Genomic DNA, 71,201 nt, shown 5'->3' with positions numbered 1-71,201 from the left:
GTTGAAGAATAATGATACGCCTATAAAGAAAAAATGAGTTGTCATCCTAGGTTTTCATCCACCCAACAACATGCAAGGTCTGCTAGGAAGAAACCAATAATCTAGCTACAAATCAACAGCATTTAGAAACTTTGAAGATAAGATGTCCTTTGCTGCCTCTAAGAAACACCACTATAGTTTGTAAACACAATAGTACCATCGAAGTCTGAAAAAGAAGCATGGGTATGATGTGGAGAAAGTTATCACGATTCCTGATAGTAGTCACACTCATATCAAATATTATTTAAATAGACTCATCTCTCTTGAGTCTACCGTATCTCTTCATCAATCAACTTTGGAGGTGGGGGGCCATGGTGATTATCGATAGGATCTCCTTTCAAACCAAGCATGATTATCCACTTTCAACATGTGATTAAGGTATCAAAGGGCAAGACATAATCATGTGTATCGCATAAGAAACATTTGAGATATGAAAATTTTTTGCCCCCATCACCTTATCACATTTGTTCCTCTACAGGCATGAGACAACGTAGTAATAATACAAGAGAGGAGAAAAGTAAAAGAAAAAGAGAATCCACTTTTCTAGTCAAAGGAGGGAGCCATGATGATTACGAGCATGACATTCTTTTTGAACACACATCAATACGCACCTTCAACATGTATTTAAGCTATCCAGGGGCCAAGGCATGATCATTCGTGTTGCAAGACAACGATTGGAGATGTGGGACTTTTTAGTTCTCCTATGACCGACACAACTCTATGTTCTATAGTCGATACCTCTCTATGTCTTCTGAAAGGTCACGATAACTTATGAACGTGTACACCAAAATGGAAACCCTGAATAGTGAATAGGGCCCACCACTTGAAAACAAATCTTCATTAATTAGTTGGTGTGGGAGGGGGAGTGTTATATGATGGCAGAATATTTAGGGATAAAGGGGATGGGCTTGAATTAAATGAAGTGGGAGGGGGAAGGCACATTAATTAGTCTCGTCGAGGGGATGGGGAGAGCTTGAATTAAATAAAGAGGGGAGGGGGAGGGGCCCACTTATGAACGGCCTGTGTGACCACTTATGAAGGGCATCAAAGAGGAAAGGGAGGACTTATAATACTATTATAAGGTAAGGGGCATATAATATTACTTTATAGCTTAGTGGTAGGTCTCATGATTGAGAAAAAGAAGATTTTTGGTTCGAATCTTTTCTTGAAAGTTCGGGGAAGTCCCCCTTGGACATAGTCTATGCATAAAATAAATTAAGCCATCGAGAAACATAGGTTAATTCATGCATAAATATATTAAAACATAGAGAAACATAGGTTAATTAAAGCATAAATAAATTAATTCATAGATAAACATAGGTTAATTAAGCCTCCATGCACCAAAACTTAATTGATTAATGGGTTGGAATAGGAGAGGTGATTAGTTACAAGCTTGAAATGTAGAGTTCCGTTGTGCAAACTAGTGGGTGCTAGTACCAAGAGGAACTTACATTGAGGCTCCCATGGTACACAGCATGATCTTGAACAAATTGAGGACAAACTAGTCCTTCAAAAATTAAGATGTTGTGTGTTAGAAAATAAGAGGTTGGCGGGAGCACCCGGGCTTTGCAATGCTTGTGAAATAGAGAACCCTTTGATTGGGTAGTTTTTGTTCACATGAATTTTAGCTGGTGCATGTGCTTCTTCTTTCAATGCACTTTTGGCTTCTTATAATCTCCTCTCCCTAAGTAAATAGTAAAAGACTACCAACAACAACCGCTCCAAATGAAGTGATGCACCAATGCTTGAATCCTCACCTTGCAAATTGGAGGTGCCAAACAGTGCATTGGGGGTGCATACATGTGCTTTGCCAATTAGTTCACTTGAATACAAACACAGCCTGAATCCTCACCTTGCAAATTGGAGGTGCCAAACAGTGCATTGGGGGTGCATACATGTGCTTTGCCAATTAGTTCACTTGAATACAAACACAGCCTGAATCCTCACCTTGCAAATTGGAGGTGCCAAACTTCACACTTGGGATGCGTAAATGAGCTTTGCCAATTAAGGCATGTTTCACACTCATCCACTCGTTTGTCGATGAATGAGTAATAGACCAATAAGATGTTGGACATCCTGCAATCCCTGCCCAAGTGAATGTCCATACCAGGCGAACCAATCAATAGCGAGAATCAGAGCTAGGTCTTAGGTTCCATAGGTTCTAATGCCTTACCACATGAGCTAGCTTACTTTACTGATCTTAGAGTGCATTTTTGGATATTTAATACTACATATTATCCACCCTTTTTGAAAGCAAGGGCGGATGATGACATTTATGATATCTTGAAAATGGCGGGTCTAGCAGATACATGTGAAATGGGCCTAAGAGCATGTTCATGCACGAGGAATGGTTTGAAAACTGCCAAAATCTGGTTGCTTCTTGAGCCCCTCCTCTTGAGTAGGGGCGAGCAAAAAAATCAGTCGTCGAAAGGGGCAGCTTGGTTGCAAGCCAATTGTTGAGAGGGATGGCTTGGATGCAAACTTGAGCTCCTATGTGAATAGGATTTAATTTAAGTGAAAACAAAAACTCAGGGCCTCTAGCTGAGCAACAAAGGGTGCATGTGCACTAAGCTTGCTTCAAACTAGCGCAGTCCAGAGCAGTCATCCATCAAGGCCTGGGGTTACTAGAAAATAGATCTCAGCTATGTTAGATCAATTTGTTTGTAGAATGATAATCTTCAAACTGCCCCAATTCAGTATATGCAACGTGGCTTGCTCCCCATGCCTTTGACGTCCAGGAAAGGGAGGGGATCCATCTTTCCCCCTCAAAAAATGGCTCGTGGGCTGCCCACCCGCTTACCATTTTATGAGAGGAAAAGGTGTCCCCCCTCCCTTTCCCTATGTGTAATAAGCATCCTTGGAGCAACATTCAAGGGAGCACTCAGCAAGGTAGCTAGGTAGTGTACTCCAAGTGGAGGAGACCATATCATAGACCAAGGTTCTGAAGCCACCTGTGAGAATCAAGTACATGAGACTGCAGTGATTGCTACCAACGATGAAATTGGTGCCATCCAAGCCTTTGACAGCCTGCTCGAACAAACCCTGGGGTGTCTCAAGTGAGTAATTCCCATCAAAGGAGGTTGGGTAGCATTTTCCAGATCCTGAGTGGGTAGTGTCATAGGATGGGATGCAGACACAGTACTGAGGCTTCTGTGAGGAGCCTAGCAACCAAGAAATTCTGCCCATTGCAAACCAGCATAGCGAGTAGGGTCAAAGCCAAAGGGGAGGTGCAGTAATATCTTGTATAAGTTGTGCAAGCCACTGCTTGAGAGCTAGTGCACACGCAACCTAGAATGCATGGTTGGTGTGACATCCATGCTCCAAATAAAATATTTTGCATGAACCAAAATGAAGGTGCCTTTAATGATCTCACTAAGCTCATTGAAAGTTTAACAATCTACAGGGAGAGGTGCAAGGTGTTGTAAACTTCTAGGTGGGGCTGGCTCATTGGATAGAAAGAGGAGGGTGTCAGCTCCAAGAGCATTGATTGCAATACTCAAAACCACCTAACAAATGCCTATTCATTGGAGTAGTAATGGTGCACCAATGCTCACATTTGCAACCTCCAAAATGGAGATGCCAATTGGAGCACCAGTGGTGCTCCAAATGAGCATAAGAAATCATGCAAGGAGCCACTCACAATGCATTAGTGGAGGCATGTGCACTAGACCTGAGACATCTATCACATCAATAGTGCAAGCAATAGAGGTGAGGCACAGTGTAGTACTCTTGGGGATTTAGCAAACCAACCGTGCGACATGATGGGGACTAGAGCGGCAACATCACTCCTGCGCTCCCATCTTCTAGTGGCAGTTTGGTAAACAAAAGGGGCAAAGGCATCTAGCGTGTACCCAAGCAACAAGATTACTTGATAGCACCCTACAATCAGATCAATTGCAATAGCTACAATCGGAGGGGTCATAAAATACGCCTTTATTTCTTAGGTTGTGAGTAGGCACCAAAGACAACCATCTCCATTGGTGGGTGAGAGGATTTCCGATGAGTAACTCACGAATGGCGTTGTAGGAGGTGGTGAAATAGAAGAGGTTGGCAGATGCATGCAAGAGGCAGATGGAAGGAGGAAGAGTGGGCAAGGCAGCAGACTAGCGGGAGTGGCAAGGGTCGAAAATGGCAAGGAAGTGGCTATCGAGAGGGGCAAACAATGAAAGGTGCACCACCAGGAAAGGACCAGGCAATCAAAGGATGAGGGACGCTGCAAGGAGGAATTCAGGGGGCAAGGGAAGGTAATGAAGTCATGCCATTGCTTGCAGACAGAGCGAGCTCAAAAGAGACCCCAAAGGGGTAGGCACCACACAGTGGAGCATAAGACAAGATCATTTGGGAGGACATGTTTGTTGTGCTGCTCAACTTTGTGTTCTTGCCTTCACCCTCCTTCTCTCTCGCCCTCCTCCTTTCAATTGCAAAATCTCATCTTTGTTGCTCCCTAGAGAGAAGAGAATGCCATTGTTCTCTTGCTCACCCTCCCTTCTCCTACAACATGGGCAAGGGCAAGGGGGATGTCTTTTGTTGCTGCACAGTCCTTGCATTGCAGGAAGTCAACTCCCACTTAGGTGTGAAAGGGCTTGTGCCAGTGGCAAAACAGCAGCAATGCCAAATGGTTGGCGCAACAAGGCGGCAACACCATCTCTCTCTTTCTCTCTCTCTCTCTCTCTCTCTCTCTCTCTCTCTCTCTCTCTGTTTGTGTGTCTCTACGAGCAAGATGAAAGCTTTAAAGGGTTTGCATTGTATGATTTTCCAACAATTGAAAGCTACTTTTCAAACATTAATCTACAAACAAGATAATTGTATGAACCAGTAGCATGACCAATCTATGACGGGTTAGAGACCCGCTCCGTTGGGTCTCAAGGTGGTATCTTAAAAGTATGTCATTTCAAGAAATCAAAGTTTAAGTTTTAGACTTGGCTCACTTATCTGTGGACACTATGCATGATGTCCATATTTGTATGCCATTCATGTTTCAATTAATTGCATCTTTTTTGACATAGATTTTTGTTTTATCACCTAGGGAAAAAGGAAAGGTGAAGACACACACACATAGAGATCACACACTATGTATGTGTGTGTGGGTGTGTGTGTGTGTGTGCAATTTGTTTATTTATATGACAATCTTGTGTTTACTTAGCCAACACTCACTACTACACATGGGCCTTATTCCGACGGTTAAGCACCGATGTTTAGCACATGTGATGCGCTAATCGTCAGTACATATGATGGGTTTAAAAAGGTCGGTATATATCGATCTTTACCAGACTTGTAAATGGTTGATATATACTAACCTTTTACAGAAGTATAAAAGGTCAGTATATAACGACATTGAGACACTTTCCTATACTAACATTTTACACAGAGTGTTTTTCCCCATACCGACCTTTAAAGAGAGTGTTTCCCAATGACATAATTTTGCTTTTCATACATGTTTGATTCTTTGAAAGAATAAAAATACAATAGCATGTACATCAAGTTTGAAGCTCATACATTCATGTCCAAGTTTGAGATGAAAAAAATCAATCAAGAGCAATTACATCAACAGCTTCAAGTCCTGTGTGCCAAACAAGTCTATCTCCAACTCTATACTGAGTTGATCTCCTATATCATCATCGTACTCTGGCATCATACGTTCACTCAAGACTTGATCTTCTTCAATAAAGTCGGGTGATTCTTGATCGTCATCTTCTTCCTCAATATCATGATCTCCATCTTCCTCTTGTACAATGTCATTATGTGCATCTTCCTCTTGGCTCATATTGTGATCTTCATCTTCTTTGCTACATCCATCTGGATCAATTGGATCCGGCATTGGTAGTGGCATCTCCATATCTACATCTCTATCTTCAAAAATATGTTTACTTCGTGGTGCAACTTGGATCACGTATCACCATCTTGGATTATAACGATCCGGATGAAATACCACCTATATTGAAGATGGGTGTCAAATGCCATCATTACTTCCATATGACCATAATGCACTGTACTTTTTGTATTGCAGAAGAGCATCATTAAAACAATGAGGATGCATCTATTTTATAGCATATATTGCCACAAATAACTTAATTACGTCAAGAGGTAGGAAACTTACATGCATCATATATCCAGATGATAACTCTCCCTCACGCTTGTTTATTGTCTCTCCATCGTGTTTGGCTTTACGTAGAGCCAGTTGTAGCCAATCAAGTGACATGTGAGTGGGGAGAAGGGTGAGATCCCATGGATATGGTTGCGCTCGCCTGTGCATGACTTTGAATCTCATCCTTGCATTTATTCTTTCTGCTATGGCCGCTTCATATCTCTCAATCCACTTTTGCATCTTCTTGCTATTGAGGATACAAAACTTATTGAATTTTTTCATTTTCTCTTCGCTCATCTTTCTTTCAATCCCTTTTTCTTAGGGAACCTCGCCAATGATGCGATCATCATCCTTGTTATGCCACTGATGGTCGATATGGAGATCTCTTTTTGAGATATCCACCTATTTCACGTGCCCTATAAGATTCATAATCAGTCTATAGATTATTCAACTTAAATTGAAGAAAATGCAATCAATGTGAGTTGATAGTAAGCATACCTCACAATACCACTAATCTTGAATATAGCATTTTGAACATCTTCTTGTAAGAACCCTTTCATTGTAATTGGGAGGATGAACCATCCAAGCAACAAAGAAGTCATGTCAATAATATAACATAATCATAATTACATTAACGCATCACGATTATTGGTACACTAATGCTACAGCTTAAAATACCTATAAGACCTTGTGCCAATCACCTTTGAAAATGCTCCTTTCAAGCAACACGTGTACCCTATTAGTGTTCGAAAAAAGGCAATGTCTCTTTCCCTCTCTTTCCCTCTCTTTCATTCTCTCTTTTCCCCTCTTTTTTCTCTTTTCATTCTTTGTTCTTCATTCACTGCCTCCTCTCTCTTGGAGAGCTTTCGGGAGGACAACTTTATGAACACGCACTTCGGGCCACAAATGAGGCATCCTATTCATAGTGTACAAGTTTTCTCGCACTCCTCTCTTTCATCCTCTTCCTTCTCTTCACCCTGGAAGCAAGGCTAAAATTCAAAAGAGAATTTTCCTCCAAATACTCTCCACCATAAGAGCTAATTGCTACGAACTACACCAACCTAGAAACCTAAGTATTTGATAGAAACACCCCTCTGAATCCAAGTAAAACCAAAATTAGCACCTTGGTATGGAGTATTCTTATCACTAATCCAAAATCCATTGGATTTATTCTAGTTAATGTGTGCACTTGCTGCATAAGAAAAAAAATCCAAGGCTACAATTGAAAGATGTGAGATTTTGTGGAGTCACATAAAAAATATAGCATTGTTATCAATAAGCTCATTGTCCAAGATCTCCTCATCCTACCTTAGGGGAAGTTTCAGCCCAAAAATATATGCCTCAGATCGAAAAAAGGTACCCATTTCTTCAGCCACAAATAAATAACAAAAAGGAGCAAGAGGGCATCCCTGTCGATCTAGAAATTTAAAACTTCTCACCCCTATCCACTCATTTCTTCATCCACAATTAAATACAAAAAGGAGCAAGAGGGCATCCCTGTTAGCTAATCTAGAAATTTGAAACCTCTCACCCCAATCCCCTTGGATAAGTACTTGGCTGTGGGATGAATAGATATATAGAAGAGACCCCTTTGATAAGTACCTGGATGTGGAATGAATATATACATAGATGAGACCCCTTTGATCCAAGCATCTAAAAATCCAAATTGTAGAAGGATACCCTCCAAAAAAACCCAATTTACTCTGTCATAAGCTTTCTTGAAATCCAAGACTAGAATGGCAAGCCTCTAGCCACTTTGCATAGCCCAATGTGAAGCCTCCCAAAATGAGGAAATATTATTAAAAATTCTTTTTCTATGCATAAAGCCCATTTGTGTAACATCAATGAGCTTTGGAAGAATGGGATGCAAACACTTGCTTATAGATTTAGCCAAAATCCTCTAAAAATTTCCCAAAAGTGGTCTCCATTGCAAAAATCAAACTTTGTAATCCCCTTTTGAAGTAAGATGAATGAGACCCTCTTTAAGTGATTTAGGCATATGCCATCTAAGTTTGGGCATTTACTCTTGTGAAGAGTAAGAAATGCAGCCCTAAATTCCAAATTGTTGAAAGGTGCTCTCATGTTTGGTTTCACCAATGTTGGAATACCTTGCCAAACTCTATATCTGGCATCATCTCTAGTAGGCATGTTAGGATCTACTAAACGAAGGGAGGTAGAAAAATCTATAGGTATGTGTAAGATGGAATCAAGATCGATTGTAGAGCCCCTATCTGAGTCAATAAGCTAAGAAACAATTCCTCTACTATGTCTTGGACCAAGAGTAGAGAAAAAATGTTCGACTCTTCCCCCATCTATACAAAAGGGCTCGCATGCATGAAAGGCATACTCTACTCTCCAATATAGCAAGCCCTGCTAATGACCTTTGATCTACAGTTACCATAAGGTGCTCCTGGATCCAAGCATCCATAGGTTGTTTTTGCTCTTTCCTCTGTAGAGATGCTAACTATTGTCTAAGACACTCTCTCACCTGAGAGAAGCTTAGCCTTTCTTGTACTAGTGATAATAAGATAAAAATCACCAATACCAAAGAGAGCTACTACCACATGTGAAGATGATGCCATTTCACCCTACAATGAGACCCAAATCTACAAAACACTCTCCATGAGGCCATCCTCTACATATAGGCATTTGGAATCCTGATACCTATAGAGTAGCATCTTAAGTGAAGCTGGAAAATCACCATAACTGTTGGAAAATGATTCAAGCTAGAAAAGCAATGCATACTGAGACACTTGTATCAAGTGCCCAATCATCAACATAAATTTATCTATCTGCACATGGATGGGAATTTGCAATCTCCTGTTCAACCCACAAGAATAGGAGAAAATGTGGCAAAGTGTGAAAGGCATCATCTCTCAAAGCATCTTTGCCACATAAACTAAAAAAGGAAGGCATCCCAAGCTTCTCTGTCTTTAGTGAGTGAATGCCACCTTCTTTTCCCCCCTTTTTATTTGAAGGAAACTCCACCATGTTGAAGTCACCTCCAAAAATGCACGAATCCACACACATGTATACTTCCCCAATTACAAATTATTCTTTTGTGTATCCCTGTTAAATCTCCCCTTTACACTCTCTTTGTAATCACTCCACATACCAAGCACACTAATCCTCCCATACCTCCATTAATCCCTTCTCAACCCATGCACTCATTCGCTCCTTAGTCCACTTGTGACTTATCCACAATGAAGGCCCAAGAGAGAAGTTCCTATCCAAGGCTTCCCCTTTATGTAAATAAGAGGAGGATAAATAAAAGCTCAAGGTGTTCATAAAAGTTTAATGATGATCAATTTTATAATAGATCTTATAAGTTCACGTTTTTGGTACTATTAAAAACCTCTATTGAAAGTCTGAACAAATGATGGCATGCTAAAGACCAACAATATTCAAAAGATGAATATTGTTGTTGACAAAATGATTTTGTATGGAACTAAAATTGAATTTAAGAATAAGGCTCAAGGATCCTAGGTTTGGAACTACTTGGTGCATTGTCACTCCTATGAGTTTCATCTTATATTTTCATGTCCTTTAAAAAAAAGGCATTTGTACACGCAATTGAGAAGCTTGGAACATGTTTTATTGATTAAGTAAAAAATGAAGGTTCTTAGTGATATGTTGGGCTATGTACATGAAGTAATATTTGACAAGTTAAAAAAAAAGGTTCTTAGTGATATGTTGGGCTATGTACATGAAATAATATTTGACAGCCTTTTGCTCTAGCCATAGACTTGTATAAATGCTCGATGTATTCAACCATCATGAGCTTAGCTAGAAAATAAAAAGCAAGAAGTGAAGTTGTGGCTAAAACAAAGGTAGATTTTATAGTTAAATTTTTTTAATATAATGCTATGTTATCGCTAATTTTCTTGAAGCATCCCAAGCTACTTTGGGTGGACATGGGAATACAAAGAGGTAGATGGGAACATGTTTTGTTGATTAAGTAAAAAAAAAGAAGGTTGTTAGAGATATGTTGGGCTATGAGTGAGTGAGTGAGTGTGTGAGAGAGAGAGAGAGAGAGAGAGAGAGAGAGAGAGAGAGAGAGAGAGAGAGCTTGATCTCTATCTCAAGCTTTTAATTAAAACAATTTTTTAAACGAGGACCAATAAATGATGGAACCAGAGGGCAGCCCACAATCATACCTAGTGAACAACACATATTGCACCAAGAGCAAAGCCTTCCCACCCAAAGAAAACATCACTAGCTCTACAATACTCACCCAAGACAAGTGATAGGCCATGAGATACCATAGATATGTATAAATAGTCGATGCATTCAACCATCATGGACTTAGCTAGAAAATAACAACCAAGAAGTGAAGTTTTGGGTAAAACAAAGGCAGATTTGACCATTCATTTGTTGTTATTGCTTGCAATATTCTTGAAGCCTCCCAAGCTACTATTGGGTAACCATGGGAATACAAAGAGTTTGCTAGGAACCCTTTCATAAATAATTTATTTGCAAAAGGATTGACCCATACAATATAGGCTTGTATTTGGGATGACATATAAAGTCTTTAAAGAGAACAAAAGTGTCAATAAAGTTTAGGAATGAACATGTGTAAACCTTTTAGAAAAAGGGCTTCTTCATTGTAGAGTAAAGCAAACATTTTTAAATGTAATTATATGTTTTGTAATCTAAATGTATTATCAAAAGAAGAAATCTTTGAATGGTGGTAGAATATTTGAAAGGGTAAGCCCTTCATAAAATATTTGAAAGAGATTGCTAGCAACCCTTTCATGAAATACCCTGTTTGCAAAAGGATTGACCCATAAAATATATGCTTGCATTTGGAATGCCATTTAAACTTTGTGGTAACCTTGAAGAGAAAAAAAATGTTGATAAAATTTATGAATCAACATGTCACTCCTTAGTCAAGATGTAACCCTAACAAAAAAGGCTTTGCATAATAAAGTACACATTTTTTAATGAAATAAATGTTTTAAAATGCAAAGTTATTATAAAAGAAGAAATCTTTGCCCAATGGGGGTTGAATATTTAAAACGATTACTAGCAACCCTTTCATAAATAAGTTAATTACAAAAGGGTTGACTAAGACAATATATGCAAAAAAAAAGACACATACAATAATCTATTTACAAAAGGATTGACTCATACAATAAATTTATTAGCAAAATGATTAAATCATACAGTACATGCTTGTATTTGCGTATGCAATTGAAGTTTTCAGCAATCTTGAAGAGAACAAAAATGTTGACAAAAAAAAATTGTAGCAACCTTGAAGAAACCAATATTTTTCTTTCTAAAACACATTTGTAAAATAATGTATCTAGTGAATTGATTATTAAGTAATCTTGCTATGCCAATAAGGTATTGCCAAATACATGTTTGTATGTGGGACAATAGATAGATTTTGTAATGAACCTTAAAAGGGCCAAAGTAATAAAGTTCTTGTACCCACAAAGACAAAATATGGAAATGATATTATTGGAAGGTACCCTTGGTTGGGACATAGCCATGCTATTGATGTGACAATGATACAAACAAATTGATCATGCATTTGTATGTAATGCTATATCCACACAAAAAGGTGATAGCTTAGTGGATAGGTTAAAGAAGCTTGCCGTTCACTCAAGGAAATCAATAATGCATGTAAAAAATATGTAGTGCAACTGGTCCCACTTTTGATTAGGATTGTGCCTGTGCTCTAAGTCTAGGTCTGTGGTTTACTCACTACTAGCATAGCCCACAACGAGAGCCAATAATGACAATCCAACCCTTGTAAATATTACTTTTTGTTGCAATCATTTTGTGGCTAAAGCAAAATAAGATAAAAGTTTATAACTGCTCCTTGTTAATGAGCAAATGTGAATTTATGTTTGTGCAAACTAATGAGGGGAAACAAACATTATACTCATATTTAATGAGCATCGTAGTAATATAAAAACTCTTACATAATGGTAAATACAAACTCAAGAGAGCTTCCTTCACTAGTCTAAAAAGAAAGGGAAGTTTGACTTCAAAGGGATAAACTTGTTTTCTCTTACATCTTATCGGCTAAATAATACGTGTGAGTCATAGCCAATCGCAATCAAAGGATTTCAAACATGAATAGCCTTGTTTCGAATTGTTGAGAAGGTTAAATGCAAAACAGTTGGTTTATGCCTCTGTGGAGGTTGGATTCAAGGATTCCCTTGGACGTCAATAGTTATGAGGGATGTTGCAATCTGGAACTTAGTTTCTTTATCAAATTAGGAAGAAAGATGGCATTGAATCTTATTGAGTGGGATTAGACTTTCAATTATGAGGGTGCATTCCACTTGCATGAAATAGTTAAAGACAAGGTGATAAAAGCAATTTAAGAGTCATAGTATTCATAATGTGTGCGTGATCATGATACATTCAATATGATGCATGGACTTTGGAAGGTGATAAAGCAACACTCCTAATGAAATCTAAGTAATAGAAGACTATGTGAAGAGATACCATTGGCATAAAGATTGCATTTTTACTTTGTAAAATTTGAAAGGAACGTCATTTTACATTCATTGTGCCACCTTTTTAAATAATGGGTCTTCTATAGAGAAGTTTGATGGCTTTAAGTGAGATTTCTAGTAAGCATGGAGAGGAAGTACCTTTGTTGAGGAATGTAGTTGCTTTCAAGGTAGATGGGTCATGCCATGTGCCTTTTGAAGGATTTAGAAAAGCGAGGATGGAACAAATGTGTGACACTTTATGAAGAATTTAAGGAATTGGGGATTGTAAATGTGATGAGCTTTAATGAATATAAACAAAATTTATATGATGGGCATCCACATGTGCTTATAGCCATACACCCATAAATAAGCATAATTAGCTTGTGAACATGCTTAGTTAAGTGATGATGACCCCGTTGTATGATGCTTAAGCAACATACATTAATGAAAATAGGGTCATCCTCGTAGGAGGTGGTTGATGGTGATTGTGCTACCATTACTTCTTGCACACATTGAGGTTGTACACATGGAAATGTAGGAGAGTTGCATCTATTAGTGTTGGCATGATAATAGTTGTTAAGGCATAGTTTAGACTTGAGGCCACTATAGGGTGGGTGCATGACTTGACAACTTAGTGTTGGCATGATAAGAGTTGTCAAGGTACATGACTTCATGACTTAGTGTTGGCACGGTGAGAGTTGCCAAGGTACTTATTCGACTTGAAGCGAGTATAGAGGTGGGTGCATGACTCCATGGGGATGAGCCGGATACCAAGGAAGTTCTGGCCCTTCCCCCATAGTGGGAGGGGTTAAGAGATCGACTAGGGGTGGGAATTTCAGGTGTGAGAGTTGACTTGAGTACCACATGGCAGTTATGTGTGGGGGATTGGCAACAGAATATATATGTGGTGGGCAGTGGGGAGAAAGGGGAAGGGAGGAGAAAGGGAAGTGATGGTGAGGTAAGGAGGGACAAGGCAACAAGGGGAAGATGGAAGTTTGAAAAAATGCAACATGAAGGGGGGGAGGTGATATAAAGAAGAAATGAATGCCAAGGAGGTTTTCAAAAATGGCCCCCCCTCCCCCTTCCTCTTTCACCTACAATCTCTTTCGTACAAAAACAACAACAAACAAACAAACTTCTTATACTCCCCCCTCTCCCCCTGCCCCCCCTCCCCATTCTCCTTCTCCTTCTTCTTCTTCTTCTTCAGCAGCTGCGCCACCCTCCCTCCCTCCCTCCTTCCTCGGATTCCTTCCTGATCTCGAGCTCCAAGCTCCCTCGCTCAGCCTCCCCAGCAGTTTTTCGCACTCCTGCTCCCTCCCACCTTTCACCATGGTACGCTTCCTCCCACCCTTCCTTGCCCCCCCCCCCCAAAAATGAGTTTTACACCCTCCCACAGTACCAATTGCGCTATCGTCTCTCGCTGCGTGCCGAGCTGCGCGCTCTCTGCCTCGCTTCGCAGCTGGCCCGCATCGCGTTTCACTCTTTAGCACTACTCCCCCTCCACTTCACGCGATCCTAGCTTTGACTTCCATCTGCTCTTTTTGGTCTGCCTTGTTACTTTAGCTCTCATGATCCTCCTCAAGCGGCGTCTCTACCACACGTCCCTTGAACATTTGTTGGAAATTGAAACGGATGCTTCTGCTCGCATAGGGCCGTGTCTGTAGGCCCGCAGATCTTCAATATTTGTAGGCTTGTAGCTGAAATTTTGACTCTACGCCATGACTATTCGATTTGCTGCTTATAGCAATATGTAGTCGCCTACTCAAAACCAAGCGTACAATTCGTTGAGAAGGGGTATTTATCCGCGTTAACCTGTCATCTTGGATTGTGTACCCCCCGCGTTACAAAACAAGTGCAAGCACCTTTCACTGTTAAAGGGAAGACTGAGGATAGTTTGTTTTCCAGGCTAGAAGGAAATCTCGTGATTTTGCTTGCAGTTTATTTGGCTTTCAAAATTAACGTCCCAGTGTCATTTTTTATTCTATAGACGCAAATTGGCGATTCTTACATGCCTGGAAATGGCAAAATGAAGGGCTACCGTTTTGGAAACGGCTGATGTAGCGTCTTTAGAACATCAAAAGAGAGTCTACGAGACAACATGAATACAGCGTAGACACTATCTACTCCATGCCTGGGTACTTAAAGAAATCTTAAAACAAGACATCCCTCTTAATGTGACCCTCTGCAGATGACTCCCTGAGCATATTCTAGTACTGTGCCTGCTCTCCTGGGACGCTGGGAGAGCCACTCGTCTGAAGAAGGAAACAGTTTGCTTATGAGTATTATCAACCTTGTGTGTGACTATCACGGGATTGATACTGCACTGTTTGTTGCGTTTTCCGAGGATGAGTATGGCCATATTCCTGAATTCATTTAGATATATATTTTGCTTAAGAGTATTTTCACTAGCTGGAAGTGGCTGAAGCCTCCCTCTGTTTTTGGGCAGCACTTGGAAACTCATGATCGTTAATGTAGTGGAGACTTAACGGACAATAAAATAGGACTGGTTAAGTCCGAGTTGTAACTCTATGCATAACTGATAGTTGTTAGTTAAAGTTTAGGTATTTGCATCCAGAGCCATTTGGTCAGATTTTATGCCATGTCTAGAACTTCCCTCATGCATCCCATCACCTTTACATATGATCCCACTCCTTTCACTGTCCGCGCGCTCGCACGCACGCACGCACACACAGAGAGAGAGAGAGAGTGAGAGAGAGAGAGAGAGAGAGAGAGAGAGATTAACATCTGCAGAAGACCTCACGGGTCTATGAGACAAAGTACAAACACCAAAAAGTAACTTACACCATCTGGATAACTAGAGAATTAGGGGAGTGCACAAGGCAGCTCCTCCTGAGTTACTATAGGGCATGGCTACATTCCAACTAGAGTAGGTGGCCTTTGTAACATCAGTTTAAGTTTAAGTCTTTGGCTTTGGATTTGAACTTTGAAGTCCCTAATCAATGCTTGCCCATCTCGATAGACGGCCCATTTGCCTGCTTTGTGTGCTTCCTCTACGTTGGTAAGTTCACTGTTTCTTTGTTTGACTTGGGCTTGAGTGAGCTCCTTAGATATCCAAAGCTTGTACCCTTGAGCTTATGTGTTTGTCTAAGCTCTTGCTGCCCTTCCTTTGAAGTAGACTTGTGCTTGTGTGCCATTTTGACTAATATTGAAGATATTCATTTTCATCCCATTCAACTTGTGGTACTTCCTTCTTAAGATGTATGATTATGTCATCTATGTCTTTCTCCTCATCATCATGAAGGCAGCTATCTTTAAGTAACCCAATGCGTAAAATTGTCCTATTGTGTGCTTCAGCTTTATGCTCTTTTATGTCCACATAGAGATATGCTCTATTGACTTTGTTGCTTGCATCAGCAGCCATTTCTTGCTTGATTGAGCTTACTTGATTGGTGATCATATCCTTAACCATGGAGACAAGTATTGGTGCTGGTTGAGATGCATTACGTTTATGTATGACCTCTGCAATAATTTCCTTCTTTCCATTACTCTCCATATCCTGCACTTTCCTCCCAAGGGCTGCAAGCTGAAGCTTGAGTTCTCTAATTCCTTGTTGCAAGTAATGGATTTCCTTTTTGTTGGAAAGGTCACCTCCCCATCTGTAAGCCCCCAAATGAGGAGAGTGTGGGGGAGGGAGACCTAGGGCAACATGTGCCCAGAAAAGAAATAGATGGCAGGTGGATAGTAGAGGAGAAGGCCTGGTTGAAGGATTGGACCAAGGCTGGAACCTGCACAACGAAAAGGGGCTGGAGAAGGCCAGCCAATTGGTCCATTCACGAGCAGGGCAAGGGCCTGCAGGAGGGCCTAGCAGAAGCAAAGGGAGGGGCTGCAAAAGGGCAGCACCCTGCCCTGATATAGGGCCATGGAGCTGGCTGGTCGGCCATATGGCCCAGCCCACAGCCCCATACATAGGGGGGATTGGAGGGGGCCAGCGAGTCAGCTGGCACACAAAGCAAGGGGGCTGGGCCCCACTTAAATGGAGAGAGCACACAACCCAAGAGGAGCTGCCCGCAGCCCAAGATAGAGGGCTGGTGGGGGTGGTTTTTGGAGGCTGAGTCGGCCAGATACAAGCAGGCTGGTTGGCTATTTCAAGGGGCCTTGAGCCCTTTCAAAGCAGCCCATGACAGGGCATTTCACTATCCAGCAGTCCAGCAAGTTGGGGAGCAGCAGGAGCAGCTACACACACACCCCCTCAGGCCTACTTCTAGGAGGTAGAGAAGTCCAGAGAGGCTGCAAACTGAGCTTTACTAGGCCTGGTATCTTGGCTGTCTCCTAGGGCAGCAAGAAGCTGAGGTCAAAGGACGGAGAGTCTACATACGCTCGAGGGGGAGCACGCGGGCTCAAGTTCTAGAGATATTTGGCAGATAGTGGGAGTACGTGGTGGTAAGATCAAAGGACCACACTCTGGTGGGACTTTGGATTTATCCCTCTTGTATTGAGTCTGGACGGAAATATATACTCTTGGTAGCTTCTATATCTGGCTGGATCATTGTCTATTTATCAATGTGGACGTCTATTTGAAGCACATAAGTTAAGAAGTTTGTAAATTGTGATCCCACTCATCACCACACACACTGTGTGAGCTCCTGGGCTATTCTATCAGTCTTTTGTTGTGCATACCCTCTGTTGGTTGATTTCTAACACTTCTGTGGGTTTGAGATGATCCTCCTTTGTCTGAAATGAGTCTTAGCATAGGAAGTGGGTGTCAATAATGCTACAATGGCGGAATATGAGGGCTTGCTTACTGGAGTTGAAGTGACAAACGACTTCATTTTGGAAAGTTCCATTTTGACCTATGTAAATATGAGTACCCCAATATTGTAACTAACCCCCAAGTTGGGCCAAGGGGTTCAGCTCAACCTGGGGTGGGATGGGAACTTTAGGAACTTTGAGTTTTGTGGAAAGTGAGAAAGTAACAGAAATAGAGGCGCTGCAAACTGAACTCCAGAATTTGGAGCTTTTTGGTTGGAACTGAACTTGACTTGTCACTGCTACCCACTTGTTGGAAGTGCTTTCTTTTTTCAGACTTGTTTGTGTTACTGGCGATTACTTTGGTTGACGACTTTGTTGGAAAGTAGAGGACATAATCACTCACTCCTCACACTCCCGACGATCGCAGCTCAAACAACACTCAAAGAGAGAGAGAGAGAGAGAGAGAGCAAAACTCAGATATATTCTTCCACAACAGTGGGTTGATGAAAGCTCAAGAGGTGAGCATACAAAATAGCAAAGAGCCAAGTAGGCGTGTTGCCTTTTTCCTTCCTCTACCCCCTATAGTCTCCTGCCCCCTTGTCCCCTCAAATCGGGGGCTCACAGGTCGGGCAGTGACTTTCTAACACCCCCTCTCAATCACACAACTGTGGGCCGATCCCCATGCATCGAATTAGGTGTTCCATTTGCTCCTTGGGAAGCGCCTTCATGAAGACATCCGAGATGTTGTCATCGATTGGGCAGTACATCAACTCTATGACTCCTTCATCGATGAGTTCACGAACAAAGTGGTAGTGGACCTCGATGTGCTTCGTCCATGCGTGAAACATGGGGTTGTTGGCGATTGCTATGCGACTCTGGTTGTCGCACATAATCACCGTCGCATCTTCTTGGGCCATATTCATGTTCTCCAAGATACACTTGAGCCACAATGCTTTGCATGCCGTTGTACAAGCAGCTTTGTACTCTGTCTCTGTAGATGAAAGGGCGATAGTAGGTTGTTTCTTACTTAGCCATGACACAGCTTTTGATGAGAGTAAGAAACACTATCCAGAAGTCGATCTTCGGGTATTAATATCACCTGCCCAATAAAAAATGTAGACTTGACGTCCAACTGAAAAATAGGACAACTGTGATGAGCAGCCAAGGCTATGACTGTCCGAATGGTCACCATCTTGGCTGTGGGGGCAGAGGTCTCGTCAAAGTCAAGCTCTTCTGACTGTGCATAGCCTTTCACCACCAATCTCACTTTGTACTTGTCCAAGCTTCCATTTGACTTGAACTTAAGCTTGCACACCCATTTAGTTCCAATGACCTTCTGCTTGGAGATAGATAGCAAAACTCAGATATATTCTTCCACAACAGTGGGCTGACAAAAGCTCAAGAGGTGAGCATACAAAACAGCAAAGAGATGCTGGACCAAACTTTGAGTCTACTCCTCTCCTTGCATGCTAGCCTAGGTGCTGGCTGTCAGAGCTGGTGATGAGAAATGAGGGGGGAGTGGGGGGCTTTTTATAGGAGGGGCCATGCCACTCTCAAAGTGGCCGACCAGGGAGTCGGCTCCTTGATCTAGGCACCGACCTTAGGGCCCCCAACCAACCAGCTGGGTCGGCCATTCTTGGCTGATCTGGCCGGCTTGGGCCAGGCCATATAAAGGCCCATGTGCACATGGGCTGTTGCTGCAGTCCCTAATGTCGCCCGCCTGCTGCTCCAAGAGACGCCTAGGATGCCGCACCATCTTCCTGCTGTGCGGGTTCCAGGCCCGGTAGGTGCGCTGCTTTTCTCCTTCCTCTATCCTCTATAGTCTCCTGCCCCCTTGTCCCCTCAAATCTGTGTCTCACAGGTTTGGGCAGTGACTTTCTAAGAGACTTTTGTTCTATAGTTACTGGGAGAGAGGTGGAGTGAGTTGAGGGTGGGAGGCGGGTGGGGCGAGGCTATGGGCCGAGAGAGAGGTGGCTGAGGATGAGAGAGAGAGAGAGAGAGAGAGAGATGGTCATACTGTCCTCAGAAAAAATTGCCCCCCACCCCCACCCCCAACCTGCCTCCCCTACCCCCGCTCCTGCGGTGCCCTCCCTCTGCCCCTGCCTCTAATCTCCCTTTATCTCGGTGCAATGAATTTCATAATTCAGCTTTTATTTCTCTTGTGTGGCACTTTGATGAAATGGGATTGATACATTTTCTCCCTAATTGGTAGCCTTCATCGTATCTGCCAATCCCTTTTGCAAAGAACTCATCATGAAAAGAAAACTGTTTGTGTGGGTTGCTTTGGTTGTCCTGTATGGGCTCCATTAGGTTTTTGAGGCATGGCTATGTGACCTTCATGGTAACAGGTTGTCCATAGATAGCATGTGATCACCCGTGATCCTAATTTTCAAGAAGGAGAAAGTAAGGTTTTGCAACATTATGGGACAATTAATCAGATGAGCTCACCGTTAAATCACACTGCTACCTTGATTTTTTATTGGAATAGTTAAAAATTTTAAGTAGTAGTACATGTTTACTTGTTTGACTTAAAGCACTTCACATGTACTAGCATCTGAGAAATGAATCAGATTGTGCACCTGACCCTGCATTTTACATCAATTCGATTTTCATTCATGGGACAACGCTCCGTATGTACCTTATGAAGCTGTTTGTGAGCTTGTGCAGAAAACCTCCTTTCATAAAGTCTAGCAAGCGCATCATACTTGCCATTTGGAGAAATGGGTGACTTGGGGTGCATTGAACATCAGCATGAATCCCTCCCTGTTGCGAGGGCCATACAGTTTGTTAAGCCTGGTGGTATAGAAGATGGTGAGATTCAGGCTACAATGCTACCAGATACTCCAGATGAGGATGAAATATTTAAAGGCAATGGAGAAGCAAGTCATTTGCAGCACCTTGGCGATAATACAGGAGGAAATCTCTTACATACTGATGTGCACATAAAGGAGATAGATTCAAAATGCATGAAGGGGTCCAATAAGACGAGCAGTACAACTGCAGATGATGTCGCTGCAGGCCATAAAGAAGATGGGTTACAAGAGCTTCTGCAGCTTGCACAAGAGTATGAGTCAGAGGAGGCTGCCAGGAGAAACATAGATTGTGAACATAATAATAGCTGCACGGTTTCTGTTGCAAAAGCTTCATTGGAACAACATAGAGTCCTGCACTCCAAAGAATCTGCTGAAATGGTGATTAAAATACTTCTGTACGTCTTGAGGTTTGAAAAGGATCGTTATTTGTTGTATAGTGAATGCCATGCTTAATATGACAGTCTATGATATGCAAGAGTTTAAAAGTGACGTCAGTAGATGAGCAAATTGAGCTTGTCATTCCTTCGTTTCTTTTCCTCAATGAACTTGAATACGACTGTTGCATCTGGAATTTGGGGCATTATTGATGATAACTGTACCAGATCTTTCATGTCATCCGATGTGAACTGGCCAAACAAATAGGATAGGGAACAGTGAAGACATTATATTCATTGATGATGGGGCTTATAACTAACAGAAACTGTTAATCAAATGGCAGTGGAAGTTAATCAATGCCGAATTTGGGAAACAGAACTAAGCTGTCTTAATACAATAGGCGAACAAACACGTGAGCTCTTAGTTATAGTACCTTATAGAAGAAGCTAGAGTAGTGGCTTGTGGAGGGAGCTATTGGAGATCAACTACTAGTTTCGGTGGAACTTTCTAGTTGCTTCCTCTTTAGTTAGGAATCTTTGAATGAGTTAATGCCCCGTAATCTCCCCAACTTGATTAGCAAATATCAAGAGCTAGAAAACTTTGATTGCTATGAAAATATATGTACACCCTAGAAAACTTTGATGGCTATGAAAATGTATGTATACATGGCAAGCTATGCCTTCAAATATGTATTCAAATTCAGGATACCATCAAAGCTTCTATGAGTTCTTATTCTTAATAGATTGATAATAATATTTATTTTTTGGAACCATGCGCCTTAACATCCCATACCATCAAGTCATAGATTAAAGCAAAATAACTATGACTTGAGTGACATCTGAGAGCTCAGATGAAAAAGAAAGACCCCTCCCCCATAGATGGTGACCTCTTGGATATGATCACCCTCCAGCGCTAAGCTCGCCTGGGAACCTAGATCCTCGTAGGCGTGAGGCCAATTATACAGCCTACCAGTGCTCTATCTTGGAATGATTGAACTACATTCTGCACCTATTGTTTGCCTCATATGGAGTGTCGATAGATTTGAAACTTGTCGCATGTTTTAAGTTGCCTTTCCATTGTTCCCTATTGCAATTTATTTGTCATTTTATGTGGAGTGAAGCAAAGATTGGGCCTTTGTTACAAGTTTAACCAACAAGTGGTATCAGAGCCAGGTTGGTCGAGTGTTCAGCGTGCCTTAGTCACGTGCTGCTCTACAGCTTGCTGATAGTTTTTAGAGTTTTTTGGGGTGTGAGTTGTTGTAGATTCTCTCAAGTTGGGAGTGCTTGTCAAGCTGCTTGTTTGAAAATCTTTCTTTAGGGATTCCATCCCTAAAGAAAGATTGAAGCCTCTGTCATCAAGTTTAATGGGCGGAATTTCTCCACCTGGGAGTTGTCAACACGGCTCTGTTTCATGCATAAGAACTTGTGGGGAGTAGTTTTTGGAACCAAAAAGAAGCCAAAGAGTGGAGGCCACGAAGTAGACAAAGTTGCGGTGTGGGAACAGAAGAATGAACATGCAGTTGGAATAATGGGTTGTGCACTTAAGGCAGAGTACTTCCATCATTGGGGGACGTGTCAAAAACAGCTTTTATAAGGACGTTACTTGAAACATTGTTTGGTGTTAAAATGAAACATTCGAAGGCAACCTTCAAACAACAGCTTTTCAATCTGCAGATGAGAGAATCAGAGTCACTTGGAACATTTCTCAATTGGATGCCAGACCTACGTAAGCCACTTCATGAGCTTGGGTTGGGAGTTGAAGATGAAGACAAACAAGCGATTCTATTGAAGTGTTTACCCCCCAAGGTACAGTGAAACTGGTCGAATACTGCACTTAGATGATGATGCAGATTTCATAGATTGTGTAGCTCTATTACTTCATGAGGAAAAACGTGAAAAGGTGCTTCAACTATTGGGAGAACCGGCATATGGTGTCAAGGACAAGCATCATACAAAGAAAAAGAAGGCGTGTGGATATTGTGGGAAACATGAGCATGGAGATAGCATGACGAATTTGAAAGGCAGAGTTCTGGAGGTGTCGACGTGAGAAAATCATGTTGATATGCTGCTGTTGCAGAGAACGACTGGGTTTTTTAGGGCTCTTATGGTGCATGATGTCAGTATTGCACTTGTCTTGAGTCCTTTTTGCTCTTATGGTGCTTTTTTGATGCACCGGTCTTGAGCTGTTTTCTCAGTCAAGGTTTTCTTCAATTATAGCAGTTGTTAGCAGGTTGGTTTCTTCTGTTCTCGTTTCCCCATTTCGGTTTGAGGGGGGGGATTGTTGGAACATGACCCCCTCATAGGGAGTGTGACTTTGGCATTGAAGGCATTGGATTGGTTTGCATACGTAATTTGGAGGCTGGTTGTGTGATCGGATTGGATCATGGCTGGAATGTGGCGGTACATAGAGAAAGCTTCTAGCATGGCGAGGAGACCAAAAACTCCTATTTACTTGGAAAGGCAGTGTTACACTTCTTTTTGAAAACAAACTCAACTTGTGTATGTGTGCTGAAACCGGCCTCTAGCAAGCTAAAGGGCAGTAATCCATAACTAACTTGACATCCACATTAATCTCAGCCACAATGTATCACTTTCAGCCACTTCTATTAGTTAAATACCACTGAGAAATAAACTTAAAAAACATTGGAAGCGAGGCTAGAGTGCCCCTGCTCATAAACTATACACGAGATGCAGATTGGCCCCAAATGCTTTTGGTATTTATTTATTTCTTCTGGCAATGGACCCATTTCAGTTGGTCTGAAGCTGTTTCAGTGAAACACGTTTCAGTTTCACTAACTGAAACCTTTGGTTCAGGCCCAAGAAACATGATTTTGTTATCAAGCAATGACAACACTTACAGTTAGTTTTTATGGATATCCATGACAGCTGTCTCATACTCTAAGGTCATCCTCCCCCATGTCCTCTTCATTTTTTGGGAGGGGAAGTGACTACTATATCCCAACGTGTTGATATGAAAAAATAAAATGATACAGAGACATCACACTCAAGTTCTGGAGCAAGGGCCAACTCCAGTGCAGCAGGAAATCCAATGGCTATCTTCTTGACACCAAGTCTGTTACAAGCTGTGAGACTACACAGATGGGCAGACAACAAGAGACATCACGTGAAGATCAACTAAGCAGAGGGAATCCAAAGATATTCCTTTTGATTGGCTGACTTGCTAAGGTGCTACTGCCCTACACGATGGAAAAACCATGCAGATCTAAGAGCTTGCAAAGATCAGTTATATAGAATGTCGTGGATAAGAACAAAAGTGGCATATAAGTTATGGAGAAAAATACAAGATTGTGAGAATCCTCTACTTCAGGAAACATTGATGGCACAATTTGCAGAAGAAACCGAAGGACACAGTTGGAGTTTGTTCCAGGGCAAATACTGGACTTGCCCAACAATGAAGGGACCAACAGCCCATAGGCTAATACCTTGAAGGACTGTTGTTCCATGGGGAGTGTCTGCAGGTGTGAATTGCCTAAGATGGAGGGGATATGAAGTCTGAGCAATGAGGATTCATAAGCTGGAGCTGGTGCTCCAGGCTTTTTGATTAAGTTGTTTGGAACAGCTGGAAGGATGTAGCTTTTGCAGCTTTTTCTAGGGTCATGCCAAGGATTTCTAACTCCAAACTTAGCCGTGCTTGTAGCCCTTTTGGTCCCTCCAGACAGCCTTGCTGCTCTAGCCCTGAAGTTGCCGCCCCTTCTTGCCTTTGGCAGACCTTGCCTCCTCTCTTCCCTTTTCGGCATGCTCTATCATCATACATGGAAAGATGGACCCACAAAACTATTGTTGCATGTTAATGACAAAAGTAATCGATGTTGATGCCTTTACTTGTCTTGCTGTATGTCTCTCTAATGATTAAATCTGTGCATCAATTATTGGGGGATTGGGCTTTCCATGAATTTTTGTTCCTGCATGTAAATGGCCTAATCATCCAGAAAGTTAGATGGATATTTGAAGATCTGACCAGGTGCAAACGCAGCTTAATGTTTTTTTCCACGTAAGAACTTCTTTTCCTATTAAATAAGGTAAGCCCTACGATGTGCATTGTACACTAGTGTTTAAGTGCTGGCTCTTTGTTGGCTTGCTATCATCTGACAGATAAATTTCTGATCTGCATTCCTGGCCTGTTTAGGAAAAGAAGAATTTTCAGAGAGCTGGACAGAATTCAGGCACAAAGGCTTTGAAATCCGGCTTCGGAGGGTGCAGGAAAAATATGCCTCATGTATCCAGAGGCCAAGACCCTTTGCTATCTTCTTCCTCTTGTACTCCTTCATCTCCCTCAAAGTCTTCATTAAAAATTGTGGTGGGTTCTCGCACAGAAGGACTTCACCAAAAAAAGAAAGAGCTAGCAGAAGATGGGCAAATAGGTGAATCAGAGAACAGAAAGGGCTTCGTCAGTGGATCACAAAGACCAATTATCATTGGTCCATCACGGTCAAACTTTACTATCCCTCGGCCTTTTGCCCTTGCGACTGACAAAAGGGCTTCCATTGGAGGGAGACCTGTAGACGGTGAAGGTGGAGCACCTATCCAAAAGGTTCATCGTCTAAGTGGTACTTTTGGAAGTTCATCTTCCAAGAAGCCCCAGGTGACGTTTTTGGTAGTACAACAAGCAAATACAATCCCCCCCCCATTAAAAAAAAACAAAAAACAAAAACCACCAACGTCTCTCTCTTTCTCTCTCTCTCTCTCCCTCCCTCCATGCCCTCCCTCACCCCTCTTTGTGCAAGGTTTTGTAGGTATTGTGTGACACTGTGCTTGGTTTTAAGTTATTATCAAGTGATAGTAAAGGTGTGTAGCTGTAGTTTTAGTCTCTGGTTGCAACATGATGTTATGTACTGAAAGGTTTAAAAAAGGAAGGCATTGTATGGTCACTTCAAAGCAGGGGATTTACCTAAATGTTCAAAGTGAAAATCTAGCTCATATCTCTTTGATGGTCAAATTAATTTTCATAGCTAGCACAGTGGCTATGGTTCGTTGCTTGTCTTCGATCAAACCTTACTGGCTTCTGAAAATTTCCTTCCTCTCTGCTATTGTATAAAGCATCTTGTCTTTGATTTCATTCACTGTATCTTAAAGGCCTAAGAAATGAGGACACTGTATTGAAGTTTTACCTGGCAAAAAGTTCAGGATATTTGTGCATAAATTTCTGGATTATCATTGTCGCATGAGATTTTGGTTTCAATTTATGAATCTGTCTGTTCTACCGCAGGTCTCCAAGAATCTGGGGTCAAAGCTGTATGTGAAGTCAGTACATTCAGAGAGCATCAAGTGAGTCCATCTACAGTCTTTGAGTATAGGGAAATCTGAAGCTGAATATTTGAGGAGGGATGCTCTGAAGGGAAAGGGGCAGGGGGTCAAGAATTGCATGTTTGGTGGTTGCTCTAATGTGCGTATGTGATGCTTGTACCGTGACTATTCTAGTGTTGTCTGCCTCTTTGAAGCAGCCAGCTGATTGTGGGTAGGGCATGAACAACTTATTACTAAGGAATGATGGAAGGAAGCTGCCCCTCCTTGCCAGATCTACTGTTTTGTTTTGCTTACTCAGAGGCCCAGAAAGTCCTTGCTGTTTGTGTAACAGGTACCAAGAAGAAAGACTTGAGAAGCTTATGATTCATGTAGAGCCGAAACATGATGAAGAAGATGCTCGGTCTGTTTCGTCTGTGTATCTTTTTAAGAGATTGATGGCTGTTATTTGTGTCTCATGCGTTGTTGTTATTGTGCTGAGGCAAGTAACTTCTTGGTCTCACTTGTATAAGACTGCAAAATCTCTCATATTATTGTAAGCAGTCCTTGATTTTTGACAGTGGTGTAGTCGCATATTTTTTAAGATTTCCCAAGGATACCTTAACTCTTCATAGACAATCTGGATCAAAAGCACCAAAGGCCAAAGCCAGTGTCTTTACGAATATAACAGGGTTCAACTTCCACTGTGATGAACGTGCTGAGAAACGAAAGGAGGTATGCATTCCATTTCCGAGTTGTGGACGTACCTGTATCATGTGTCTTACAATTGCAAGGCTTGAAATGTGAACTTCTGTATCTTCCAATAATCAGAGGATGGTTTTTTCTGAAGACAGTTCTACTCAAGATTGAAAGAGAAATTGAATGCCAAGGAGGAAGAGAAGAATCAGATACAAGAAAAGACAAAGGTGCATACTTATGCTCTTATTCTTGTTTCATCCATGTATGTTCTTACAGTGGTGCAGTGCTCTGCTGATTTCCTTTCATCCTCCCTGCTTTAGTCAAGCTTCAAAGCAATCTATTCTTAGCATGATTGGACTTTGCTCTCTTTTATAGTATTTTTTTTCAACTTTATGGGTGTTTCTATTTTCCTGTGCTTTACACTTTTGACAATGCAATGTGTACAGGAAGAAACTGAAGCAGAAATTAGAATGCTGCGGAGAAGTCTGACATTCAAGGCCTCTCCCATGCCTAGTTTTTATAAGGAGGGAGAACCAGCTAAAGTTGAACTAAAGAAGGTCAGTCTGGCAAAGATTTCATGGTTGCTAGTATGTTCTGAACTTTTTCCAAACTTCCCTTTCTAAAGTGTATATTGTGCAGTGGAACATGGATGCCACATGAATCTGTGGTCGCATCTGTGTACGCCCTGTGGACAGTTTTTGTTTTTTTGGGTGGGGTGAAATGCTTACCTTGAGATTTAGATTAGCTTCTTGAAAGGTATTCTGCCTATATTTACCACCTTCTCTTGGGATTTTGGATCCTCCCGTGGTTTGTTGGCGAGATTAATCCAGTAAAATATGTCAAATTTGGACCAGAGGCAGAAATGTTAGTTACTATTGCAGTCGTCTCTGTGCAGATCCCTACGACTCGAGCAAAGTCACCAAAATTTACTAGACGGAATAGCCATGCAGGTTCTGAAAGAGATTCAAATCGGTTTTGCAAATCTATTCGATGTGATTTGGAGCACAGCAGCAATGAAAGCCTGCAGAAGCCAACACAGGAAAATGCCAATAAGGAGCTAGGTAAAAATAATGGCTATACAAAAAACCCTGTGAGGCGATCTCTGTCCAGGTCGCCCTCGGATAAGAATTTGGAATCCAAGGCCCCGAGAAATAGCGTTGTACCCAGGACCTATGCTGTATCTGCTAATATAGATACTATTACGGGTAATGGATCAATGGACATGCCAAAAATTAAAGTAAGGCAAGTATCCGGTGTTTCCTCAGAGTGGTTAAGCGATGAAGAGAAGGATCCTGCTGGACTTATCGAAAGTGAGAAAAAGATCGGGAATGGAGCAGAATGGGATGAAGAATCCCTCAACAGTAGAGGGCCTAGAGAGTCCAAGGGTTTGCATGTTTTGGCAGTTACTGAAAGCATCAATGGTACATCTGAAGGTTATGATAATAAACGATTGCAAAAAGGGCATTCGAGTGCAGGTATGGGTATGTCTTCTTCAGTTTCCAACAAGTTGAAACCTAGTGCAAAGTTTCAGCACATAGCAAGTAACAATAGTCAAGATCTGACTGTGAAGCCGAATAAAAGTACAAAAAAGGAGCGTTTGAAGGCATTAACACCTTATTTTCGGAAACGAGAGGCCGAAGGGAATATCAACCAGTCTGCAGTCAATCAGAGTGTGGCTGCTGTAGTTTCAGATGCCACAGCAGGAACATGAGGTGATTGGGCGAGGTAGATGTTTTCTTGCCATGGTTTGCTATCCTTACAGGCATTTGCCTTTTGCTCACCTTGTTCAAATTGAACTGGACTTGCTCAAATAGCACATGGTGCAGTTGTAGTATTTACAATGTAGCAAAGCAGATCAGCAGCCCTAAGAAGTCAAGGCCGGAAAATTAGCCTGCTAGTAATTTGAGTTTCCTTGATAGGGTGTTTCATGTTATTGTAAGTCTTTTTGGTCTTCTGCAACAGGCTCACCATAGGACCTACAAATTACCATTGGTATGGATATCAATCTGATTATGTCTTGCTAAAGCAACCTACATATCAAGTAAAAGACAAGGCAACCTCCAACACACCTTTTTGGTTGACATTGTAGTGCGCTCATAAAATAGCCTCTTAATGTAAGGTTCCTTTCAAACCTCCAAACATGAGCATTTTGAATGCAAATGTCTTTTGCATGTGTATATGGCTAATTCCCATAGTATTTGAGCAGCTCTAACAAGAAACAGAGGCAGATTTGTAATATGCTGGTTTAGATTATTCTCTTATCCTTCTGAAGCCTGATCGTTAATAGTTTTCTAGGTACAGGACCTTTCACATGCTACCTTTCCATGCTCAGTAGTGGTTGGATGTCTATTCACGGTTCTGTCCTATCTCATAAAAGGGTGCACCTAAATTGGACACTGCTGAATTGCACCTGTGCATGGAAAGACAGCTAGCTACTTCTGCTGACATAGCTATCATTTCTCATAGTTTCTTGTACATGCTCTCAGTGATGGGACATGAGAGGAGTTTTGTAATGGGCCTTCAATGAGCAGGACTGGGCTTTTGCAATGCAGGATTACTGCCACGTATCAAAATGTGCCAGCAGACCATGGAGCTCGTACCAACATGATCTTTAAGCCTTGCCCTCTCATGGAAATTTAATATTATGCTTCACCTTGTTTGTCATTGTTATGCCATGCACCAGGTAACACAGTTGGTTCAAGGCTTTACTTGAGGCTGTTGCTTCCATGTGTTGCAAGTGGCTTTGGATCTACTCTTGTCATGTTCCCCATCCTTTTGGATCTTTAGCGTGTTGCTGTGAATGCCTGCCAATGCCTTAGGAAAGGGGCTTTGTCAACTTAAAATAGGAGCAGTTTTTGCTTTGTTGTGTTCCTTTTGGTTCCCGTTTTACTGTGTACCAATTCACTTCCCCCTCTACTTGGATCTTGCAAGATTTTTTACTTTGATGAGGCTTAATTTTAGTGTTTGCTTTTTTCTTCTTTTGATGTGTATTCTCAAAGAGTGGATAAGTTGATCAAATTAGTAGTGATGCAGTTGTGTGGTGGTAATATAAGGGCAGGCTATTTTCTTCTCTCTGTAGAATGATATTGTTGAATTTGATTTGCCAATACTTTCATTCAAGCTTATTTCTATGAACAGTTTTTGGAAATGGGTTATGTTTCCAATGTTGAATTTTGGCTTTTACAACATATTTGTGAGATGTCTTTGTTATATAGGGATAGCGTATATTTTGGAGAGAATCTATGGTTAAACACAATAGTACTCACTCTGGTTTTGCGTTTGACCTATTCTGGTTATAAGTAATAGATGGCCCTTTTGATTGAGCTTTCAATGTAGTCATTTGAACATGTATTTTCATTTTGACATGATTATGTTTTGAATGCTTGGTGGATTGGGTATGTCTTAAACCGTGGGGTCAAGATATAGAGGTAGAAGTAGGCATTAGAGCCCTTTTGTTCTCTTCAAGATATTAAATAGACTTTCAATTGTGATCTATGTAGCACAAAATAATTAAAATATAAGCAAACTAGGGCCGCAAAGCATGCTTTCCTAGTCCATTTTGATCAATTTTATCACTATGGTGTGAGTTTTTGAACCTGCATGTGGAGAGGACCCTAGAAAACTAAGTGGGCAGGGCCATGGGATGTGGGTGTGCAAAGTTTCCCCTAGGGATTGGTGCCTTGGTGGTGAATTTGGGTGGGCATTGATCCAAAGCAGGGGCAAAGTACCTTTAGAATTTAAGTAGGTCCTAAAAATTGTCCCACTACAAGGGGAAATGGGGGCAAATGACAAGGGGGATGCTATGTGGTATCTCCCATGTCTTGGATAAAATTAGCATGGCTGCTTGTGGAGATTTCATTTAAGGTTGGGGGTGGCAACGACGTTAGAGGAAATCAAGAAATAGGTTGGTATGGATTTTGACGCTTGTACGGATCGCTTGGTAGTTGCAAGTACGGGATTTGGTTGCTATAGGTAGATTGGTATGGTTGTGTACCAGGCTAGTCATATGGTGCGCATGGAATTGTAGGTTGTCGTATAGTATGGAATTCCATTCGTATATGGATTGCGGCTCGTGGGTGCTCAATGGTGTACGAGGTTTGTACGGATGTCCAGATTTGCACGATCAGTTGCAGTGCAGTGTACGGATTGTGGATTGTACAGGCTGTTGCTAGTGTGGCAACGTGAGAAGTGGTTCAGCCTGCATGGTGTGCATTAGCTCATGAATGAGCTTGGTTGGAGCTTTCAGACTAGTTAAGAGTTCACACGTGATGATATTTGGCTGAGAGCTTTGTTGGAGAGACTTAGGGCCTTATGTCATGGAAGGGAAATATGTAAGAAATAGTTATTTTTGTTATGCTGTGCAAATGCACCATGAGAAATAGGGTGGGACCATGGGAAATAGCACTCCATGCTCTTGACCTCAAGGTGCTATTTTCCACTCTTGAGAACCATCAATGTGACATTTTCTTTATAGCATGTATCATTTTCCCTTGGATCATTATGTCATGCATCATAGGAAAAACATTCGAATTAGGCTCTTCCAAGGGAAAAGCATCCAAAATAGCCATCATTACTTCTCCCCTTTTCAACGAGCTTATGTCATGGAAGGGAAATACGTAAGAAATAGCTATTTTTGTCATGTTGTCCAAATGCATCATGGGAAATAGATGGGAAGTAGCACTCTATGCTCTAGACCTTAAGGTGCTATTTCCTATACTCTTGTGCTATTTCCTATACTCTTGAGAACCATTGATGGGAAATTACTTTATAGCATGTCTTATTTTTCTTTGGATCATTATGTCATGTATCATAGGAAAACCATTCAAATTAGGCTCTTGCAAGGGACAAGCATCCAAAATAGCCACATCATTGTTTTTCTCCATGACATAAGCCAGTTAGTTGGGAGGGTGGTTTACGGTGGATGCTTGTAGTTCAGGTTCTTGTTTTGAGGCTGAAGGTAGAGCATTTATGCTCTTATCCATCACTTGGGTTTTAATATTAGTTAACATCTGAAGCAAGGAGGGGAGTTGTGTGACCTCGCATGGGTTGCTAGCTATATGCAAGAGTTTGAAATAGAGATGGATGCCTATTGTCTTTGGGTGTGAGAGTAGAGTCCAATAGAGTTATTGCTTGGGATGCGTTGATGCCTATTGAGAGTGTGAGGCATTGAATGCAAGTGAGATTGAATTAACTGTGTATCTTATTTGTTGGCTTTTTTCCAATTAATAAAAAGGGGTACCAAGGTTTGGGACGAGTCTGTTCTTGTTCTTGAGCAAGAACACTCTAGCTCCCACTTTGTGTTTGGGATATTTGCTAGATATTTGAATGTGAAAGCACTAATTGGTTAGTTGTCCTCTTGTAAGCCTTGAGGCTGGTTATAATTTTTCTAGAGGATAGAGTGGGTGGGTGTTTTCCAATTAAGACAAGAAAGATGTTTTGAAAAAGCCAAGTCTTGCCAAGCTTGAGATGGCTAGAGTTTGTACGCTTCATATTAGATGGTCTAGAATTAATTCTATATTGGTTAGTACACAGTATACAAGTAACACTATGGAGTCTCATTCAATCAAGACGTCTTAGAATTAAATACATCAGCCCTCAATCTCTTAGTCCTACTCACTCGAGTTATCCATGTTATTATTTTAAAAAAAAAAAAAAGAGAAAAGGAACTTTTATTAATGCTTAAAATCCAACCATACAGATTGGCAAAATCGGAAAGGTGCCAATCATGGCCAAAAACAAAATAGGCTGAAAGAAAACCTGCTTGTTGCTAAAGATTCCAGCTCACTGCCTAGGGATTCTTTGTAACAGGGGCTAACAACCACAATGGTGGACTATATAGCCAGCGAATCCCTCATGACGTGAGATCATAAAATACACCTGCACGCCAAGCCTTACAGAAACGTGCGTGCCTATCGTCGGTAGCTCGAGAACTTGGAACGTCGCGCTCCCAAATGGATCGCAGCATATAAATGATATCTTGCCAAATGGCAACCAGTGTAGTCATCAGAGAAACATGGTGTTGGCCCATGACCCAAATGCAACGGGCCACTCATATGTTCTAGGTCGTGATGTTGGCCACTGTCTCCTAGACACTATCCTCTCTCGACTGAGGGGGATGGTGAAAAGGGGGGGGAGTAGCCAAGTGAAGCTCAATGCTATGAATGCTTTGACCCTGTATTTAGTAAGTTGGCGAGATCGTGCCTATGGAGATGGCGTGGTCCCCCTCTGTAAGCCAAGCTGCCATACCCCATGTGGAATCTCTCTGTGTGCTCTGAAGTTGTGCCACAATCCGAAGCGCTCCGAGCTAGATCCTCTAAGCTGTTGGGCAGCTCCATAAGCAATGAGGAATAGTCTCCATAGCTCCGATTGTACACCTGTGGCAGCTGCCATCCACCCGCATCTGCTCAAGCCATGGGCCCACTGGGAGACCACTGTGTGCAACCATCTAGAAGACATGAGATATCTTTCGTGGATGTAGGCTAGACCACAAGTAAGCCCAAAATTTGAGGCACCTACTGCGCACTCCAGTGTCTCCTATGAAGGGGTTCATGCCATTGCGTCCATCTAGATGCGATGTTCATCCGTGTGGTGTAAGAGAAGAAAGGCACCTCCTCCACTCTCTCTGAGAGACCTACTTTGATCGGCCATAACCACTCTTCGGGGTCCCATTGTATCTTGCTGAGAGGGCGTCCCTCCCATAACCATAATCTCTAGCGGGGGGCATCTAGGTTTGTGATTCCAGAAGGGTCGATCAACCACTCCTTGCCCAAACGTCCCACTACTTTGACCCTCTGCCAACCCACCTGGCCTAACACCCCGTCCATCTCCTGATCCCCCAGGGTTGCAGTAGTCTGCCCAGTCCCACATCATAGAACGTGCACTCGTGGAGGTTGGCGACGGTGGGCACTGTTGAATCCTCAGAGGTACACCTGTCCTAGAGAGTTGTCCTAGCCAGTGTGCCGGAGTGAAGACATGCAATCCCTCCCTCCAAGAATCTAGAATAGTTGCATCTATCTCCATTATCCTTTGGCCCGCCCCTCTCAATTGAGAAAGTACCTCCAATCATGCCTTTGCCTTTGTTGGGACTCTAGACCATGTTCGTAGGGAGCGACGAGCCACTCTCCCATTGTGCCCAACCAATGTGTAGCCGTTGCCCTCGCATCAAACCATCCTGGTCTTTGACCTCCAGGTGCCATATAAGTGGTTGGCGTGCAAACTCCTTGGCATACTGGGGGTTGACTCAGATGAGACCTCCTGAGATCTGCTGCCATACCCTCAAGAGACTCCTCATCAGGAGTCTCGTGAGAGGGGCCTCCGAAAAGATCCCCACCCGTGGGACGGTTGCCCCACTGACCACTTATGCGGGGGGTGTTCCTCAAGAGACCGCGCTGCAAGAGAAGTTTCCAGGGGTCCATGCATGGAGTGATACCCTTGACTATCAACTTGCCCAATTGGGCTCTGCTTTGCATCTTTGGATCGATAATACCCAGGCCTCCCAGTCCGTGTGGTAGTATCACTCTCTACCACACAACTCTAGCTTTGGTGTTCTGAGTGCCATCTGATCCTGCCCAAAGGAAGTTATGCACCAAGCGTCTCAACTGTCCATGCAATGCTTGTGAAAACACCAGCAAGAGGCTATGTACTAGGCTGTGGCAGGACTTGGCTAGCTACCAAGGCTCTGTCTGCCAGAGAGTTTGGCTGAGCTCTAGTAAAGAAGCTTGCACCTCACGCTCTCGAGGACCGGGGCTACCAATGCGCCCCATTGAAGAATCTCCTGGGACTCCTCAATCACTAAAAGAAAACCGACTGATTTGCCCCAGTTGATCCTTGCCTCTGAGGCGGTGCAATATACCTCAAGAGCCCCCTTGACCGCATCCAGGTTCTCCTTCGAACCCTCCACATACAAGGCTATATTATCTATGAACTTCGAGTGTAGAAGCTCCTTGTCCTGTCTGATTGGTAGCCTCATCTCTTTGAGACCAATTGTCTGCGACCTCAGGAAATAGCCCAATGCCTCTGTGACAAAGAGAAAGAGAAAGGTAGCCAGTGGGCAGCCCTATCTCACGGAGCGGGTGAGCGGGAAGGCCTACTCGGTGAACTGAAATCAACATCTGATTGGAACTCCTTGCATACAAGGTGAGGACCCCTCTGATCCCACCTGTGTGAAAAGCTTAACCTCTGCATCGTGCCCTCCAAGAAGGACCACTCTACCCAATCGTAGGCCTTCTCAAAATCCAATAGTAGGATTGCAAGGGGTTGCGCCTCCTCCCTGGCCCAATCTAGTGCCTCCCAAGAGGTGAAGATGTTGTCGAGGATGCTACGCTCTTGGACAAAACCTTTCTGCGTGTCATGGATGATGTCGACTAGATGGAATCATAGCCACAAACTCAAGACCTTGGCTAAGATCTTCTATGTGGTGTGTAGCAAAGTGATCGGTCTCCACTCTCGAATGTTCGAGTGGTCCCCTCCCTTTGGGATCAAACAAATCCAGCCTCTGCTTAGGGACAGTGGGAGTGCTCCTGAGTCAAAGATCTAAAAGGCTAGCCAAAGGGGGGTGTGCACAAAGGGCCAAAAGCTCCTGAAGAAGACTAGGGACAACCCATCCTCCCATGGGCACTTCTGAGTGCCCTCAGAGATTCCCAAAGCTCATCATTTGTGAAGGGAGAATCTAACTGGTTGCTCATGTCCTGAGAGACCACAGTTGGGACATGCTCCCATATCGCCTCGCGGGCCTCTCGCACTCCATGTCTCATGAGGGTCTAAAATCACCCTACCGCTAGCATCTCTCTGTCTCTGCAATTGGGCATCTACTGACCTAGGCCCCGTGGCCTAAAAGAACTGGCGGCTCATCCTATCCCCTTGTTGTACCCAATGAGCACGAGTGGAATGGTAAGAATACTCAGCCCTCCTCAACTCCGTGTCTTGAAGCTTCAGACATGCACACTCATATTTGTCAGCAGGCCACTGGGACTCCGTGTCTTGCTCCCCGAGATGCTCAATGGAGGCTAAGTCATGCCTCAAAGTTGTCTCTCTTTCCTGAAGGGAAAAACAATGGTGGAGAGCCTGGGTGCGGAGCTCCTCACTGCTTCTCTGAATTGCCTCGGCTGTCCAAGATGCCCAGCCACCCTTTGGAGTGTCCTCTAGCTACTGCCAAATTTTTGATATGACGTGTTGCACCTCCTCCTCCTGCATCAACGCATCTGGGATGCAAACCCCCCTATGTAGGAGCCTTCGATGGGGTTGCTCCAAATGAAGCACAATCAACGAGTGGTTTGAGAGGGTAGTTCGTGCAAGAGTGCCCATGGAACCACTTTTATGCATGGCCCAATCTCCAACATAGAACCTATCCAGCCTCAAGCAATCCATCATGTTGGCACTGGCCGAAGGAAAAACTAAGACTACTGGGGGTCCTAGAGAACTCAGCCTCCCTCCAGGGGTCCTTGCCGCAGACCAAAAAGATAAACTGCTCCCAAGTACTCTTCCTTGCCATGGGCATCTCGGAGAAAGAAGCACCCCCTTGTTTGTGTTCTCCAAAATCAAGATTGTTGAAGTCCCCTCCAACAATCCACGAGTCTACATCCGGGAGACAATCGGTCAAGCGCCTCCACAAGGTTGGACGCTGCTATCTACAAGCTGGGGCATACGCGTTCAGGATCCTAATCTTGGAATCTCCCATCCGTAATCCCATCCAGACTGCTCTACCTGTAATGAGCTCCCCCTAGTCATACACTTCTAATGCAACTACCTGCAAGACTGAAATGCAAACCCCTCCACTCCTTTCCACTATGGGAGACCAGATCTTCGGGCCTCTCCCAATAAGGAAGTGGCATCTACGTCTAATGTTCGAGGCAGAAAACATATGCTCCTGTACCAAAAGGAAATCCACTGCTTTGCCAACCACTACTCTTTGTAACTCTTGGCGGTGCTGGGGTTGCTGACGTGCCTGAACATGGAGTCTGTGCACGTTCCAACTCACCATGGTCCAACTCATGGGGAGGCGCCAGGGGGGGGTGGAAAACAAGGCTCTCCTGTGCGAAGGAGCCTACACTACAACCTCTGACTTCTATGACTTTGCCAGTGGTTTGGAGGGGGAGCAGTCCAAATCCACTCGGCGCCGAACTAGTGCGTAACTGGCTCGATGCCTACCTTGATGGCCCACTGCATCAAGGAGGTCTAGACTCCAAGCCTCTCCGTGCATTGTTGTAGCATCCAGTATGATGCTTGCTTAAGCAAAACCTCAAGACCTAAGTGAAGCACACAAACAGCTGCTCCTAAGTCCCGTCTATCTGCAGAAAAACCCAACTGAAAAGTGGCAGTCTCCACTAGACTTAGGTCTTCCTTTAGGTCCTCCCAAAGGGCACATTCACTTGGTCAAATAGTCAAGTTGAAGACAAAAGAAGAGAGGCTAGATTGGACAGAATACATGCTTCTCAAGAACTAGTAAGACAGACTAGCTCTCTCCACACTCAGTTCTTCTCCTCTTTTTTTCTCTTAGATCACAAGCCAATCCTTTTCAAATGTGATTTTGGCTTGGGTCAAAAAACCACATCATGGTTTAAGGTTGATCCTAAATGCTTTGACTTAAAGTGTCCAAGGGGTTAAAGCAATCTGGCTTATGGCTTTCACTGACTCTGCCTCAGCCAGTGACTCGGATATGGAGCTTATGCAGATGGATGTCAAGACATATTTCTTGCATGGGGATTCGCATGAGAAAATTTACATGGTACAGCTGCAAGGATTTGAAGAAAAGGGCAAAGAGAATTTTGTTTGCAAGTTGAAAAAGAGTCTCAATGGCCTTAAGCAAGCGCCTAGAAAATGGTATCAGAAGTTTGATGCTTTCATTCAATCCTAGGGTTTCAGAAGAAGTGAGATAGATCATTGCCTCTACACTAAAAGGGCTAACGATAACAACGTGATACTCCTGGCACTTTATATGGATGATATGCTATTGGCTTCAAGAACACTTATGAGATCGATGCATTGAAGGCAAACTTGCATGAGGCCTTTGACATGAAGGATTTGGGACCCACAGGTCATATTCTTGGTATGCGCATCACGTGTGACCAGAGTAGGAAACTCCTTTGGCTTTTGTAGAAGGAGTATATCACAAAAGTGTTGCAACGTTTCAGTATGGAGGGGGGGAAGTCAGTAAGTATTCCATCACCTCCATATGTGAAACTTAGTCAGGTAGATAGTCCTAAATCAGATGAGGAGAGGGCCATGATGGCCAAGGTTCCTTATGCATTAGCGGTTGGGAGCCATGATAGCTATTAGATCAGACATTGCATTTGCAGTGGGAGTTGTTAGGCAATTAATGGCGAATCCAAGAAGGAGACATTGGGAGGAAATTAAGTGCATCATGAGGTACATGAAAGATACCAAGGAGATGTGTATCTACTTTGGCCGAGGAGAGATGCATGTACTTGGGTACACAGATTCAGACTATGCAGGGCATGTGGATAGTAGGAGATCCACTTCTGGTTATGCATTCACCTTTGCCGGTGGTGCAATGTTATGGATGTGGGGTCCAAGTGTATCTGGTTGGGCGTCCCTCCCATAACCATAGTCTCCAATGGGAGGCATCTAGGTCTGTGATGCAAGAAGGGTCAATCGACCACTCCTTGCCCAAATGTCCCATCACTCTGACCCTCTGCCAACCCATCTGGCCTAACACCCCGTCCATCTCCTGATCCCCTCTGCTCTAGGGCTACAGTAGTCCGCCCAGTCCCACATCATAGAACCGCATGCTCATGGGGGCTGGCGACTGCGGGCACAATTGAATCCTCACAGGTAGACCCGCCATTTTACAGCATCATGGGCATCATTGAGCTTTTCTTGAGGGCATGTTAATTGGTGTTTAAATAGAGCTTGCTTAATAATAGCACCACATCCATCATGCTCACCCTTGCCATGGTTAGACCCAAAGAAATTCCACATCATGTCTAAATTGGTCAGGGATTTGAACCTTGAGACAAAGTAGCATCCACGACTGATTTAAATTGAGAGGCATCACCATCTGACCACAACTAATGTTGTTTTATATTTTCTACATGGGGATTTTCTTTTTTCAGCCATTCCCAATGTTGTAGTAGTAAAGCATACTGCACAAATAAGTAAGGTTCCCGATCATCTAAAATGTAGAAATGGTATGTGCATTACACTGACCTGGACTCTTGTGAGTCAGCAAAAGCAGATTGGCATCAGTCGTAGAAGAATCAAGCAAATGATTGTACATGATATGCACAAGAATTGTTATCTGATTGTTATACCAGTGAGCACTTTGTATCTCATCTTGTTCTTGAAATGAATAATTTTCAATGAAATCTATGACAGGGACAATAGTGTCATGGGAAAAATTGGCAAGGCGTGTCCTGAACTACTTATTCTGCCATCTGGCCATGAAATTATGAAGCACATAGTTTGGGATGGATTGAACCAAGTGACCTATAAGCTCCCTTGGCTAAGTGCTTTTATATGATATAGCCATCTCTTTTTATCGAATCCTTCAACATTGACATTTCAAATCTCCTCCATTTTAGAGCAACATTGTTGTTGAGAGTGCTCTCAACGAAAGCAAGAACGGAAGAGGGAGAGAGAACGAGAGAGAGAGACAGAGAGCCACACAAGTTTTGGTGGGTGCAGAACCACCCTAATCTTCTTTTTCATTCATTTATATATGTGTTTGAGTATTGTACATAACCGGGGTCAAGGCACAGTGACCTTTAACCCCCACAACCTCCCACTTAAAGGACAATGTGCCTTTAAGGGAGAATAACTAGTGAGCATATTATCCAATGCCCATCAATACACGACAATACTCAAACCGCTGACTAGGTAGACTCTTCATCAGCATATCTGCAGGGTTATCATCTGTATGAACCTTGACAAGCTCTATGCGCTTGTCCTCAAGTACCTCCCTAATGAAATGGTACCTGACCTCAATGTGTTTGGTCTTTGCATGAAAGACCGGATTCCGTGCTAGCTGAATAGCACTCATGGAATCACTATGCAATGTCGGTACACCTGTATGAATCCCCAAATCTCCCACTAGCCGATCAAGCCATATAGCCTCCTTGCAACCCTCTGTGGCTGCAACATACTCAGCCTCTGTGGTAGACAAAGCAACGCACTTCTGTGCGCGAGACATCCACGACACTGCACCACCTGCAAAGGTGAACACATAACCAGAAGTGGATCTCCTACTATCCACATGCCCTGCATAGTCTGAATCTGTGTACCCAAGTACACGCATGTCTCCTTTACCAAAGCAAATGCACATCTCCTTGGTACCCTTCATGTACCTCATGATGCATTTAACTGCCTCCCAATGCCTCTTTCCTGGATTAGCCATATACCTGCTAACAACTCCCACTGCAAATGCAATGTCTGGTCTAGTAGCTATCATAGCATACATAAGACTCCCAACTGCTGATGCATAAGGAACCTTGGCCATCATGGCCCTCTCCTCATCTGATTTGGGACTATCTGTATGACTCAGTTTCACATATGGAGGCAATGGAGTACTCACTGCCTTCCCCCCCTCCATATTGAAACGCTGCAATACTTTTGTAACATACTCTTTTTGTGAAAGCCAAAGGAGTTTCCTACTCCGATCACGCGTGATGCGCATACCAAGAATATGACCTGCAAGTCCCAAATCCTTCATATCAAAGGCCTCATGCAACTTCGCCTTTAATGCATCTAGCTCATAAGTATTCTTGCTAGCCAATAGCATATCATCCACATATAGTGCCAGGATTATCAGGCTACTATCCTTAGCCCTTTTAGTGTAGAGGCAGTGATCAATTTCACTCCTTCTAAAACCCTGGGACCGAATGAAAGCATCAAACTTCTGATACCATTCTCTAGGTGCTTGCTTAAGACCATAGAGACTCTTTTTCAGCTTGCAAACTAAATGCTCTTTGCCCTTTTCTTCAAAGCCTTCCAGCTGCACCATGTAAATTTCCTCATGCAAATCCCCATGCAAGAAAGCTGTCTTGACATCCATTTGCATAAGCTCCATATCCTCTGATGCCACTAGTCCAAGAATGCATCTAAGTGTGGTCATCTTCACAACCGGAGAGAATATCTCATCAAAGTCCACACCCTTCTCTTGCTTGAACCCTTTAGCAACCAAACGGGCCTTGTACCTAGGCACATCATCACCTGTGACCTTCATTTTGTAGACCCATTTACATGGCAATGCTTTCTTTCCATGTGGCAAAGAAACCAAGTCCCAAGTCTTATTCTTCATAAGTGAACTCATCTCTGATTGCATAGCATACTCCCACTTGCGTTGATCCTCACGCATCATAGCCTCTCTGTAGCAAGAAGGCTCCCCGCAATCAGTAAGCATCACATAGTCTACCCCTGGAACAAACCTATCAGGTGGTCTAGATACTCTAGATGATCTTCTCAAGGGCATTTCAGCTTGCTGTCCCACTTGCATATCAGCCACATTTGGCTCATCATTTCCACCAATAGATGATCCATCATCTACCCTTGATTGTATACCCGTGGGAGTACTTGGTGGTACCATTTCTTGCACATTTGGTGCATGGACAGCTTGCTGTCTATCAACATATGCAGGTGGATTCACATCCTCGAAAGTGATTTTCCTCATTTCCACATCCCTCATGGGTGCCTTATGCATCTTCTTCTCATTGAAGACCACATCATGGCTGCGTATGATCTTCTTTGCTTCTGGATCCCAGAGACGATAGCCCATCTCTCCACTTTCACCATAACCTAGAAAGATGCATTTCCTAGACTTAGGATCTAGCTTCTTTCGAAGCTCTTTTGGCACATGTGCATATGCCTCACACCCAAATATACGCAAATGAGAGTAAGAGGGCTTCTTTCCACTCCATGCCTCTTCAGGAATACCACTATCCAAACTCTTACTAGGTGATCTATTGATCACATGCACTGCAGTCTTCATTGCCTCAGCCCAAAAACCACTAGAAAGACTTGCATTGGAAAGCATGCATTGCAACCTTTCTTGAATGGTACGGTTCATCTTTTCTGCAACTGGATTTTGCTCTGGAGTACGAGGGGATGTAAGCTCCCTCTTAATCCCACGAGTATCACAGAAATGCTGAAAGTCATGAGAGAGATACTCTCCACCATTGTCAGTCCGTAGGCATTTAAGCATTCTACCTGACTGATTCTCAACCAAGGCCAGCCATTTCTGAAATACTTGGAACACATCACTCTTTCGAGCTATAGCATAAGCCCACACTTTCCTAGTTGCATCATCAATGAATGTCACATAGTATTCAGCCCCGCCTAATGACCGTGTAGGCATGGGACCACATACGTCTGAATGCACCAAATCAAGCATTTCAAACTCTTTCTTTCCCCTTCTTTTATGGGCTGATTTAGTCTGCTTCCCATAGAGACAGTGCTCACAAAATTCAAAATCAGAGAAACTCAAATGCGGTACATAACCCAAACGGCATAAGAGTTTCATTCCATTCTGGCTCATGTGCCCCAACCTGCAATGCCACAAAGAAGTGCTTGGCTGCTCGGTTATTGCAACAACATGATCAAATACCCCTGATACATGTAAGGGATACAAAGTCCCACACTTGGCACCCCTGGCCAAAAGCATAGAGCCCTTCTGAATTTTCCAACTTTGAAAGCCAAAAGTGGTGTGAAAACCAGCATCATCTAGCTGACCCACTGAAATAAGACTCTTGGTCAGCTTAGGCACATGTCTCACATGTTTCAAAACAAATGCAGACCCATTTGCAAAAGAAAACTTTGTCACCTGCTCCCACTATGTCACATGCATAGTCATTTCCAAGATGCACACAACCTGTCTTTCCACTGTCATAAGTGGAGAACCATTCCCTATGGGGAGTAACATGGAATGAAGCACCAGAATCCAAAATCCAGTCCTGGGAATATGCATCATCTGAAGTGGTAAGCAACTCTGTAGATAAACTAGACATGAAGAGAACATCATTGTCACTATCATGTGTGACTGCATTGATCTCCTCGATCTTCACTTTTCCTTTGTCCTCCCTTGGACTCTCTTCCTTTTGATTTGCACCCCAATTTGCATTCTTTTTCTTATCCTTTTGCTCTCTTTTCAGCTTGTAGCAATCCTTTTTCATATGGCCCTTCTTGCCACAATGGTAACACTCAATGTTTCGTGCCCTAGATTTGCTACGTGACTTCACTCTTTCTTGGGACTTCCCCCTGAATTGTGATCTGCCCCTTTGCACATTTAAGGCTGCATCCTGCTTGTTGCCATCCATAGACTTCCGTCTAATCTCCTCGGCCAACAAGCTACCCACAACATCATCAAATTTCAGTACTCCACCAGGTGCAGAGTTACTGACAGCTGTACGGAAGGTATCCCATGAGGATGGCAATGAACATAAGAGAAATATTGCCTTAGTCTCCGCATCAAAATTCATTTTCTGAGCCTGAAGCTGGCTGAAAATAATATTGAATTCATTCAAGTGAGAAGCAATGGAGACCCCTTCCTTCATCTGCAGCTCAAACAACCTCTTCATGAGGTAAACTTTATTAGAGGCAGTTTCCTTTTCATAAGTGGCACACAATTTCTTCCACAAATCTTCCGTAGTCTGCTCATTTACTACTGTGAAATAAACTGACTCTGCAAGATGAAGTCTAATAGTAGACTTTGCTAATGCATCCAACTCATTCCAATCATCCTCAGACATATTTGCAGGCTTAGCTTCAATCCTTGCCAAGGGTTTAATCTGCTTCTTTTGAATAAGCACATCCCTTATTTGTTCTTTCCACAAAGAAAAGTTTGTCCCATCAAACTTTTTAATGCTGAAAAACTCCTTTTCAGGCATGGAAGAGGATGCCATGATGCAAATGAAACAAAATCCCAAATGCTAGTCCCTACAACAGAGAATCACACCAAATACCAGGTGCACCCAAATGTGTATGCCACAATAGACTGAAATATCACAAAAATTCAAAGCTCAAAGCATCAAAAGATGCATCTGACTCATGTGCATATACTATGCATCCATATGAGCAAATCTGGCCCAAAAGAAAATGCCAATAAGTGCCAAATGACTCAAGCATAAACACTGTCCACTGTCATATGCATCAATAATGTCTCATCCAAGAAAGCATAGCACTATCAGTGCATCACCTGCAATGTGTCAAAGCTGTCCCTCAGCTTAAAATAGCATCCATGTGCAACGTCCATAAAAAATAGCATCCCACAAGGCAATTTTGGCCTATCAGCGCATCCAACAAGGACCGCAATGCATCCAAATGGCCTATAAATCATCCATTGCAACCCAATGCATACCACGAATGAGCGCACACTGCTCAAACTGAAACCAGAGTGATCTGCATAAGGTATGCTCAAGAAATCATAGTCCCACGGTAATGAGCGCTACTGAAAATAGAACCTGAGATGCTTCAAAACATGGGCGCCATTGCATAATCGGACTCAGCAAGAAAATCTGCAAATATCTGTCTTCTGCCAGAACTCCAAAATCTCAACCGATGAGTGAGAAACGGGAGTCAATACTTATCCACTACCATGTGGCATAAATCTAAGGTTTCAAAACCTTAGTATGAAAAATGCATAACAGAGAGACGAAATCGAATACACAGAGATTTATAACTCTGAAAATCCTCCACCGAATCGCGCAAGGACTGACAGGTAGGGGTTTTTGGGCGTCCGGAATGCAATGGGACAGACGGTTTTGGAAACCGTGGTCTCAATCACTGGGTCCAACACACGGACTGAAAAACGTTTTTGGAAACAGAGCTATCTGTAAACTCCACCGGAGTGCGAATGATGAGCAACATAGAAGTTTTAGGACCTCCTGAGTCCACCGGAACTAACAGATCTGCAAATGGTTGCTCCAAACTTGAGTTCCAACACCCGGGCAAAAAACGCAGGAACTGATACAGTGAGTCAGAAATCCACTGAAATGATCCCAGATTCAAGAATGAAGGTGTTTCCAAGCTCCTGAAGTAATGTGGACACCAAAAGCAAGCAATAGTTGCCTCCACAAGTCAATACGGAGTCTCTGTCATCGAACAGAACAGGGAAAAGCTCAAAAAACGACTTTTTCTTTGAAAGCTCTTAACAGGCTCTCAAAACCACTTCGTAAAGCCAAAGTGACTTTTCCAAAGGTTTCTCCAAGGTCTCTGTACACTCAGATGCAAGTAAAGTCACTCACAAAGCTTCCCACAAAGCTTCTCCTTCCTCCCACAGAGCTGCTGAGCTTCCAAGCATTCACGCACGCTCAGCTAGATCACCCGGGCTCTGATACCAGTTGAGAGTGCTCTCAACGGAAGCAAGAACGGAAGAGGGAGAGAGAGCGAGAGAGAGAGACAGAGAGCCACACAAGTTTTGGTGGGTGCAGAACCACCCTAATCTTCTTTTTCATTCATTTATATATGTGTTTGAGTATTGTACATAACCGGGGTCAAGGCACAGTGACCTTTAACCCCCACAGTTGTCTTCCCTCATTTCATTTGGATGGACTTGAAATGTCTTCTTCTTCATCTTTAGACTGCAATGCTTGCATCTTCCATAGATGCATTCAATGCAGTGCCACTCACGGTCTCCCAAGGAAGGGCAAGAAGCAAGTTTTTTGAGTGAATTTTTTTTTGCAACCAACATGTTTTGTTCCACTTATGACACCTCTCACACACACACACACACACACACACACACACACACACACACACACACACACACACACAATTCTTTTTATCTCTTTTCTCTCTTCGTCCTCCTTGTCCTCATTGTAACCTTTTATCTTCATCTATGTCTAACTTTGTCAGATCTCTCTCTCCCCCCTCTCTCATGCATGCATTGTTCTCTCTCTCTCTCTCTCTCTCTCTCTCTCTCTCTCACACACACACACACACACACACACACACACAGACAAACACACAATGTTCTTTTTTATCTTCCTCCTCCTCCTCCTCCTCATTGCAACCTCTATCTCCGTCTATGTCTAACTCAGTCAGATCTCTCTCTACCCCCTCTCTCATGCACACACTATTCTCTCTCTCTCTCTCTCTCTCTCTCTCTCACTCACTCACTCACACACACACACGTCCTCAACAAGCTTATATGGTATACAATTTGTAAACACAAATGTCCTACATTTCATTTTTATAGCTTCCCGATTTCATCCACTTGAGGTTCCAATGGTCTCTCTCTCTCTCTCTCTCTCTCTCTCTGTGTTCTATGTATAGACCCTCTATCTATGTCTATGTCTAACTTTGTCTCCATCCCCTCTTCATGCATGTACTGCTCTTTGTCTCCCCCCCCCTTTTTACCATGACAGGCCAAAAGGGCTTTTAGAGGAAAGGTAGAATGCACATAATCACAATAGAGATAGAATTTCATGAAACTAACAAGAGAAATGGGATCATTTGATGTGTTCCGATCATTTTTATATCAAACATGACTAAATTTGGATATTTCTAGCAAAAGTTGTGAAATTATTTTTAGCCCAAACTGGCGTAAAGATGGATGTTAATTTAGGCTAAGAAAAAGTTCTTTGATTTCTTTTTTTATTCTCTCTCTCTCTCTCTCTCTCTCTCTCTCTCTCTCACACCATGGTTGTTTGTCTTTTGTTCCCACCATTTTGGATAAATGTTTAGCCCAAAAGGGCTTCTAGAGGAGAGGTAGCATACACAGAATCACACTAGAGATACAATTTCATGAAACTAATAAGAGAAATGAGCTCATTTAATGTGTTTCGATCATTTTGATACCAAGCATGATGAAATTTGGATATTTCTAGCAAAAGTTGTGATTTTTTAAAAAGCCCAAACTGACATCCAGAGGAGGGTGCCGGCGCTCTCATTTGGATGCCAATTTGGGCCTTTAAAAATTTCATTGATTTCTTATTTTAGTCCCTCTCTCTCTCTCTCTCACACACACACACACACACACACACACACACACACACACACACACACACACACACACACACACACACACACACACACACACACACATGCCTAAAATGCTGGGGAAAAAGGACAAATCACCAAGGCAATAGAGAGAGAGAGAGAGAGAGAGAGAGAGAGAGAGAGTAAAAAAAGAAATCAAAGAAATTTCCTTTAGCTTAAATTTGCATCCAGAGGAGCGCACCGATGCCCTTGTCTGGATGCCAGTTTGAGCTTTCAAAAAATTCACAACTTTTGCTATGAATATCCAAATTTAGTCATGTTTGGTATCAAAATGATTTGAACACATCAAATAAGCTCATCTCTCTTGTTAGTTTCATAAAATTTTGTCCCTAGTGTGACCATGTGCATGCTAGCTCTCCTCTAGAAGCCATTTTGGGCTAAAAATTTATCCAAAATGGTGTGACAAAAAGACAAATTATGATGGTAAAATAGGAGAGAGAGAGAGAGAGAGAGAGAGAGAGAGAGAGAGAAGAGAGAGAGAGAGAGAGAGAGAGAGAGAGAGAGAGAGAGAGAGAGAGAGAGAGAGAGCGAGAGAGAGAGAGAGAGAGAGAGAGAGAGAGAGCAAGAGAGAGAGAGGACCGCAATGCATGCATGAGAGAGGGGGTAGACAGAGATGTGACAGAGGTAGACATAGACAAAGATAGAGGACCTATATGTAGGATGAAGAGACAAAGGAGACACACACACACACACACACACATGCACGCACACACACACACACACACACAATACACAGAGAGCAGTGCATGCATGAGAGAGGGGGTAGAGAGAGATGTGAAAGAGTTAGACTTAGACAGAGATAGAGGGTTGCGATGAGGACAAGGAGGATGAAGAGAAACAAGAAACAAAAAGAACTCTGTGTGTGTGTGTGTGTGTGTGTGTAAGAGAGAGAGAGAGAGAGAGAGAGAGAGAGAGATGTCATAGAGAGAGGGGATGGTAAGATGTTGATAACACACACACACACACACAACACATAGATGTGTCATAAGTGGAATAGGTGGAACAAAATATGTTGGTTGCCAAAAAAACTCGCTCCAAAGACGCGCTCCTCGCACACACTTCGGTCTCCCTTTGGACAAACCACTGGCTTCCGCAAAGACCTTAGGAAAGAAAACCTGATCTTCCTTGCAACAAATGATGAGGATCCAGGTGGTCTATAGACTGTATTCATCGGGGAGACATGGGCATCGATCTCTATGGAGTAATGCTCCAACACGACTAGATCTCAAGTCATTCATAGTTGCTGGGCTAGGTCAAAGTCTATGTGTGTTTTGCAACAACAAACATTCCTGCCTTTGAGTTCCTTAATGTACCAGGGCTTACAATGCTCGAATCTCCTCTTGCCAATTAAAATGTCAGGATTCTAATCCATAAACTTGAGATACAGCTCCGTCTACTGATCCTACATGTGGGAACAATAGTACAGTGAGCCCCCTTTTTGCACTACTATGAGGAAAACAATATAAAACACTACAAAAGAAAGTATGTTTAAAAACGAAGTCTAATTAAACTAATCAACCTATAAGAAAACAAGACAATTTCAACCCTCGGACTGGTTTAATACAGTCACATATAATGAATCTAATAATTGAACTAATCGAGCTACTAACAAAACAAAACAATTTCAACCACCATGCCGGTTTGGGACAGTCACAATTTTAACTACCAGGCTAGTTTAGGATAGTCACAATTTCAACCATTGGGTTGGTTTAGGACATGGTCACAATTTCGACCACTAGACTGGTTTAGGACACGTTCAAGATAGTTACAATTTCAACTGCCGGGTTGGTTTAGGACAGTCACAATTTTAACTACCAGGATGATTTAGGCACCACATGAATTTAGGACACGATCACAATTTCAACCACTAGGCTAGTTTAGCCTAACGATCTCAACTTCACATATTGGACAATAATAAGTATTTTGCTTTTTATTTCTAAATTTCACAATTCAAAAATAACAATATATTGCTTTTCATTTCTGAATTTCACAATTTCAATCAATAACTATTGTTTATCTTGAACTAGCACCAAGTTGGTTTAGGACAATCACATTAAGTCCAAGCCATCTCAATCTAAAAATTAAGTGGTATATAACCTGAATAGTAGGAAATTAAATTTAACTAATTTAAGTACTAAGAAACACAGTAATTTCAACCATCGCCGCTAGTCAATAACTAATGTCTATTCAACCATGCTCATTCAGGGCAATCACATAACTGGTGATTGAGCGAAACCAACCATAGTTGCGTGATGTTCCAACCACTGGGCTGGTTTAGTAAAATAACAATATATTGCAGTTTTGTTGCAAAATCATTAGGGAAAAAGGGAACTCATTTTGGGGCCCTGTAAGAAATTCACTATTTTTTGATTTATTTCTCTCCTAAAAGACCTCAAAAATAGTAAAATACGGAAATGTGGCTCAGAACTGTAAGTAAGGACTACAGAACTGTCAATTCAAAAAGGAATAAGATAATCTTTTGTCTGACTAACACGATTTTGCATTAAATATCTCCTTAGATTTTTTTTTGTTTACCAAAGATTCCGCATCTCTTTTGCCGACGTGTGTAGGCCTTTCATAAAGAATCCATCACTGAACTTGGTGATTGCAAGTTTTCAAAATATTCACATGGATACCGCCACACTTCCACGATTCATGTTACAAAATGACTATGAGATTTAAAAACAAACTTCGCAACCTCAGAAGCACAAAAAATGGCTGATACTAGTGAGTCACTATCTCAGAAGAAGCGATTACACCATCTTCACATCGACTTAGAAGAACAATATGCTCTAGCACAAAAAAGACGAAAGGATACGGTGCTGAATGCTCAACATTGGGAAAATATGAGAAGAGAAGGGCTTCAACATATTGACTTATGGTGTGATGGAAGCATATATCCAAAATGTCAAGTAAAAAACTCTACACCTCCATTTGTCAATCCCACCACATTACTGAGGTTTGCCGGCGATGGACAAAATGGACTTCTTGGTTATATTTTAGCGCAGTCTGCATTTGCAGAAATGTATAAAATGATGTACCTACAAGAAAAGGGGGCCAAGATGCAGGAGATAGCCATTCATACAATATTGGAGTAGCAGTTGCAGAATGAAATTGAGGAGCATACAAAGAGTAAAAAAGAGTTGACAAGAGCAAGAAAGAAGAGAACCGTGCTTGGAGATAGACTACGTAGCAGGAAGATTAAAAACATTGCAAATTTGAAGGTTGGGACTGGTGGATGCAAGCGACGAATTCAGGAAGCAAGGTTAGATTGAAATTTATCATTTTGTATACTCAAAAAGGCTCTCAAATGACTATATCTATTTCGTCGATTATCGCAAAACAAGAATGGAGGTGCTGAATGATATAGGCATATTGTGTTGTTACTATAGGAAATTATTGGAGCCTGTAAAAGAAAATATGGACCCGAACCTTCTTCCTGTTAAACAAATGAAAGGATTGCTTTCTTGCGGTGTAGCAAAAGGTTTGATTGAGGAAAAAAAATACAAAACAGTCAAACGCAATGTTGTAGAGGACTTTGTATCCAATAATCAAGTTGATGGCACTACAATCCAAGAGGCTCTTGATGTTAGTGGAGTTAGCAGGAAGGGATATAGTTCGATTTTCCATGAGATATCCTCAACTTTGAAAGATCAAAGGATTAAACGAGTTTTATTGCCAAATCCAGCAACCGTGTGGAGGATAAGAGGTCATTTGAATGAAAGTATAGATGAATTTATTGGGCAATATATCCATATTGAAGAAATATTTCATGGTGGTAAAGGAACCACTATGTATGATCCTTGGAACAATATATTTGTAGATCTACAACAACTTCAAAGAAGAATGGTCGAGTTTTATGAAATAACATTTGAGGAGTGCAAAGGCATTTTGAAATTTGTTATCAAACTGGATGAGTGTGAGGTTGTAAAGGAAAAGAAAATGGAAAGAGTTACTATTACATTGATGAATGGAGCAATTGATACATCATTGACTGAAGCAAGTTCGAAGTATTTTAGTGTGCAGTCAGAGAAACACACATGGTGGTTAGGCTCGTTCCAGGGATGATCATTTTTTGTTTTATACTTGATTTTGGTCATTGTTTTCAAATCTGTTATAGTAAGACTTTTGTTTTCTATAATCTGGCAGGTGAAGACCAAAGACCATGAAACACTAGATTGGGTGTTTCACCACACGGAAATACCAAGAATAATCAAAAGACAAGTGCAAGACGAGAATCTCCATGTTGCAGGAAAAGGTGATTTTCAAGTAGAGTGGCACATGGCCGGGGATCTTAAAACACTTAAGTGCATGTATAACATTAGTAAAGGAGGCAACTCAAAGTCTCCTTGTCTTTACTACAAAGAATCAGCTCAAGTAATGGATTCAAAATGGTGGAAGAGAGCACCTAATAGAGATAAAGTTGACCCTGACTTCAAGGCCATTCTGGACATTCCACTATGTAATGTTCACATCTGCACATTGCATGGTCTATGTCGAATTATTGAGAAATTGGTATTTTTATATATTGGATTTGCTTGGAAACTCTGTCTCGAAAAAAATAGAAAGGATGCTCTTCAAGCATTGGAAAAAGTGTTATCCGATATAGGTCTGCATGGAGGAGATGTTCAAATCACAAAGGATTTTAAAAAGTCTACCAATGGCAAGGAGGTACCAATCAAGCCCTCTATTGGTGGTGTTAAGGCAAGAAGATTCTTGTCTCGACCCAAACACAATAAGCAAGTAAGGCAAGGTAGAACAGTTTCAAAGATTAATTATGGATTGTGGAAGCAAGTCCATAATGCTGTGAAAGATCATGAGGCAGATGGGGAAGCATGAAATAGGAAGGCAGAGGTGTGGAGGTCTCTTGATCAACTCTTCATGTTCTGTGACAAAGTAACATGGACAAAGAGTGATTACAAGAACTTTGAGGAGGCAATTAAACATTTTGGGCAGTTAATGAAAGACGCGTGGACAGCCTGCAATATAACTCACTACATGGTAAGGTTCTGTCTTTTTCTTTTACTTAAGTGTGATCCTCTTTTTTTTATTACTTACTATGCATTCTTATGTCTTACAGCATATCATCTACAACCACCTTCCCTATTTTGTCAAAAAGTATGGATGCCCAGCAATTTAGTCTACCCAAGGCATGGAGAAGTCTCACTACATGGCATGTAATGCATTTTTTAGACATAGACAACACTATGGAGGGAGTCAGAAGGCAAATAGTCTGAAGGAAGTCTTCGAATGGTTTTACCGAGGCATACTACAGAGGCTGCATGCTAAAAGAAAAGTTGCTAGCTCCAAAATCAAGCTTGCTTTTCTTATAGCCCAAAAGCAAAGACGAAGACAAGCTCTAGACAATTCAATGGCAGCAGAGAGACATAGACAATGGAGGGAATTGAAGATATTTAGAAACCATAAATGGACAAGTAAACATGAATAGGACTCATTTGTAACTTATTGGTGTTATGTCCACATGTTTTCAAACTCAATCAATAGAATTTTTTTGTGTGGAACAAGTGACTCTTGGTGTTATGCATCAAAAGTATTTCTTTTGTGAAACATATGATCTAAACGTAATATAATTTGTTCACAATTTCAATATATTGTTTGTTTAATATTTAACGACACCACTCTATCTAAATGTACAAATCATTTCATCTTCAAGTTATTGTTCATTTATACAAGATCATACCAGATATCAAAGACTTTGTACAAATCAGTTCAACTTTAATATAATGTTTGTGCTATATTTGATGACTAAATCCTATTTCTCCCAGGACGTGCCGATCGGAACTCTCTTTTTGATCTTGATTGGAGTCTTTTTCTTCTTTATTGGCTTGATGTCGACTGCCTATTTATCAATGCTTGCCTCTGTTGCTTGTCTGGGAGGGGTATCCTTTTCTTCAGCTGTCTGCACCTGTTCCTCTTCTTGGACTGTGTGGCCTGATGCAATCATGGGTGGCTCTTGAAACCTTATGAGCTTGTGTTTTCCATAGCCCTCCAGACATTTGGGCTCCTTAACACCACATGCTAATGCATAAGAAGTGTAAGACAAAAAGTAAGCAGCCCTAGAGGCCTGCTTGTTCACATAATCTCCAAATATATCTATGGTAGACAACCTCTCTATCAAAATGATCTTTTCCTTTTGCCATGAAAGAACATGTCCACCTAAAGCCCTGGACAAACATTTTAAGAAAAAAACAATGGCTTCTCCATTGTTGCTCAACTGCCTATGGTAAATCAACATCTTAGCACTGCCTAGATCATGAATATAATGAGCTAGGCCTGACATTTTGCAAAACCCAACCAGCCTGCTTCCACTTGATCTCTGGAGGAATGTGTCATCCTCAATTTGTAGCTGCCACATATCAAAAGATTGGAGTGAGACAATACACAACCTACAAAAACAAAGTTAAGCAAAAGACAAAGTATTTGATTTGAAGTACCTTCTCATTTTCATCAGCAATAAGCAGTTCATCTTTCCAAAGATTTATCCCTCTCCCCTCTTGTCCAGCCTCTTCTTTAGGCTTTTCTGTGTATAGTGCTGAGAGATTCATAGCTTCCTGTGGAAGGCAGCTTCATCTGGCTCTTGGAACTTTTCAGCCTCTTTGAAACAAAATGTAAGGGCCTCTACAGGATCAAAAATTGTTTCCAAAGCCAGTAGTGAATGGTCATCCTCTATGCCAACCTCCTTGTCAAGCCTTGAAGCCTGGGCAATAAGGGAGATGGCATAGTCCTCCCTCAAATTGAACATACACTCTATATCATGGAGGAAAACATAATCTTTTCCACCAATCAAGACACTTGGAACCATGGGCATTGCATAGTTGCTGCTCTAAACATCAAAATCTTCAACTGGCTCTGCTCCCCTTAGAGTTTTTGTCCTCAGTTGAACAAGGTCAAGAGCAGCCACTTGCAGCCCCTCATCCTGAAGGTTGATATCTTCTTCTTGCTCTACCATTTCTGTGACCAAAGAAACATCCTCCTTTTCCTCTGCTTCAGATGTGTCTTCTTCTTCAATCTCCTGCCCTTGTTCATCCAAAGACTCCTGACTGAAGACAATGTACATAAGGAATGCCATGGTTTCCTCAAGCACTCTGCACTTTCTGGTGTGCAAGTTACAGTTGAATTTATATTGAGATCAGGCAGGCTGTCAAATCTTCTGTTCACATGGTACCTCAGCCTGTCAATGGAGACAATATGATTTATATGCACAAAAAACTTTTCTCCTTCCACAATTCTTCCTGCCTCTATCAGTTCCTTGAAGGTATCCCAATAGTTTGAAAGAAAATCTTTGTGATGCTCCAGTACAGAGCTCATTGTGAACTCCATGTTGAAAATACTGTGGTATATATGGAAGTTACTCTGAGCCTTGCATTTGTGAAGAAACTCAAATAGGAGCAAATATGGAGACTTGTCCTCTTCTGGTTCCATTTGTTTTGTGATGGAAGAATCAGCACTCAGCTCCAGTCTCTTCTTTTTGCCTGTTCAAAAACTTTTATACTATGAATTCTATATGCTGACATATGCAATTAGTGAATGCATTGGATATCACTAGATAATTCCTTCATGAGCTCTCATGACTCACCTGGTGATTGCTGTGGTCTAATAATAGCAGCAGAAAAGTCCAGCTTCCTCTTGAAAGGTGGGGCCTGGGAGCCAACTGTTCCAAAGCAAAAACATTTCTCATCATCAAGGAAGAATTCCACAGGGCTAAAGATAGCAAAACAATGAGGTAGAAGTGAGAACCAAATCAGACACATGAATTTGTAGCAAAACGCGATGGGGGACCATTTGGAAAATATAAAGCACTCTCCTCGCATTTTGTTGCAAATTCTCCAGTTCTATTCATATGCATGTCAAATCAAACAATAGATTCATCTCATTGATTCCTAGACAGTATGATCTCATATGCAAGAGAAATGCTGGAGCTGAGTGAAGCTTTTCATGAGGAATGTGTCAACAACAGGAATTTGCAGCAAAATGCGATATGGGCTATTTAGAGATTTATAAACCACTCTCCTCGCATTTTGTTGCAAATTTCCAGTTTCTATTCATATCCATCTCTAATCAAATTCCTGGGTGATTTACCACATTCTTGGACAGTATCAATTGAAAATGTAACAAGAAGGGTGGAGCTAAGTGAAGACATTTGGACATCAAAAATCCAATGGATGGAAGAAATATATGTCAAAAAACATTGAAAACAATCTAGAATTTTGACCTTTTTTTTCCTTTTCCATGCTGTTGGAGTTGCACTGGTGAATCTCCTGCTCTTTCACTAGCTTGAACTCTGCACTCTAGGTAACCTAGAGATCTGGCAATGGTAGTAGTCTTCAGGCAGGTTGCAGTCTGGATGGAGTGTGCTGGGTAGGAAAGGATCAGAGAGAAGGAAATGGAAGATGCGAGGGTCGTGGCAGGGATGAAAGATTGGGAGGCAGGGGAGGGAAGAGTGGTTGTGGAATTGATTATGAAATCATGAATGGCACAAGTTCCAAGGCATAAAGTGTACCTTTCACATGTGCCAAATTTCAAACTCCAAGAGATCTGGGTCCCATCCACACGTGTGAAAAACGACTACATTCCACACGTGTGGGATTTAGAAGATGCCTTATTTGTATTTGTACTTATTTGTGGTATCCTGTTTTAGACCTCTTGCCCTCCAGTCTCTGCTCTCTTGCCTCCCTACCTCTATACTCTGCAACATCAGCATCCTGTCCAGCAGCACAGGTTCATCCTCAGCACAGGTTACTCATCAGCAGCACAGCACATCCACAAATAGATTTCAGGTCAGTAACAATGGGTTCTCCCCTTAGTCTCTGCAATCTTCTTGCCTACCATAGAAACAATCCATCCTGCATGGAAATGCATAGACTCAGTCCATATTTTATTTAGTTGTCAAGACAGAGAAATCACTATAGGAATGCAGACCTTCAAGTGTGATATTTGCATGTGAGGGTAAAACTGTACTTATGGGTTCTTCCTTCAGTCTGTGCACACTTCTTGCCTTCCATAGACTCAATCCATCCTGCATGGTTATGCAAACACCTTCAAATGACTGAAGGCATATTCCAGCATGCTACCTCATGAATTTGCAGGAAAATGCGAGGAGAAGGCCTTAGGAATTTCAAACAGCTGAAATCGCGTTTTGTTGCAAATATTGAAATGTTGCTTCATCCACCCCTGTCATTCTGGTTTTGTGACTTCCATAGCTATCCATGGCTGTACTCTTCTTGCATAAACTCCATTCATACTGTATTTAGTTGTAGAGACAGAGAAATCACTGTAGGAATGCACCAGCATGTCATTTCAGGAATTTGCAAGAAAACGCGATTTGGACCTGTTAGGAATTTCAAACTCCTCGTATTGCGTTTTATTGCAAATTTTTCTATGTTGCTTCATCCACCCCTATGATTGCCTTTTTTTTTGTCAAAACATGTTCTCCATGTCTGTAATCTCTTTCCAATCCTTTGTATGCAGTTTTTCAGAGTGATGGCAAGAACCAAGTCAACTGCAAGGAAAGTTGGCAAAGGGCCAGGGCTTGTAGCAACAGCAGCTGGGGCAGGTACCAAGAAATTTAGTGTGCCTCCAAAGGGAAGAGCTGCACATGGCAGGAAGGGTAAGCCAATGAGCCTGCTCAAGCAAAAGGCCAAGAGATTGAATCATGGTGCAGATGTGCTAAGGGAGATCAGGAAGCAACAGAAAGCTATAGGCTTTGCAATACCCAAGGCACCTTTTCAAAGACTGGTGAGAGAAATATGTGATAGTTGGCACCTTGGGTTCAGGTGGAATAGAACTGCCATTCTTTCCTTACAAGAAATGGCAGAGGATTACTTGGAAAAATATTTTGAAGATGCAATGCTGGTAGCAGCCCATGCTCACAATTTTCAAGCTAAATAATGTAAAGTTTTTTTCAAATATTTTGAAATAATTTTCAAGCTAAATGTTTTTAAATATTAAAGTTTTTAAAAACTTGTTTTTTAATTGGTAATATTTAGTAAAGTTTATTAGATGTTGTCTAATATTAAACATATTCAAGCCCTCCCGCCCTCCCTCTCTCTCTCTCATATACACACACACACACACACACACACACACACACATTGTGCATGTGTGCGCGTGTGTGTGTGTGTGTGAGAGAGAGAGAGAGAGAGAGAGGGGGGGGGGGGGGGAGAGGTTTACAATTTATAATAAGGTTTGTGCATTGATACAGTTAATTAGTTCAAGGCAAGCTAGGCATAGGCAATCATCGAGGTCTACCATTCAATCGTCAAGGTAAATCATTATCTGGTAGATACTTTTTTTCAAAAAGAATCAAAGTCCCACCTCATGGCTTACATAATTTCTAGATAATTTTCAATATTTTGAAAGTTTTAAATTTTTTGACATTAAATGTTTTTAATATGTATTAAAAGTTATTAGATAACTTTTAATATTTCTTTTCATCTTCAATCTCTCTCTCTCTCTCTCTCTCTCTCTAGGCATGTTCCATTATGTCTAAAATGTTCAAATGAAACCATTTAGAGAAGTGTGTGCATTAATTTATATATAGATTATGCATTTGTAGAACTACAATTATGTCGACAAAGAAAGCAAATATTCAAGTGAGGATATAATTACAAATAAATTAACTTGGTAGGCTTTCTCAAAATGCAAGATATGCATACCAACTAAGGGTCAAAGTCATTGGCCACCTTAATAGGAAAAAAAATGAGGAGGTGCCTTAATAGAAGCAATGGAAAGAAATGAGGCGGCGCATCTGCTCAGCTAATCTGTGTCAATTAGTTTTGTAATGTTGTCAGTTGTCCCATCTCTCCTACATGAGATCGCTCCCTTCTACCCTAACTCCAGATCTTTACATTGTCTCAAAAAACTTTAAAAAAATATTTCAAGGATCTCTACATTATCTCAAAGAACTAAGAGAAATCTTGAAAGACCATGGTCCATACCCAACCAACCAACCAAAAAAATACACGAGAGGGTAAGAATGACAATTCAGGGGAGGCTTACCACCCCAAAAAACACAAACGATTTGCCACGACTGATCCACACAATGCCACTAATCTAGATTCACCACGACTACTCTAGGGTTCCACGCGATGCCTTGGAATGCCTAACTGAAATTGGAGGAGGTGCCAGTAATTGCGCGCTTGTCAGGAGGAGGCCGTTGTTGTCGGTGGAGGCTGTCAGGTTGGCAGAGAGAGCCTAGAGGCTATCAGTTGGCCGAAGAGACTGTGGTGCAGAGAGCGTGGCAAAGACTGTGCTATAGAGAGGTTAAGCATGGTAGGAGAGCACAACAAAGTGAGGAGACCGTCAGAAGCCGAGCTCTGGATGTGAGAGTCTGAGCCCCTGTCAGAAGCCAAGAGACTACGTTAGAAGGTGCGCTCTAATGGAGGTGTAAGGAGCTCTGAGGCATGAGCATCATGCTAGAGGAGATTGGAGTCGGAGCATGATGGCGGAGCGCGAGCGGTACTAAGCGTTAGGGTGCGAAGGGGAGTCATGGAGGTTGGTGGAGCTGCATCGAGGGGGAGGTTGTCAGAGACTCAGAGGTAGGAGTGGAGTATTGAATCCTCCACCGTTTGAATCTCCCGCGCGACATGTGGAGACCTCCCCTACAAAGTCTCATGTTACAAGCATGGCATGTGGAAACCCCCTCTCTTCTTATCCGTGTGACACGTGGAAGTCACCTCCCTCCTTGTGTGACATGTGGCACTCTCTCGCTCCATAATGTATAGTAAGAGTAAGATGATGATTGGGCAACCACCAACTCTCAAGAAAAATTATATGCCAGAAAACCTATGCCACGTTATAGTGGGAAAATCCAAAATTGTGAACGTGTAAAGGTTGGAGAGGCTACCACGTTAGATGGTGGAAACCTCCTCTCCTTGGGTCCACGGAACCTTTGGAAACCACAATCTACTTTTGGAGGAATAAATTAAAGTGTCGTACTTCGGGTGACGGTAAAACTTGTAGTTGTGTACATAGCTAGGGAAGACCATGAAGCCCCTTGCTTCTCAAAACAGAGTCATCGAAGACACCTCTTGCGAAAAGCAAGACAGAGCTGGATACTGCAAAGGGCAGTCCCAAACTAAAAGCTGCAAGAGATCAAAATCTTGAAAAACAATCTGCGCGATCGAATTACAACCAAAACCTCCCTGTGCACGCTTCAGATACATAACAATCTGTGTAGGCTCGAAACTTTACAATCTATCAGTGTTAGTATTAACTCGTTTGCTAGCTGTATTAGGATTTACCCAGAATTCACCCTCATTTTAGCGGTTTGATTCTTGTTGTACACTTCGAGATTCTAGAGAGAAAAATAGTTCATTTCCACTGATTTACATGCTTCCTCTCCAGCATATACAACCCCTCAGCGAGCTCGCTTAAAATTTTTCCAATAATTTGCATGGTTCCTGTACATGTCTACAGAATTTACACCCCATCGGCGAGCTCGCTTAAAGTCCAAACTGAATGAACTGTTGCTTGCAAACTATATATTACATATGTTTCTCCTTGCCTCCCACGTCGAATGTACAAATTTGGGTCGCCCACCCACAAGCAACCGTCCTTATTATCAATTCTTACAACACGTTAATGGGTTTCCTAGGTGTTAATCCACCCGTGTTAGTCCACCCCACGCAAAGCTAGGCATACACCAGCAGTTTGCTTCGCCAGCTGCTCTTCGTGTACAAACCACCCATGGAAGCCGTAGGGCACTCGAGCTGGAATCTTTACAGAGGCTACTACCTCTAGCGAAGGAGATTGAGCATCCATTATGAGCAGGTTTGTCACTCCCGTGCTCTCATTGTGCACCAAGCACAAGAGATACCCGTAGTCTTCAGGAGCGTTTTCTTCTTCGCCGCGAGGGACGAAGAATGGCTCGCTTCCATGGCAATTTCTCCCAAAGTAGCGTCTTCCAACAATAGATGGGTCGTTTGCGTCTCTTCTGCTTCTTGGAACTCCATCCCCTGTCCCTGATTGTGCCTCCAGATCGATTTTCACTACCTCGGACAGCTCTGGATAAAGACCACTTGCTAGATAGGCATATCTCATTTTGCGTCCGGTGTATGTCTGATTAAATGTCCCGAATTCGAGGTTCGCAGAGCAGATCTGTCGAATGGAAGACGACCCTGCTTTTATGTGAAGACGAACTTCGGAAAGCGTGCACGCTATGTTCTTGGCGGGGATCTCCAGAAAGCGCTCCGGGGGGGAGATGATAGGCGTGATTATAACCACCTCATCCCCTTCTTCCCAAGCATTTATATAATGGTAACAGTTGCACCCAGGGACCTCAAACCACAACGCCTGATCCATTTGATCTGCTGTTGCATAGCGTGGAAGAAGGCAGAATCTCGGAGTCTTTTTCTGATCACAAACAATGGGCATCTCGCCTCTCAAAAACTTGAGAGGCCGCACGACAAACTGATTGTCCGGGAAAATTGCATACCTTGTGGTGATGGCGAAGTCGTGGATCAAAGATATATCCCGAAGAGGGACTGGAACGTCTGGCGATTTTATTCCATCTGCTGAGACTCTGAAAAACGAGAACGGATCAGTAAGAGACGGTCTGACACTGAAGGCAAACATTTCTCCTGTTTCTGAGTCGAATTTGGGGTGAGCACACATGTTTCTCTTGGGAGGCACTTGTGCCGGAAATTGCAATCTGCCAATGGTGATCAGATCACCCTCGTTTGTCACCTTCAAAACGTAGGGCATGTCATCTTCCGACAAAGAAAGAACTCTGCCGTTGAAATAAGTGACACTCGTGTTTGATAGCCCCCATCCCTCGCTCATGTTGAGGACTCCGAAGATTGCCCTGACAATTACAAGGGCGCCCCGTGCAAAACCAATTAGCCCATAAAATCCTCCAAAGAATTTTACGAATAGCGGCCTTCCCGCTATCTCTTCCTGCACAAACCTGCTCGTTTTAACATAGCGGCAGCAGTAGTTAGCCATGCCTGATTTGATTCGGACGCTGTGAAGCATCCCATCTCCGTCAAACATGTGGTAACCCTCGCGTTCGAAGAGCCTTGCTGCATTAGGACCATTTCGAATGTAAATTCCATTCAAATCTGGCGGAAGGATGCCTTGAATCTCAGTGCAACGTTGGGGGGGCGTTTCAGGCACTGGGGCATAATTTCCTGAGAGCTGAATCTCGGGATCGTTTGATGGTTTCAGGGATTGAGGGGCAAGGAAGGAACCTATCAAGCTATCAATGATGTTGCATGCCGTATCTAGGAAGCTTGTGCCGGATGCAGAAGCTATGAAATGGTGCACATCGAAGTCGGAAGCGGGATTGGCACGTAAAACCTGGGGAACAGGAGAACAGCTGTCGACCGGTTTCTGCACTTGACTATTAGAATTGAGCTTGGACAGCACTGGCTTCTGTTTGATTTGCCTTCCTTGTAAAGAAGAGAGCTGCAAGCGCGGTATTCTGTGCGATCGCAGAGGTAGAGATTGGTGAGCACAGCTCTGAGGAGAACGGGTATGCAAAGGGCTGGTTAACGGTGTGCATGCAGTAGTAGATGACCGGGGCGGAACTGTATTTGCGTGGAGCGACATATTGTTATCCACGTGGTCGTGACTGGCCGTGCAGACTAGACAGCTAAGCCTGCAGCTGGGCTGTCGAGCAGGGCGTATGCTGCGTCGGAAACATGCAATCGGTTTCACTTGCAGAGGACGAAGGCAGAAATTAGATCAAACTGCAGGAGGGCGGATGTAGCTCAAGAGAGTGGATTGACGGAGATCAGAGCGTTGGTTCCAACTACGGGAAGAGCAGAAGAGGTGATGGGCAGAGGTTCCAGGGAGGATGAAGGTCGGGCAGAATTGAGTGGGAGGCTTGCTAAGATGGTAGAGGTGACGAGGCATGAGAGCTTGGAGGGAGTGGTGAAGGTGGAGGGAATTGAGAAAGGCTAAGGTGAGCAGAAGTGGGGGGAGGGAGAAGGTAAGAGATGAGAAAGGAAGATGAGAAGGTGGAGGAAAGCAAAAAGGAGGAGGAGGAGGAGGAGGCGATGGAGCTGGTTTGATGAAGGCGAAGATGAAGAAGATGAAGATGAAGATGAAGATGAAGATGATGAAGACGATTGATTGAAGACTCAGTGACCCAACAGTGATGTTGGTAGCGTGTTTACATTTGTACACTACCCCCCCTCCTACATACATCGGACACAATATTCATACGTATCGGACGGCCCAGATCTTTTCACAACCGTATATCTTTAATTACTACCACATACAACGTATAGTGCCCAGATCGGACGGCCCACATTAACTATTTATATTCTACCGCCTAGATTTAATCGGAGATACTAAATGGACCCCCCCCAGTCCACGGATCAGATTTAATCTGGCATGCATCCACCTCTGCTGAAACAACAAATATTAGTACTGATCGGACGGTTAGGATTTTCGCTCCGCTAGATATCCCACTTCCACTAGATCGGACGGCCCACAGCAAATATTTATATCTGCCCGCCAAGATTTAATCTGAGATTTATTAAACGGACAACGTAGATCGGCATGCAACGTTAAAACTGTGAATCGGATGGCTCATGTTTAACCTGAGCCTTACGTATCTTACCTTATATATGCCTTCTCTTTCACGAGATGCGAGGAATTATATTTAAGCAATGGGACACACCGATTTTTTGGCTGTTTTGGGCAAACTTTTGACTCTTTTTTGGTTGCCACCATGCTTGCATTTTAATGTGGCTCCCCAACAACTTCTACCATACCCCCCCTTTTCACCTTCATTGCTTAAAAGAAGCTCCATCATGCATTGTATGTTCACAACTTCAGAGTGCCCTTTCGGAATTTGAGAATGACTATTAAGATGGTACTTCTCTCACTTGCATGACTAACCACAAGAAACTTGTGGGCCTCATTATACCCATGGCACTTATTACAATAATGCTCAATCTTCTCTTTGACACAAGCTCCCATCACCCTTCCCAAATCATTATACCTTAACGTTTAGCATGAATAAAATGTAAGTGGATGATGGGAGAGGACATATGATATCATCACATCCTCCCAAAATTATTGGAATAGGTTTAATCTGTGAAGTTTTTCTACATAACGGTATTATACCTCATGGCTTTCTTCTACCCTAATATAGTTACCCCTCCATTGTGTAAAAACCTGAGGTTTAATCTATGTATTCAAAGTTTTCTTACATAACAATATCATTGCCTTCCACCCTAATATAGTTACTACCTTACCACTCCATTGTGTAACAACATGGGAATTTTATTATAGGAATCTACTTGAGGCCAATGTATTTATACCTTTTGTGTCCATTCTACATTAACTAGTTTAAATTAGAACAAGGATAGAAACATAAAGTCCCCATGCTAGTTCCATCCTATCATCTGCTTCACCTTTTCCCTCTCTCTATAGACCAAATTAGTTAAATTCCATTCTAATCATCAAACTTTTGAGGATGCCATGTTGCCATCATGTTTTTAAAAGGTCATTGTGTTCATAATGACAATCGAAGGAGAACCCCCCATCAAAGGTCTCACTTTTGCAAATTGGTATGCTAAAAACCTTTCAAGGTTCAAGACAGAAGTGACTTCATACTATCACCAAAATTTTATGAGTCTAATGGTGGGGTAAATGTATGGTAGATGACCCTTGAATTTTTGAGGCAGCCAAAATGATGGTAATTTCAAAGAAATATAGAACAATAAAGCTAGAGCATGTATGATTTTTAAATCCTAGTTATTATTACAGGAAAGGAAGCGGAGGCATAAATGACGGACACCCCTTTATAATGATGCCTTAGCACAAATATAGGGGCACCTTTACAACATAAAAGAGGATCATCCTCCCTGTTTATTTCTCCCCTTTATAGCCAAGACAATGAGTTTGCTTCAATGGTACAAGTTCTTAAAGTGTGGACGGATTGAGTAAGACATTCACTACCCACGCCCATGAATATATTTTGTTGGTGTAGATGTGGGGGCATCATATTGGGATCATAAAAGACAAAATAGAAAGCTTATGGGCAAATATCCAAAGTTTCAAGTATTAGGAGGCGTGAAATACTTCATGTGAATGAGGATCGAAATTTAATTTAAACTTTAGCATCGAAAGTTTCAAGTATTAGGAGGGGTGAAATACTTCATGTGAATGAGGATCGAAAGTTAATTTAAACTTAGCATCTATATTTAACAAGATAGACTTTGCATAAATTTTTTGAGAGCTCGCTAATATAAAAGGTATATAAGTCAATGTTTAGTAGATCTAGAGACGTTATTGAGAACATGTGAAATTAGCAAGGTGAGGAGAAGGTGAGACACCAATTCTGCTTTTCAGCCTTGCTAGGTGGACTCTTGCACATATTAGACACCATGGTACTATCCTAGGGTGCCAACTCATCAATATATATTATGTTACTACCCTCGTCCAAAATCTAGGGTATGGGGGGACAAGATCCATATATGCATGGATTTCCTACAAAAGTTTTAAATATGTAAGGGGAAAACATGAGAATCTCCAGTCCTCCCTACCACAGCATAAGGTTTATACTTCAAAAACTATGAAATATTATAAGATTTGTACATATTTTTCATAACATGTGAGACCCAGTGGGGGGGGGGGGGGTTCTTTTGGATGAGGGGATACCATGCTTATAAGGATTTTCGCTCAACACACGTATCGTCTATTAGCCAAGGGAAGAGACCCGGTGTGGACAAGCTGAAGAGGATATGGAAACTCAGAAGAGAGCCCGGGCTGGCTGGTGGAGAAACAGGTTCGGGGAAATTTGGAAGCTGGGGAAATTAGGAAAAGCCGTGTTCCTCTTATGGAAATGCCTCATGGATGGGCTTCCTCTTGGAAGTAGAGTCGCGAGGGTGGTTCATGTAGACCTCGCCCCTTTTGCCCGTTATGTGGCTGCTCTGAGGAGACAGTCAGGCATCTCTTTTGGCTTTGCCCTGTGGTGAAAGAAGCATGGGGGAAGGTGCAGCTAGCGGTTAGACGGGCAGGTCTTATGGTGAAGCTTGTAGTGGGAGCCAACAGGAGGCTACCCTTGCTGGGAGAACTCATGGGTCTACCATTGATGTTAAGGGGAAGCTTGCCTCTTATTAGAGTCGCGTTCTTCCTATCGATTTGGGACTGCAAAAATTGTGAGGTTTTTGGGATGGACCCAAAAGTTGGCTTGAGACCCTCCATTATGCTAAAGTCTCTGAGTTCTTCGGTCCGGGTTAAAGACCTACTAATTTCATAGGTACTGCTAAGTCTAGCAAGGTTAGTTTTAGCTGTTTAGTGTAGGCCTTGAGTGACAACTCATGGTATAAGGCCAAATTTTGTAAGGTTTTACTTTTTGGGGGCTGACCACCTTGTTAATATATTCGGCATTTAACTTTCTTTTAAAAACAAAAATACACTAAAATATAAAAATCCAACTCCTTTCAAAATCATGTAACTTTTTCATGTGTTACCCAAATTTCAAGGTGTAAAGACATATTTGAAGCTCTTTTAGTGTAGAACACAATCATGTTGATTTAACTAACTTTTACTTGACATGGCATATTGTTAAATTCATATCATGTTGAAAATTTGCATAGGTATTCTTACTAAAAAGAGTTCACTAAACCAATTTTTATCTTCTTTTTTTGTTGTGGGGAATGTGATGAAACTCATTTGGTTGTATTACTTGGTAGGCTTGCATCTTGTTGCATTGATTTATTTATTGAATTGGGTGTCGTATAGTTTTATTTTATTATGCACATATTTTCTAATTTGGAATATAACCTAATTGAGCATTCTTTTAAGGAGGCAAGAAACATTTCAGAGATGAGATAGAACATCGGATCCATAGGACCTGATCCTCCCTATAAGTATCAGGGGTAATGCTTTATTATTTGTGGTGGACAAAGGTTAGTGTTTTTGGGAAATTGAATCCCTACAAATACATAACTAGTAAGGGATGATGAGATTTGCCCCTAAGTTCATGTTTGTTAACTCCCTCTTCTAGCTCGTGGAACTTGTGCTTCAGCTCATTGTTCTCCTTTTTGAGAAGGAGAATGTGCTATTGTAGAAGAATAATTACTTTTACCTAGTGTTAGACAAGGGTGAAGCTACTGTTGCAGCATATGAAGGCTGCTTCTCTTAATTCATGTCCCCCATAAAAGAAAAAATAGTTTGCCATTACCCCCTTTGCTTGCAACTTTCACAATGTTCAAAGGGCAATGATTCTAACTTTGTACTAGAAGACCAAAATGTAGCTTATCTTTCAAAGAATAAACTTGCTTTTACTTTGAAGTGATCTGAGCAAACCTCAAAAAGTTATGGTTGTTTTTTTGATTGTGTAGAACTAGTCTGTAGCAGCAAAAACTTCAACCTAGAGCAAAACGACAACCAGAGAGGAGCCTCCTAGAGATCAAACCAAGTGAGGTCGATTTGTAAAGAGCTCCAAGTTGAGGTCTAACCCCTTGGACTGGGCCATGGAGTTCAGCCCACCCAGAAGTGGGTAGAAAGCGATGGAGAGGAGAGGAGAGCTTTGGCTCTCGTATCTAATGGTACATTTTTTAGTGAACAAGATCACTTATCATTTATAAGAAACTTAAATCTTATGATCATCACATTGTAGAATGATAGTAGATTCATGACAAGTTATGGCAAATAAATCACATCACAAATGGATTTGATCCGACCATCTAGAAGGTAAACAGGTATGTTATTAGTCCTTTTGATTGAACTAGATGATTGTCTCCAAGATGAAGATATGGAGCTTTTGGATCCAGTGTATTGAACAGATGATTTCTGCAATACATGAGTTGTGAGTACATATATGCAATCAAAGATGTGCATTATCTGATGTCCTTGCGATGTCCAAGGTCTCTATCTAGATTATTTGTATCTTATGTGAGGCATCACCCCTTTTTGACACTGAATCATACTATACTTCTATTGCATTTGCCTTGAACTATTTCTTGCCATTTAGGCTTGTTGACTTGCAATATCTAGCAATGCGGCCTAGTTTGCCACAATCGTTAGTTTATTATTTGTAGGCTCTTGGCACATTATATTGTCATCTTTGTTAACTTTGATTGTTCTTGTTCTGTCCAAGCATGGACCTACAATTCCCACTATGTATGCATTCTTCTGAGTCTCCTTTCCTTTGAATTGCATATGATGCATTTTTGCCACTAGTGCGCCCTCACCATGGACTTTCCTTAATCCTTTTCTCTGAACCTTGGATCAATAGGCTTATTAATTCACAAACTTGAGAGTCATGCCCCTGGTAATCATTGCAACCATGAGGCACTCTCAAAAGATGGGGTAGGTTTTGAAGTATCCCTTCAAGAAATCATATACTCCCATTTCAAATCCATTCTTAGTTCGTCTATCCTTGACCTTACATCCAATCTATCTATCATAATTTTTTAGCACCACTAACTTGAAATTACTCCTTTGGTTTCAAAGTAATGGTCAGAGAGAAAATGTTGAGACAATCATGCAAGATCAAGTGCTGCTACCTCAAATATTGTGTCGTTCTTCAAAGGTTGTGTTCTGGTTCATCTAGTCAACCAATCAATGAGAACAATTACATAATTGGTTTTGTATGTTTAGTCTCTACGAAAGGACCCATGTTATGTCATATGGGACTAATTTGAAAGGTTGAGAATTGAAATTGACTAGATATCATCTATAGGATCACATATAGGCTTCCATATTGGAGGCATATATGTTTGACATATTGAATAGGATTGGTGGAGGTAGAGATGAAGTGAATGTCTCATCTTTTGGGAAAAAATTTGTAACTTTAGGAACTCCCAAATTACCACCAAAGATGCCATCCTAAGAACCATGTAAGTAGAGATCTCAAAATGTAAACCCAAAACTGTGAAGGAGGTTTGTCACAATAGAGTAGGTCATTAATTAATTGTAGGGAATTTGGTGAAGTGAGTTGGTGGATAATGTGGCTAATCTCCATGTCTTGAGACACTAAGATTTCAGTTTCTCAAATTCCTTAAAATGTGAAGGCAAGAGAGGTGGACTACTTGACATTAGCAAAGAAATACATGATGTAACCAGTAAATAGGAAGTATAATTTAGAATTTAAGCCATGCGAATTGAAGCTTGATATCAACTACCTCTTATCTTTCCTTTTTTTTTTTTGTGGTGAATTAACTCCAGTGGCAAAACAAGTGTAGGACTTCATTTCACGCACATGGATGTTGTTGACCGATCGGCCCCTTTCAATTAAAGACTGGATTTTTGGCAAGGTTCTGCCTGGTTTGGCTCATCCGAGCTACTTGGATTTCTTTCATTTCTTCGGATGGATAGAACATAGTGCACTACACCAAGAAAAAATCAATTAAATAAGCAATCTAAATTATTGAAAGTTCCTAACATATGCATAGGGGTTACATATGCATAGGGGTTACTTATGCTAGGGGTTACTTAGGAATACATATGCTTAGGAATGCCTTTGTCTTTGATGCACTAGTTGGTATTCAAAAATAACTTCTTTAAGTTCAGCCCAATTGGTGGTGTGATACCAAAATTTGATATTTTTTTATTTGGCATTGGTATTGTTTTCTTCTATGTTTGATAAGAGTTTGAGTATCAAGTGATAGCCTAGCGGCTCTCACTTATTTCTATTTTATAAGATATTGTATGGGATTGAGAGAATGAGTGGAATGGATCATTATAAATACCATGTGTATGAACGATAAATACATTGGTATGGGGTGAGAGTTATTTGTGTATGGGATATTATGGGGTTTTTAGAAAATAGGAAGAGAAAGTCACATAAAGAGCTGGGCTCATGTCCATGTGTTCCAATAATATAAGAGAAATCACATGCCAAGCATGTGGAAGGCATGTGGAGAGTGTGGAGTCAAGAGGAATGTGGGGAGACTCTTGACTTCTCAATATTTTAAGAGTCTTGAGCATATTTTGATGGGACACATGGCAAGAGTAGCCAAAAAGGACATGGATGGTGACATACGGGCTTATGTGATTGATGGGGAAAGGAATCTACAGGCAGCAATTGTAAATGGGTGAAGGAGGGTAACAAAATCTCTATAAAAGGAGCCCTCCTCTCCCTTGTTCATCATCTCTTCCACCGTTAGGCCTCATGTTGCTGTAGCTCTAATCTCCTCAAGCCTCTTCCATGAGCCTTCTCTCCCTCTTGTAGATATTCTCTTATGTAGACTCTTGAGTCCATCTCTCTCTAGTTCATTCTCTCTTTATGAGTAGTCTTGGAGCTTTCGCTCCCTCTTGTATGTATGAAACGTCTTCTTTACCCTTGTGTTTGTAGTATTTTGAGTTGCATTGGAGTGGAGTCTCACTCTATTGGTAATGAAGGTCACTTCAGGTTCTCTCTCTTGAGTGTCTCTTTCTTTTTTCCATTGTTTTCTCTTCCAAAGTGCTCTCAAAAGTGTTGTCTATTCGGCCGCTCATTGCGCATACATGGTTTATCTATTTCCCAAGCCAAAAAATGAGCTTTTCCTTCCCTCCTAGGCGACCTCTATGGGACTTGGATCATTGATGAAGTCTAAACATGGAGGTAATATTCTCTAGTTCATTCTCTCTCTATGAGTAGTCTTGGAGCTTCCGCTCCCTCTTGTACGTATGAAACCTCTTCTTCTCCCTTGTATTTGTATTATTTTGAGTTGCAATTGAGTGGAGTCTCACTCTATTGGTAATGAAGGTTACTTCAGGTTCTCTCTCTTGAGTCTCTTTCCTTTTTCCATTGTTTTCTCTTCCAAAGTGCTCAAAAGTGTTGTCTATTCGGCCATTGCGCATACATGGTTTATCTATTTCCCAAGCCACAAAGTGAGCTCTTCCTTCCCTCTTAGGTGACCTCTATGGGACTTGGATCATTGATGAAGTCTAAGCATGGAGGTAGTATTCTCCCAAGTTGGCACCAGTAGAAGGAGTAGGTGTTTTTCATGACAGTTTGACCCCCTGTCAGTATTTTGCTCATAACTTTTTGCTCCATCATCCAATTTGGATGAAACTTATATCAGTGCGAAGATCTCTTGAAGGAGAATCATTGTATGTCTTCAATTATTATATTAAATTTTAGAACAAAAATCTATGACTCTGTGTGTGACTATTTCTTTTTCAGACAATTTTTACCCCCGTCCAGTAAACTGCCCATATCTTTCCAACCGCTTATCTGTTTCTTATGAAACTTATATCAGATTGAAGCCCATTTCAAGGCACATTTTGATCGTGTCTTTGCTGAAAGTTATGGGTATCTGTGTCTTATGATAGTTTGGAGAGTGTTTTGAGCTAAGTGTAAAGGTGTCTATGGAGGTGCAATGTTTTCTCGGAACCTACCCATCCAACCCAATCAGCCCCTTCAAACTCCTTGATATATATCAGTTCATGTCATGTTGAGCCACAAGATCTTCTTTCAACAACATATCGCTCTTCTCTTTGGTGCAGACCGTCGGCTTACTATGATTATGGCCTTTGTTGATCCTTTCCCTCTCCCTATGCTTGAGTACAACATCACTTGGGATGTTAACATCTTCATTCTCATATAACGGAGGATAGTATGGTATGGTCGCTTGGTATAAAAGCTTCTTTTTAATGTCCATTTCCCAGTGATGAATATCTCTATCACTCAGTTTGAAAGTAGCAGGAAGTGAAGAGATGCGTGAAGTTTATTACCCCCAACTTCATGTCACATCTTTTTGGTAGAGATGCCAGGTACGTTTGGTATTGGATTCATCCCACCTTACTAAACAGTCTCGAGTGTACTTGATTGCATGTTATGCCTAGTATAGGCATGTGTTTTCTGATGTGATAAAGAAGATGCCTAAAAGAACTCCGTTAGAAGAGATTGCATCCCGTTTAAGAGAACTAGAAGATTGTGAAGGTGATGCTCAAGGTATTCGCACGGTCATTAGATCATATCCTTTATGTTTGCACTCTTGAATATGTTGGTGAATCGACAATGCCGACAGCAGGCACAATGATAGATTGGGGATTGTTTCATGCACTAGCAGCTTGGTGTGAAGAAGAGTTGAGTCTTTGGGTAGTTTTTGACTATAACAATGGAGTGGTGATTCTCAATGCTTTCAACTTCTTTTGCTATGCAAATGATGAAGAGTACAATATCTTGAAGCTGTTATGTGCACTTCCAATTGTGACAAGGGTGATTCTTAAATGCATGTATACACAATGGTTTCATGGTGCTGGTTGGTCACTTATTTTTGAAGATTTTGTTGAGGATCACATTGTGGAGGGTTTTCAACAAGTGGTTATGCATAATAAGTTGGTCTTGGTATACTAAGGCTATGTGGGATATTGTTTGGATCTTGTTTGGGATATTAGTTGGATCTTGGTGTTTCCTTTTTGTGTTTCATCATGGTGAAGATTCCAGTGTTTCGAGGGACCTAAGGGGAAGACCCGGAGTCTTATCTTTGGGATTTTGTTCAAGGATGCCGGCTTTCTGGATAGTCCATGAAGGATCGGGCAAAGATTTTGCCTGATTTTCTTGAAGGTGTAGCCTTGAGTTGGCATGAGGCCTTGCCGGACTCTACCAAGGAGGACTGGGACCAAGTGGTGGCTGTAATGAAACAGAGATTTGGGACAGTGGAGTTTCCTGTTGTTCAAAATGTAGATATAGATGTTGGTGATGATGTATGTGATCATTGATGGTCAAGTGATTTCTAATGTGTACATTGATGAAGGTGCATCGATTAATGTCATGAGTGAGAAGACCATGATAGATGCTTATTTAAAATACTCTAGTACTACCTCTCCTTATCGCATCAAATTGGCTGACAACACTAGGGTTAAGACCTTGGGAGTTGTGAAGAATCTAGAAGTGGATGTATGTGGAATTTATGTGCCGACTACT

At 42.0% G+C, this 71,201-nt stretch overlaps 1 protein-coding gene and 1 pseudogene across 2 annotated transcripts; one reads left to right on the top strand and one right to left on the bottom strand.

The window, feature by feature from the left end:
• Window positions 1-13,786: 13,786 nt before the first annotated feature.
• On the top strand, window positions 13,787-28,672 carry LOC147896986 (uncharacterized). Of its 2 annotated transcripts, XM_087381626.1 has the most exons (10): window positions 13,787-13,908; window positions 19,954-20,477; window positions 24,621-25,076; window positions 25,701-25,759; window positions 26,070-26,153; window positions 26,350-26,449; window positions 26,569-26,640; window positions 26,860-26,970; window positions 27,309-28,138; window positions 28,376-28,672. In XM_087381626.1, the coding sequence occupies exons 2-9, from the start codon at window positions 20,007-20,009 to the stop codon at window positions 28,122-28,124; spliced, it is 2,169 nt and encodes a 722-aa protein (XP_087237752.1). In that variant the 5' UTR covers window positions 13,787-13,908; window positions 19,954-20,006; the 3' UTR covers window positions 28,125-28,138; window positions 28,376-28,672. The 2 variants fall into 2 exon arrangements, with proteins under 2 accessions (XP_087237752.1, XP_087237751.1); XM_087381625.1 differs by having other exon boundaries at window positions 27,309-28,671.
• A 30,052-nt stretch (window positions 28,673-58,724) lies between these two features.
• On the bottom strand, window positions 58,725-61,394 carry LOC147896985 (zeaxanthin 7,8(7',8')-cleavage dioxygenase, chromoplastic pseudogene; annotated as a pseudogene).
• Between the last annotated feature and the right edge of the window lie 9,807 nt (window positions 61,395-71,201).

The sequence above is a fragment of the Dipteris shenzhenensis genome, chromosome 11 (assembly GCF_047967505.1).
Source record: "Dipteris shenzhenensis isolate YYH24624 ecotype China chromosome 11, Dip_SZ_1.0, whole genome shotgun sequence".
Taxonomy (NCBI): domain Eukaryota; kingdom Viridiplantae; phylum Streptophyta; class Polypodiopsida; order Gleicheniales; family Dipteridaceae; genus Dipteris; species Dipteris shenzhenensis.
Note: the sequence above shows the minus strand (reverse complement) of the source record. Positions and strands in the feature narration are given on the sequence as shown.

Excerpts from the sequence above, each read along its gene's own strand:
- LOC147896986 (XM_087381626.1), top strand. The coding sequence starts at position 20,007 with ATGGGTGACTTGGGGTGCATTGAACATCAGCATGAATCCCTCCCTGTT. Across the intron at positions 26,154-26,349 it reads GCTCGGTCTGTTTCGTCTGT|ACAATCTGGATCAAAAGCAC; the intron begins GTATCTTTTTAA and ends AACTCTTCATAG. Across the intron at positions 26,450-26,568 it reads GTGCTGAGAAACGAAAGGAG|TTCTACTCAAGATTGAAAGA; the intron begins GTATGCATTCCA and ends TTCTGAAGACAG.